We start from the raw sequence: 72089 nt of genomic DNA, 5'->3' as shown, positions 1-72089 counted from the left end.
ATATTTTTGTTGCCTCATGAACTCTATCTTTTGGGACTATATCAATGATTTTATTGTTGTGTACTTGGATGACATTCTCGTATACAGCCAAATCTTGGATGACCATGTGAGGCACCTGAGGAAGTTGTTGGCCAAGCTGAAGGAGCACGAGCTCTACCTCAACCCAAAGAAGTGTGAGTTTACCTTGGAGAAGATTGAGTTTCTTGGGCACCTAGTCAAGAAGGGAAGTGTGCACATGGATCCGTCAAAGGTGAAGGCCATCAAGAATTGGATAGAGCAAAAGGGAGTACCATAGTTGAGATCTTTCCTTGGTTTGGCTAATTACTATCAGAAGTTTATCAAAGGCTTATTCTAATTAGCTCCCCATTGACAAGTTTCTTGAAGAAAGCTGTAAAGTGGCAGTAGATAGACTAGTGTCAAAGAGCATTCAACGAGTTGAAGAATGCAGTCTCCACTGAACCGGTGCTCCAAGTGCCCAAATTTGACAAGCCATATGAGGTACACACTGATGCTTCTGACTTCGCCCCATGGCTTATGAGAGCCGCAAGCTGAACGATGAGGAGAGAAGGTATTTGATGCACCAAAAGGAGATAACAGCGGCTATACATTGCATGAGAGTCTGGCGCCACTATCTCCTTTGAGGAAAATTTGATGTCACGTAATGTGGTGGAGATGAATAATGCGGGCAAAATTGAAGTGATGGTGTCACAACAAGATCGATGAGAAATATAAGACCAGGTGTCAACAGACACCAACGGCCACTGAATCTTGATAAGCGAGACCTAGGAATGCCACTAGGCTCTCGATGACCCAAACGACGGGTTGAATGCCGATGGTGTAAGCATAACTACTCTCGCTAGTGCGCGCGCACCTTCGACATGCAAATCAAGGTCGTACTAAAAGAAACCTATCCCATAGTACATTTCCCCTATCTATCACTACCTTAACACTAGCTGTGGAAAATTTGTGGAGGCATTGAAAGAAATGATATAATGCAGAAAGGGAGATTCTGAGTGTCCTTGTAGCGGTGGCGTGCATAGGACGCGTGACACGATAGCAGTGATATCCTCACAGCACGAATAAGATAAAATATAATGCGGGTAGGCGCATCGGCATGGGTAGGAGCAGCGACGCAGGTGGGTACGACAGTGCATGTAGGCGCAGCCGCGCAAATAGGCATGGCAGTAAGGCAGCGCCAGGCACTAGCATGCAGTGGTGGCAGGGACTAAAGAAGCAAGGCGGCAAGTATTGATGGGCATCAGCAGAGGCAAGCATGGATGAGCAATGGTGGCGGACGCTGATGAGGGGGCAAGCGCGAGATGGCGGCCAAGCAGCCGGGCAGGCGAGCGAGTGGCTAGATTGGTGGCCGAGCAGCCAGACGAGCAGCCCAGCGGGAGGCTTGACGGCCTGACGGCCTGACTGGATATTGACAAGGGGCCTGGTAACCAAGCGGCGCTGCCTGGTGGCCGAGAGGTTGCACGGGTCAGCTGGGCAACTAGGCAACGTGGCCTTGTGGCTGTGCAACTAAGTATTTGGCTCATGGCTATGCGGTTAGGCGACAACGCGGGTGGCTGTAGGCTGCAGCCCTAGGCAGGCGGCTCCCACGATAGGCGAGCTCAAAAGGGCAGCCACGCGCGGGTACCCACAAATGAGCGGTCGCAATATATGGCCACGAGCGGTCGCAATATATGGCTCACTAGCCACGCGAGGGCCGGGGGCTGGTGGCCTTGGGTGAGCCCACGTCAGTGACAACGAGGCCACAGCTTTTAGATAAGGGGGGGAAATCTACAACGGCTTTCAAAATATATTTTTCAAAACTCAGATATTGTAATGGTATTTTCATAAATAATGGGAAAATCTAAAGCAAAAACTATGAAAACACCTAAATAAGGGATCACATTTTAAAAAATTCTTCTTCTCTCTCTTTCGATGGGTGACCCCCCTTCTTAGATGGGGTAAATATGGGCCTTCCCCCTTAGAAATATAGGGAAGAACACCCAAATAAAGGGTCCTAGGGGCCCCTAATAGGAGAGACAGCTACAAACATGCTCACACACGCACGAACATGTAGGTCAGTACAATGGCCCAAGCATGTGTGAACAAACACATACAAACACATATGCAGCCCTTATACAAGGCCTATGATAAGCCAAAAATTAGAGTGATTTTTATAAAATTTTAAACCCTCGTCGTTGTCAATTTTAGCTTATACAATAAAATTTATAAAAACCTACTTAAGATGTGTAGTGATAAGTACAAGTATCGTCCCAGGGAAGCTACTAAGGAATCCAATTAACGTTCTTCTTGAATAATTTGAACCTAATTGGGGTTAATTTAATCTTCAACAGAGATAAAATTACCCTAATTGGAGGAGAAACTTAGAGAAGGGGGGCAGAATAGATGAGAGAAGTAGAAGAAATAAGGGGGGCTAAATTGAATTAATTGATCCAATTGAAAGGATCAAAGAATTCAATTAGAGAGCTTAAGAAGAAAATTTAGATTTGTTTGGGTTGGTTTTGTAGGTTTGATAATTCAGGAATGACTACTCTGATGGATAATGAAATGCAAAATTTAATTTCCTAAAAAGTTAACCTTTTTTATAAGATTTTTTGATATGCACTGGAATAGCTATGTTAATCTCTCAATTTATCCTCTCAATCCTAGTCAGGGCTTGTACATGCCACTCAAACCAAGCGATTTAGAAGTTCAGACAAAAATCAAGATGAACGATTAAGAGATTCAACTAACAACATCTAAAATACACCAAAAATTTAAATACCAAGACGGAAAAAGTACCAAACAGGTTGATCCAAGCTGGAGCTCCTCTCTGTCTTGCAACTGTGATAGAGCACCATCCAGAATGATCCCTCTCCTCTCGAAATTCGGCATTCATACTTAGGTTAGATGGTAAAAATTACTAATTTACCCCTCAATAGTAATTAATTTTTATCCATCAATGTAGGCTTGATATGAATGATTCAACTATACAGATAGAAATAGGGGATCAAGACAATCAAATCCATAAACCAATCATCTCAATCGGACTTTAGGATCGAAAGTTTATTAATAAATGAATTTAAACCAATTTTAGCCATTGGGTTTAAATTCATTTATTTATTAATTTCTTTCTAAACACGCAATGATGAGTCATCTTCTCATTGGCAGGCACATTTTGAATTCCTTTTTTTGGGTTGATCTCTGAGCGCCACGTACCCCCTGGCAAAAATAAAAACAAAGCAAAAAAGATCAAGAAAACTGGATTTATAAATTTAAAACGCATATAGCATGCATTTCTCACAGCGATGATGAATAAAAACAATCCACGTCACCGCCCGTGCGTGCACTTTGTATGCGCTGCATGGGCGGTGAACTTACCGCCCGATGGCTGCCATCCCCAACGCCGTCAGATTCTCATCTCACAGCTGTGATGATGCCACGTCGACGCTTGAAAAACTGCCTGGCTATTTTGCACAAAAGTCCTTTATAAAACGTGGAATTGCTGCGGGACACCGCCCAAAAGTATTTGTGTACGTGCCCTTCCCCACTCTCTCTCCTCTAAATTTTTCCTGAAATCACAAAAATACCAAGCCAATTTTCAATTAAATCCCTCCCACTTTTACATAATGTGTCTATGCCACTATCGAGAGCTGTTTTAAGGGATATAATTGCAACTCGTAATTACGAAAAGCCCCTGGAAGAGTAAAAATTGCTTTCAAACTCATTTTCTCCTTATAAATATATCCTTTTCCTTTTTAAAATTTCATTTCTCGCTATAATAAATCCCAAAAATCCAATTAAATAATAAAAAATCCCAGAAAATTCCATAAAATTCCAGAAAATTCAGTAATTCATTCCCATAATAATTAACCTCCAAATTTTAAACCTGCCCTTTTTATTAAAAAATAATTATTTTAAGCTCAAATAAATCCCTCAAAATTCATAAAATTAACAAAAAATTATGGAAAAATCAGAAATCACTTAAAAATGTTAGTTTCATGTAAATATATGATTACAACCCCTTTTAATCTCGTGAAATGCATAAAATTGTGCTAAATTGCTTGAAATAAAGACCGAAATTAGGGTGTTATCAGCCTACAAAATGAGGAAAAATAAGGTAAAGATAATGATAATGTCAAACATCTGAGGCCCACTAACTAGGCCGACTACTTTGAAGGTCGGATCTCGCGCGGCAGCCGTTGCTCAAAGAACTGGTTGATACAGGGTCTTCAAAGGTAGATGGTCCCCCATCATGTAAGTTATTTGGCTCTCTTTCCATAGCTAACAATAGATGTTGGTCCTCCAACTGCATCAGGTGGTGTCCATCCAAATAGCAAAGATTCTAGTGGGAAAAAGAACATGGATGAAGCATGCCAACCAACAGTTTTGAATCAGATACTATAATGATATTATGAAAGCTTGGCTTCTTATAAATCAATCACATATTGCTATTGTCTTGGCTACTATGTTGGTCACAAAGTCATATAAATGATAGAAAGTAAGTATGATTCTCTGTATGTGATCTCTAAGGATTTTCCCCATTTAAATTCATCCATGTTAAGCTTATGAGAGCCTGTCAACGATGGTTACCAATAGATGATCCATAGCTAACCAGTGAAGCGGGACAAAGAGGTCTAGATTTTCTACGTGTAATGCCTCCCATGTTGAGAATGAATGATGTATGTTTGTCTAGACCAGGTGTTCCCTCATCATATTAATTTCTTGATGCATTGCACGACATATAGTGCGTCATAAATAAACCTGCAAAACAAGAATACTTTTTTTCCTTTATAAACATCCTACAAGAAGTAGGTTATGATGATGTGTAGATAAGGGATAGGCTTAGAGAAAGTTAACAAGGCAAAGAGGTTTTCAAAACATTATAAAGTAGTTAGAGTTTTATGATTACCCAAGAATAAGAGCCAATTTACAATAAATATGCACAAGAATTCCATCGTGATCTCAGTATGGAAAAAGAGGTGTTACCTTGTTCACTGTGATCAATTTGCATCACTCATTCATTTGTGGGGAGTCCACAATGCTTAAAAGTCCAAAGGTAGAATAGATTTGAGGATAATCCACAGTGTCATATGTGACTACACAAGCTTCCTCATGGAAATTATCTATAAAGTTTTACCAAGAGGAATAAAAAGAGTAATTTCCATCAAGTTTTGTCATCCATATAGGATGGTCAAGTCTCTTCTCAGTTATCATAGCCTCTGAATACCATAAATATCATATGATTTTTAATTTTAAGTTTATTAATTTTTTCAATTAATTTCATTAAAATATTTTAAAATGACTATCTTTGAAGCTTAAAATGTGTTGTTTCACTTTGATGATTATTTTCTGAATTCTCTTAATTTTATCATATTTTAACATACTTTTATGACGCTAATTTCTTGAATAAAAAATTTTACAAGTCAAAAAATAATTCTATTTAAATATTTTAGTGTTATAAATATTTTAGAATGGTAATATATTTTTATGGGTTTTCAGTTTTTCATTGAATTAACTAACATTAAATTCATAAAAAAATAATTTTTAAATCAAAATAAATGTTTTAACTAATTTTAATATTTAATTAAATGTTTTGAATTTTCCCCCTACAATTTCATGCCACTGTGGTTGTCCGCCACAAAGATCAGAGGAGATAGAAACATGGAGGACAAAAAATCAGATGACTCGGATTGCTCCAAATTCAAAGAATTTATCGAAAATTTTGGAAATATTTTCAGTCTGAAATTTTTAGTGCAGTTCCATCTTTACCTTCTCTGTCCATTCACAATCTTGGATCTAAAGAACCTCAAAACCCCATCCTCCTAAAAAAGGCACCATTGGGTTACATACCTACTTAGGGCTTATAAGAATAGTTATACATTCAAAATATCATTTAGCTTTGTTCTTGCATTCTAATAGTGATGGAGTGATGTTCAGGTCAAAACATGTGAAGAAAAAATACCACTCAGTCCATTGGGCACGTGACATTGATGTTACTGTGATCTTCATCTTTGTCTAACTCACCCCTTCGTTCTTTTTCCCAGGCTATTAACATCAAGCTCATCTTAGTTTCCACCAGAGATAGTAAATCCGCATCACTTACCCTCTCTATCACTTACTAGCACATATCTTCCACCCTCTCCATTGTATAATGGTTATATTTCATTCATCCCCCTACTCCATTCATGCCACACCATCTAGCATCACATGGTACTCCCAAAGTTCCAGCCAAGGTGTTCTAATTAGTATTTATGATAATAAATTTCAATATTTTATTTCACAATGAATCTATAAAATTTGAATAATGTAGGTTAATTAGGATAAATACTTTCCCATCTTTTATAAATATTTTTATAACTTTTAAATAATTATATTTTAAAAAATTAGATTTTATTGTTGAAAAAAAATATAAAAATCTAAAATAGAAGTTAAAGCTAAAATGCACTTATTCAATACTTGCTCCCAATTGATTCAACCCTTACTCACCTATGCTAGTAAGGATAATTAATATTTCTGTGCAAACCAGAATCTTTGAATGACATATTTAACCTCTTGTAAGGAGTCTGATGGGAGTGCATCTTTCTCCAGTTAGAGGCTCATGTTGCTTAGCCACGACCAACTAGAAGTGATTTGTGTGTAAGACTAGGTGACTAGCCAAGGAGGTATCCTCTAGGGAAGAATCATAACATGGAATGATCATTTGATGTCTGATAGTCAGCAGATCACCACAAAATTCTCTAGTAGTGGGGTCACGAAGTACACCATCGTTTAGGACCTTTCGTACCAACTTCACGTTAAACCACTCACTATACCTAGCCAATAAAAAAGAGTTTAACATGGGGAACTTGTTGTCTGCATACACTATATAACCTTCTTATGAAGTATTTGTTGAAAGACCTGGAGATGCATGATTCCTAGAAACCCCCACTTTTATCACTAAAAAACACTTTAGCCCAAGAAACCCAATGGTGGCATCGTGCGCCCTAGAACTGACCAAACTACAAGAAGTTCACACAAGGACGTTCCATCGATATGAGAGTTGTGATATTGAGTATAAAGTTTAAACTAGACAATGTAATTGGGTGCTAATAAGAATGTGACCTATCATTTGGGTACGCCCCCCCCCATGCCCTGAAGGGTAGAAAATAATTTTTTCATCCTTCAACTTTCTTTCTCATATAGGAGAATATGGCATCAAAATAATGGTTTCAGGTTAGACCAAGAAAGATGGGACATCCAACTTTCAAAAGGGAGACTTCCTTGCCAGTACTTCATGTGGATCTAGATAATGTGCTTGTATTCTTTACAGTTGATGATAAAACTGATCTTAAAATGTGTAAGAAGTTGATTTGAGGGCCTATCATAGATCGAATTATAATCATGAGCCTCTTGATGGGCTATTTAGATACACTGAGGAAAAAGATCACATCATTTTCCAATAGAGAACCTCTTTAGATCCATGGTTGGATGATACCTTTAGTGATCCCTTGGGTGAGTGATTTGATTGAGAAACTCTTCCACAAAGATGAATAGGTTAAGAGATATAACCACAGCTAACCATAGGCATGTAAGTGAAGAATCATTAGTAGTTTCCATTCACCAGAGAGAATAATGCCTTTCTCAAATACAGGCATTGACACAGTGGATGAATTCATTAGTGAAACCAAAGTGTATCAAGACTTTAATTAAAAAATTCAATTTTACTCTATCAAAGGCCTTCTCCATATAACGTAAGATGATGATTTTTGATCCAGGAGTATGTTAATCTATTAATTGTGCTTTTGTTTTACTAGCATAATATCGTCATAGAAATTTTGACATTGACAAAACTGCACTGCTTAGGGGAGATGCGGTTATGCTGATCATACTAGTCACATGGTTAGGAACGCACGAATAAGTTTAATCTCTCTCATCTTTATAAAATAAACTAAATAAAACAAATAATAAAATATTGATCTAAATTTAAATCATCAATATTATATAATTATGTGTGAATTATTTCAACCAAAAATTTCTGGGATCCTTGGAAGTTAAAATTGAGAAAATATTGACATGACATATGAAATTATACATAAGGAAATAATTGTCAAATATATTTAAATTTATGTATATTTGGTCATGTGAACTTCAATAAATTAATCACTTAGGGATTGTTCCACCTAAAACTTTAGCGACCTGATTCGATACTGACCTATGCCACTAATTGTTGAGGCTCACAGCCCCTCAAGCCTTGGTAGTGATGTGAGTGAATGACACCACCCATCTCCATCCGTTTTATCCCCATTGAGGCATGAGCATGTTGAGTTGGTACTGGAGGAGGTAATTAATGATGCAGGGGCGTGGTTGGACCACAAGTTCCTTGTTCGTTGGCAGGGTCGATCGTCATCCCACGACACGTGGACCTCAGAGAGGTGGATCTTCAATGACTATGTCTGGAGCTTGTTTGGCCCTTGGATGATATCATTGGCTCTAGCTCATCGGAGCCAAGTTCCTCCCACCCCAGGAGGATGATGGAGGACCATCTGGAAGACCAGGCCCAAGTACATCAGCAGTCATGCCGTGGAGCTCAAGCCGATGCAAAGTACCCAAGCTTCAAGTATCAAGCTTGACGACAGGTCTCCAAAGTTCATTTTATTTTATGTGCATTGTCTTTATGGATTTTATGGAGGGTCCCATGTTTTGGGCTCCCCACATCTTTTCTGTTTTATTGGTTTTATTCGAGCCACTAGGAAAATGTCCTTGTTACTTTGGATGTTTCTCCTATTTTGGCCCATTAGAACACGAGACTTACAATTCCTTTTGAGAAATTCAAATTTTTTGCTCTGTCTCGTGGGTTCCCTGATGAGAAACGCCGACGGTCGGGATCGAGCGGCGCGTTTCGCGTCACAGGAATAATGATGATATGATGCAAACACAATGAGATTTTATGATCGAGCAGTTAAGACACAAGGAGATAACGCGATGGACGGTGACGATCACCAAATAGATTGATCCGAAAGTCAGACTCCCAATGACCCTCAAGACCACTAGACGTCTAGACGAGAGGGGCGTCTAACGGCCCTGATAAGTTCGGAATTTAAAGATCAAGTGACAGACCGTTTACCTCAAGAAAGTCCTACTCCCACAACAGTGGCTGTTCCTAATCCGTCGTCGAGTGATGAGTGGCGGCAGAGGATGCGATAGCGGAGGACGGCACTGGAACAGGTAATAATACTGGTTAAGGAGGGAGAGGAGACGAGCTGACCTTAAAATATGTAGTCCACGGCGTATCGAAGACGGGCGTAGAGATAGCGTTCGGGACGGATTCGTCTTGTCGAGGCCGGAATGCCGAGGGGATCAACGTGGCTTGGCGCAGTGACGGGCGGCACCGTCGCAACTGGCAGTGGCGGTGGCACAGAGCCATGGTACAGGGCAGAACGGCGCGCAGGGGGTTGATGACGCGGGCGGCCTCGCGCGCGTGGAGCCAGAGTGCGGCAGAACCGTGGCGATTGGCGGACCCACGGCGGGCGCGAACTTCGCGGCGCACGGTCGGATCACGGCTGGCGCGAGTCCGCTGGCGCTGGCGGCGCGCGCGCGGGCGCGAGTCGCGCGCGAATGGGTCCACGGTGCGGCGTGGGGTCGCGGCACAGAGCGGGTCCCCGACGCGGGCGGTGATGCGGGGTGGTCGGGAATCGGGGTTCGGGGCGGGGCGGCAATGGGAGAAGTGGCGGTCGAATCCCATTCCGCGCCGCGACTCCCGCGCCGCGGCCAAGCCGCCAGCGCGGACTCGCGCCCAGCCGTGATCCGACCGTGCGCCGCGAGTTCGCGCCCCGCCGTGGGTCCGCCAATCGCCACGGTTCTGCCGCACTCGAATCAAGAAAGGGGGGGGGGGAAGCCAAAGGGTGATGCAAGAATGGGGTGGTTATGGTCAAGAACGATGGAAGATGGTGGGGAATGGTCAAGAACGATGAGGGTGAAGAGGAAGATTCAAGAAACGATGGAAAGTGGTGGAAGATGGTCAAGAACGATGAGGGTGAAGAGGAAGATTCAAGAAACGATGGAAAGTGGTGGAAGATGGTCAAGAACGATGAGGGTGAAGAGGAAGATTCAAGAAACGATGGGGAAAGGAGGGTGGGCGATCAAGAAAGGCAAGAGGAGGCGGTTGGGAATCAAGAAACGATGGGGAAAAGAGGGTGGGCGATCAAGAGAGGCAAGAGGAGGCGGTTGGGAATCAAGAAACGAAGGGGAAAGGAGGGTGGTTCACGAAGAAAGGGGGGGTAGGGGGAGGGCGATCAAGAAAGGCAAGAAGAGGTGGTTGGGCGATCAAGAAGGGCAGGGGAAGGGGAAAGGGCGATCAAGAAAGGGTAGGGGAAGCGGTTGGGCGATCAAGAATTTCAAGAAAATGGGGGATGAGAATGGGTGGCATTCAAGAATCGTGGAAAGATCAAGAAATGGGGTTAGATGATCAAGCGAGGTGAAGGGGTGGCGTCCAAGGAAATGTGGGCGAGATGGGCTGGATGAAGGAGAAGGGGGGGGGGGGGGGGGTGGATGGGTAGAGCCAAGAACCTGGCGTGGTGAGTTCTTGGTGGGTCGCGGGTGGTTCTCCTCGTTGGAGATGATTTCCCGAATGCAGCGCAGCGCCGTAGTCGTCGCGAACCTTCGAGGACGCCCAGAGTGATCTCGATGGGTGCTCTCTCGATTCTTGATTTCAACAGCTTCTTGAAAATCTTCAACGTACTAGAGTGATCTCGACGGTACGGTTGAACACGTCACGCCCGGAGTGATCTCGATGGACAGGACGTGGGCTCTACTCCTCAGAGTGGTCTCGACGAAGAGGTGGGGCTAGCCAAACCCCCTACGCTACGACTACGATAGGGGGAAGATTCTTGAAACAATTTCAATTCAAAAACTTCCAAGTAGTCCCTTGGGCATGCCCTTTCCTTATATAGGGAGGAGGGGTGCCAAGGAGACGTGGGGAGAGGTTGAACCGTCATGAGACGTGGTTCGACCTCTCCTTACAAAATCAAAATACAATCTTAAAATGAAAATAAAGACGAGGATGGGCCCTACGATACTGGCCCAATCCATAATTCGAAATGCAAAGAAAATACACATAGAAAAAACATAAATTGTTCGAACCTACCCGGAGTACTTAAACCCCGGGTTGCGGACGTCGGCACGAGCTGTCCGATGTGGCTGCTGGCAAGTCGTCGTCGGTCGTCCGGATGATGTCGTCGTCGTCATCAGGTCGTCGTCGGCACGATGGTCCTCCATCATTCCCACTCTTGTCCTTCACGGAGATCTAGTTCCAGTTTTGTAGAGTAGTTTTGCAGATGACAACAGAGATTGACTAGCCACCGCCAAGCTCACCGTTGCAGAGCAATTACCACTGCCAGCAGAATAGTCATTGTCACTTGCCACCAATGTTTACTCTGCGTGTTCGCTACATCATGTCACTAATGCTCGTCATTGTCTCTGCCACCGCTGTAACCAGTCATCTGACAATGATGCCATCATTGATCTGGCCACTGTCATGGCCGGTCAATCGCCATGGAGACATCCCTTGCCGGCATCCCCTACCCATGTAATCATGCCAAAGACATCCATCCCTCCAATCGTCAACCTGCCTGCGAACCCTAAGAACTTGACCCATCAGATCTGAGGTGTTGTAGTCCACGGTCCTCTCCTCGCCTGACCCACCTGATCCTTAGCCTTTATCATGCGTCGGGTCTTGCCTGATACCAGTCGTGTTGGGATAGAATCCCAACTGCCACTCCTTGGCAGCACAGGTTCTAGTGGGAGAGAACAAGGGAGAGGAAAAAAGGATGAAACCACAAAGAAGAAACCCTCGTTCTAGAAAATAATGTTCAAGCATGTTCCTTTTATAAAAGGAACATAGAGTGGGAGTTGAAATGTTTCTGAAGCGGGAAATAAAAATGTGTGGGACCCATATTTCAAGGTCAAACCCCACAATCTCCCCCTTGATCTTGACGCGGTTCCCACAGATGCTTCGAACTCCCAGCTTCACACATAGCTCCCCGAACTTCAGCCATCCGAGAGCTTTCGTGAATATGTCAGCCAACTGATCTTCTGAGTTGGCATGGTGCACATTAATTTTACCTTCTTCACTGTACTTCCTGATAAATGAAACCGTGTCAATGTGCTTTGAGCGACTATGGTAGACAGGATTCTTGCCAAGGGCAATGGCAGATTTGTTGTCGACCATCAGTCTCACAGGCTTCGGACTTTCTCCTTTCAATTCTGCAATCAACCTGGCCAACCAAATTCATTTCACGCCGTAGTAGTCATGGATATATACTCGACTTCACAAGAAGAGAGAGCTATGATTTTCTACTATTGTGAGGCCAAACTTATCAGGTTCGGCCCAAGGAAGAATGCCATACCAGTGGTGCTCTTACTGTTATCAAGGTCTCTAGCGTGTTCATTATCGCAATAGCCAACCAGCTCTTGTTCTCTGACTGCTTTCTCATAACATAGACCAACGTCTAATGTTCCATTGATATACCTTAAGAGCCTCTTCACTGCCGTCATGTGTTCAGTCGTCAATCTCTCCATATACCTGCTTAGAATTCCCAGAAAGCTACGACCTAACTTTGGCTTTTATTTTATTTATTGCAGTTAAATAAGAAAAAGGAAAATCGTTCAACAGAAAGGGGGAAGAAAATCACCATACCCAAGCAATGTGGAAGAAGAATGTTCCTACATCCAAGGTTTGCTTTCATTTATTCCTATGTTTGAATTTTTATGTTGTTTCCATTAAGTATGTAGCTTCATTCTTGAGTGACACCCATGAACAAACATAAGTGGGGGGTAGAAGCCATAGGAGTATATTTTCTTTGTCACTTAAGAATTTTGGATAAATAAGCAAAACCTTACCTTGCTATACCATAGGAATAATTGAGGTCGATAAACTGAGATGATCCTCCAAGTTTTGCTAAATGATAGATTGGGTAACCTTTTTGTGTTGTCGAATACCATAATAAGGAGTGGCTCTGTAGGCGAGTCCCCTTTGGGGTTGGAACTCAACATAGCTTGGAGAATTTCATTGCCCACTTCCTCTTGTGTTAGTCTGAATTTCTCTCCTCAATTCAATCGTTCTTCCAACATGGGAGTAGCCCATAACCAATCAAGTTTAAGGGTATTATCACTCCAAATCTATTTCTGTCCATGTGCAAGAGCCAAAAAAGGAGTGAAATAAGCTGCACTACGACATACCCAATAAGTGGCGTCAACCGCAAATAAGTGCTCTACACAAAAGTTGTTAACAGCAGTGAGGAATCAAGTGCTCTGCACATAATAATTGGCCTAAACCATATATTGTGATAAGCCTGATCTATTTTTACATAATTCTTGCACACGGGCACTAGATAGAAGGAGTCCAGTTTAACCCCTAGATACAAACACCAAAGGATAAGGGCGAAAAATCATGTAGAAGGAAGAATTGTTTTATTTTATTTTATTCTTTAGGCATTGATATTCAATGACTATTGTTGAGAAAAACGAGGACCCTATATGAGCTACTCAATCTTTTCCGTATAAGGTCTGTTCTTTATAAGAAAAATTTGCATGGCACTTGAAGGGGAAACTTAAACTTCCCAATATTATGATGCATCTAGGGAAATTTGGACTTCTCTCACTGTTGATATCTCAGTTATTGCTAAGGGACTAGCAATAGGTAAAGTGGGGGGTCATGATAACATACAAATAGGAGCTAAATGAGTGCTAATTTCATCACATTATTGGGCTTTTAATACTTAAAAAGGTCAGCTTTTAATGCATGTTATCATGATTTTAGTTTAAAAGAAGAAATTCCTTAAATTTCAAGTTAAACAATACGTTAGATAAATAAGTAGGTCAATATATACAATTTAAATGGTTTTAAAATGATGATTATAAGAGTTTAAATGCTATTAATAGACCTATTTCTATAAATAAAATGAAAGTAATAATAAAACTTATTTTAGAAGGTAATAAAACATTTTTTCGCATTAATAAAAACTGTTTTGATTTATTCCACTTATTTTTGAATTTAAATTTTTTTCTATTTAAACTGGCCCTTATTGGGCCAGTTTTGGCACTCACCTGTAGTAAATGGCGCAGAGCGTAAGAATGGCGCCCACCACATGCAGCAACGTGTAGGTAAACAGAACGCACGTTCTCGCCTTCGGTGCGCGACACGCACGCACACAACTCTGAGCGTGTCGCGCACGGAATAGAGGCACGCAAAGCCTCAAAGAGCCAATCCCGTTGCATTGTATGCTATGCGTACAACACGAAAAAGAGAAAAATAATAACGGAATCGGAAGAAGCTGTTCTTCCGATTCCGCGGCGATAAAAGAGCGGAAAACAAAATTTCATAGCTCATTCTTGATTTTTAAAGCTAAAGGAGAGACACCTAGCTCCCTTGAAGACTCAAGATTCAGCCAAGAAGAAATCGGAGTTCAATTGGAGGAAGAAATTTGCAGATCCGTCGCCGCAAGTTTCAGGAATTTCACGTCAAACTAAGTGGAAAATTTTCGTTGTTCGTTGCCCGACATTCGCCCAATTCAATTCTCTGCTATTCCTGGTATTTCTAGGTTCATTCTGAACATATTTTACACTCAAATTGGTTTTTAATTTTCTCAATTTAGCGATCTCGTTCACTTCGCCGTTTTTCTTAATTTTCAACTTTAAAACACTTTAATTCTGAATTCTACCGTCAATGCAAATCAATTTACATTTCTAAAGTATAGTTTAATCATTTCAAATCATATTTGATACTTGAATCAATCAAATTCAAGCTCGGATTTCTCAAAATAGCAGATCGGGAGTCCCATTCACGACTTGCTATTTTAAGATGGTTCTATAACTTCGAATCAATTAGGACAAAATAAAAATATAATGATAATATTATTACCATTCTAAATCCGTGAGGAATATTTTAATAAAAATATATATATAATAAAATAAAATTAAATATATTAGAAAGTATGACCTGACGGTTTCTGAATTAATAGTCTCTAATCATAGGTAATTTCAATCAATCTCTATAAGAAGTTTGGTAGTAACAATTAAGATCAATTTTCTTCTTGAGGTCATTTCTGATTCACTAAAAAAGTAAATAAAAAAAAAGCATTCACGATGACCTAGGTATTTGGGTTAAATAAACAAGCAAAGCAAGATTAATGAGAAACTACTAAATTAGATTTTGATCACACTCACATCCAAAAAAGTCTTAGATCAAATTCGCACTCTAATAGCTTAGTAGTAAATTAGTTAGTAATTCTTATAAAGAATTACTAACTAAGCATAAATTTGTTAAAATCCAGAGAGCTGATCCCTAAATAAAGGAAAAGTGAATATTTCCTATCGCCTCCCTAGGGTTCGACCCCTTACTCAAGCATTAAGGGATATATATATTTACTGATTAAGTTTGAAAAACCCCCTAAATAACGACATATAAACTCATATTTTTTAGCTTCTCATTTGACGCCGTTGCCGGGGAGGCAACAAGGCTGACTTTCATTATTTTTTAGACTTAGGGATTCATTTGACACTTATTGGAATGATGAATACTATGCAAGTGTTTTCTGTTTGAGTTTGATTTTTTTATGTTAAAAAAAATCGCTTGAAATAATGTCTTACAGTTATGGAATTAATGAATTTCATAACGAAAATATGGAAAATATGGGAAATCATTCTCCATATAATCAGGGGAACTATTCTTCTTATTTTTCAGTGCATCAACACCGATTTTCCCTGATTGTTACAATAACTATAAATCACACGCTCCACTTAATCCTCAATTTTCAAATTCGTATTGCAATCATTCATATAATCATATCGACGTTTCCTCGAATGAATTTCATGGGAATAGACATGGGATTTGCAATAATCAATACTACTCGGGAAATTCTTTCTCATATGATCAATTTTTTAGTAGTTCTTCTAATTTTTATCTTGTTTCTCCTAATTTTCATGATAATAATCCTATTTCAAGGAATATGAATGGATTTCAAGAAAAAGAATGTAATAATTCTAGAATCCCTGACATATATGCTTCCTATGAATCCCGATCTTCAAATTTCTCTTCAAATTATTATTCTCCCTCTACTGCTGATCCTGGTGATAAAACTTTTCTTGAATTAATGGTTGTAAAAAATATGCAAAATACTTCAAATATCACTCATTTTTCTGAGATTGGTGATGCACATGCATTTGGTAATTCTGAAGCTTCAAATTTGTATGCACCTTATTATCATGATAAAACTAACCAGAGTTTGTCAAATTTATATGAAAAAAACAAATTGTGGGAGGAGTTGATAAGATTGCAGGAAGAGGAAAAGGCTTGGGAAGAAGAGAATAAGGTCCTATGGGACGAGTATACTGACAGGCTAAAATCAATGCAAATCAGTAAGAGCTATGAGTCTTCACAAGATTCAGCCCAACTCCAATCTGCACGACCATCTGATGAAAGGGAAGATCAATCTTCACCCAAATCTTGTACGAGTTTTCAAATTTCTAATTCATCATCTTCATACCATGAAAATGATTATATGCATGAACTTGAACCTAGTGAGGCACCATTTAATTTTGTTAATGAAGCTCATGAACATAAAATCAGATATAAGGATATCATGCATCATAGTGATGCAAACGAAGTAGAGGAAGACTCATTTTCTGATTTTGCCAATGATTTCAAAGGTTTGATTAATGGAGATGAGAATAAGATGAAGAACGACTTAGTGATTGGAAAAATTTTAGATTTCAGGGTTATTGTCCACCGATCCCTTTTCCACAAGCACTTTATTCAAGAGCTCCAAGGAGACAAGTTGATTTTATTATAGTGGATAAAGGTGATATGATGGAGTTGGAGGAAATTCTTGCTGATATGCATATGATATTTGAAGATTTTGGAAGGATCTTTGAGGAGGAAGATGAAAAATTACGTGAAAAAGATCTAATTGAGGATAAAAAGGAGTTAAGGGAGAATACAAATATGAGTATATGTGATTATGATGAAGAGCATGAAATAGATTTCATTCATGATATTAAAGTAGTTGGAAAACATTTGTTTGATGATTTACCTTTAATATCGATGAATGAGCATTTTGATATTACACACTTGCCTCTTCATTCCATGTCTTTGAAAAGGAAAATGATTAGGGGAGTAAATATTATGCCAAATATAACTTAATTTTTTTATACTGATTGGCATAATCATCTTTTCAATAATGAGAAAATGAGTTTTCAAGCTAAATATTTTCAAATAGTCATGCTTAATCAATTTGTATTTTCATATTATCTGTTAAAAAATATTTTCTTTTCAGATTCGTCTGATCATTTTAAGTCAGGCCTGATATGAGTCAAATACCTTAGGCTTCCGATCAGACTCCGGTACTCTATGGAGTCAACAGGAGCGAACAAGCGATCAACGTTAAATTTCTGTCTTGCTTGAAGTGGCATATGGACTAGGTTGCAATTTGTAATCCCACTCTGTTGTAGAATCTTCATTGCATAACCTTTTTGACTCAGTTTGATCTTCCATCTATCTGAATAATTTATATGCCTAAGTAAGAGTTGAGCAATCCCAAGTCGCTCATCTCAAACATGTCCATCATCTTGCTCTTGAATGCCTCAGTGTGGCAGCTCTGTGGCCCGGTCACAATCAAGTCATCAACATACACTCCCACAAGCAAGTGCACATCATCTACAATCTTCATGTAGACTATGTGCCTCTGGACATTCCTAGTAAAACCAATGGAAATAAAAAAATTATCCAACTTGGTATACCATGCTCGCGATGCTTGTCTTAGGCCATACAAGGCCTTCTTCAGCTTCAGAACCATATGCTCTTTACCCTTCTTTATGAACCCCTCGGGTTGCTTCACTTACACTTCTTCCTTTATCTATCCATTGAGAAAATCTGCCTTGACATCAAAATGATGCAAGTCCCATCCTCCTTGTGATGCTAGAGCCACCAAGACACGGATGGTGTCAAGCTTCTAGACATAGCCCTTCGCGACCAGTCTGACCTTGTGTCTCACCAGTTCTCCTTGTAAGTTCTTCTTGAGCTTGAAAACTCACTTAAGGCCGATCATCTTGCAGCCTTTAGGTGGATTCACCAGCTCCCATGTCAGATTCTTCTCAATGGACTCCATCTCCTCCTTCATGGAACGTCTCCAAACCTCCTCCTTGGAAGCTTTTAGAAGATTTTCTAGCTCCCCCTCTATCACCAAGCATTCTTCTTGGTCAAGGTGTACTTGCTTGGTGTCTTCATAAACTCGATGTAAAACTCTGAACCTCATGGGCAAGCTCTCTTCAATAGTTAGAAGAGGATCTCCTTCCCATGGTTCAGGGCTCACTTCGTGTAGAGGCGATGCAACATCAGCTTTCTCCACCAATATCTCATCCACCTGACCATCACAATCATTAGTTGAAATTAGAAAATCATGAGAGATTGGGGTACCTTGTTGATGGTGCAGCACCACCCGCAGCCCAGGAATCACCACCAAGCATCTTCGAAGACGTCACCGTCGCCCTCGACATCACCAGTTGTACGTGTTCGGCCCGCTCGGCAAGCCAATGCGACGGTACGCACGCCCAGATTCAAATACTCTGGGTAACGGGCACGATATCATTGTTTTTACGTCTTTGCTTTTGTTCGCTGTTTTGATTTTGATCTACGTCGTTCGCTGTTTTGAATCCTGTTACGGTCATGTGTAACCAGGGAAGATCCATGCTATAAGGATCTTCCCCCTCCCCGTCTTCCTAGTTGTTTCGTCTTCACTTCTTTCTTTGTTTTGTGTGTTTTGAACTCATGTTTAGGGTTCACCCACGTCCACCTATAAAAGGGAACGTTGGGTGCCCTAATTCACACCCTTCTTTGAATTTAGAAAGAAAGAAGATTTCTCGTTGAGAATTAGGGTTACGACCTCAGGAGGAAGAAGGAAGGGAAGAAGAGAAGAGAAGAAGGAAGGAGAGGGAGAAGGAAGGGAAGCAAGGACTACATGCCGTTGCTGCCGATCCGACGCCGTCGAGGACGTTTCCTCTGCGCCCGAACTGCCCAGCACGCCGCGCCATCCCGACCCTCCTCGTCACACCACCGTCGGCTCCGCTGCGACGCTCTCGCGCCATCGCGCCGCAACTGCTGCTCGCTCGGTGTCGTCGCACCTCTGTCGCCACTGCAATGCTGCTCTGACGCGATTGCGGTCCTTCGAAGCGTTCCGCGTGCTGCTCGCCATGAGCGACCACAACTGGACTGTCGTTTCTGCACCAGCTGACAACTCATCGTCACGCGGTAAGCTTTCTCCCAACCGACCCTCACGTCCTCGGTCTTACATCCTCCAGCGCCGCCCAGTGTTGGCCTCCCGTTCATGGCTGTAATCGCTGCCCGATTGCGGACGAGCCTCTGGTTGCGACCATCACACAAACCGCTCCCCGGGTTGGTCGACCACACGTTGGCTCCACACGATGCTGCCAAGAACCTGTCGGCACGTCACGCAACCGGTCACAAGTGCAGTCTCTGCGCTCGCATCTTCCACCGGGCTGTGTTGTCGCGCCGCGCAACCCAGTCGGGCACCCACCGCACCGCGCCTGCTGCGCCGCGCCCGCCACTCCTCACGCCCCCCGCTACGCCCGTCGCGCACCGCCGTGTGCCTGTAGTCCACCCCTTGTTGTTGCTGAGGGCCACCACCACAGCGCCCGTACCATCCGCACGCCGGTAATCGTCGTCCGCCGGCCCGCCCTCGTCACTGACCCGTTATCACCGAACTGCCCGAGACTGAGACAAGCGCCCCTCGACGACTACGAGGTACGCCGTCCCGACCCGTCTCTTATTTCTTGCAGTATACTTTCGGTCGCCTCCACCGCTCTCGGGTTTGACGTAAGTGAGTGTGTAAGGTTGAGGGAATATCTGTTGATCTCGAGCATCTTACCCATTTGGTACGTGTCGGGTCCACTCGTCCCGTGTGTGCGCCATCCGGCGGGAGTCATCCCCTTTGGTGCCATAGCATCCTCATCCATTCGGGCAGAGGTCAGGAGGTCTACCCCCATCTCTGGGCGACCCCATCGACGTCCCGAAGGTTGGCAAATCCTTGTTTGTCGGGAACTGTACGTACTAGACACCCGACACCCGTGCATGTCATCGTAGATCTTCCTCGTAGGGGACCCCTAGTCAGACGACCACCCGGAGTTGACGTCCAACTTTGTCATACTCGACACCGAGTTACTACTCCTCGATGACGGCCGGAACTCGTCCCCGTCGTTGTTCTGCATCACTTGCTTCCTCTTCACTTCAGGGACATCCCTGTCCCACTTGCATCTTCTTCAAAGATGATATCTCTGCTCACATGCACCTTGGCAATATTAGGGTCATAGCAGCGTTAAGCTTTAGACCCAATTTCATAACCAATAAAGACCACATGCTTGCTTTGGTCATCCAACTTGTTCAAGTGTACTCCTAGCACTTTCACATGAGCTAGGCAGCCAAAAACTCCGAGGTGTGCAACCTTAGGCTTTGACCCCGTCTAAGCGTCATATGGCATAGATCCTTCTAGTCTTCTAGTCGAAGCACGATTCATGAGGTACGTGGTAGTGCTCACTGCCTCTCTCGATAGCTCCTTGGGTAGGTTTCTCCCATTCAACATAGATCTCACCATGAACATAATTGTCTGATTCCTTCTCTCAACGACACCATTATGCTGCAGAGAATATGGAGACATCAAGTGTCTCTTTGTCCCATGCTTATCACAATAAGCTGAAAACTCTGCTGAAACAAACTCTCCTCCTCAATCAGTCCTGAGAACATTGACCTTCACATTCTTCCTACCTTTTGCGATCTCCTCAAACTTTGTGAAAGCACCAAGATCTTCAGACTTCTTCTTCAGCAAGGCAACATAAGTGAGTCGACTAATATCATCAACAATCAACACAAAATAAGAATTACTACCCCATGTCGACAGAGTGATTGGACCACATAAGTCAACGTGCAGCAACACAAGTGGTGTCTTTACTCTATATGTTGATGAAGATGGAAATGGAGCTCTTGAATGCTTTCTTGCAATGCAACTTTGACATAACTGGTTTGGAGACGGTAGAGAGGGTAATCCTTCGACCATCTCTCCATCAGCTAACAACTTCAATGCTTGGTGGTTGAGATGCCCATAGCGCTCATGCCATACTCGAGAAGAATCATCAACCGAAACCAAACACCCTCTGATAGTGTTTAACTTCAACATATATAAATGACCATTGGTCTTCTTTACACGAGCCAGCACTGTTCCCTACTGATCTTATATGATTAAATGACCAATCTCCATCACAGTCTTCTAGCCTTGTTCATCAAGCTGCCCAATACTCAAAATGTTAAACCGTAATTTAGGGATAAATAAAATGTTACTCATTGTCATTTATCCTCCACCTTCAACCCGTCGCCAAAGCGAACACTGCTGAGGTGAGCTTCTTCTAGCTGATAAAACAGAGTTCTCATGCCCGTCATATGGTTGCTAGCCCCGGTGTGATGTACCACATATTTGGCATCAGAGGATCTCCCTCGCTCCCCTGGAGTAATGCATGATCCAGAGGCTCTATTAGCCTCATCAGCAATTATTACTCGCCCTTCTCCGTGGAATTGGCCAAATTTGCCTTCTCCTCTTTCTTGTCGATGTGTCATTCAGAAGTAAAATGCCCAGATTTCTCAAAATTGTAATATTTAATTTTTCACTTATCTTGAGTTATGTATTCATCGTCTTTGCTCCATCATTTGCCATCACTGCTTCGGCCACGTCCTCTCCATTTGCCACGTCCACGTCCACGGCCACGGGAGCTTTCATCTTCATCTTTCTTCTTGCCCTTTCTGATAGCTCTCGCTACGAGACCTTGCTCTCCTCTTCTTTATTGGTGATCCTTCAATTTGTCTTTATGTATCTTGTGGGATCCCTCGGTTTCTTCCAACGTCATTGACTCCATCTCCCCAAATTGCTCAATGGAGGATGTAATAGAGTCAAATTTTTCCAGAGTAGCTCAAAGTAGCTTGGCCACCACATCTCCTTCTTCTAACTTCTCTCCCATGGTCCTTAGCTGAGTTCAACCTTAGACAGCTTCCCTACAAAGTCAGATACAAACTCATATTCTCCCATGATGAGCAGCTCAAACTCGCGTTTGAGGGCTTGCACTCTAGCCTTTTGAACACGAGCAACTCCCAAGTTCTTCGTCTTCAACATCAACCACGTCTCCTTGGCTGTCAGCTTGATATCCAACTGATCCAATGTCTCATCAGATATTGCGCCAAAGATAACTAACAATGCTTGCCGATCCTTTTTCTTTGTCATCGTCTCTGCCTCAATAGCTTCCTTCCCATGAGCCATTCGCCTCCAACAGAACTTGCATTCTCATAGCCCATGCAGAATAGTTCTGCTTGGAGAAAATGGGGAAACCATGTCCAGTCTCAACCATAGACCTGGGCATCACGACAGAGGTTTCTGCAGACTCGCCTTATGCTGAAGACATCCCACCAGCTGGCGAGGCAGATTCACAGACCCGTCGTGGCATGGATCTGCTCTTGCTTCCTCCTTGGACCAGACTTCATGCTCTGATTCCAAATCTTGGGATAGAATCCCAACTGCCACTCCTTGGCAGCACAGGTCATAGTGGGAGATAACAAGGGAGAAGAAGAAGGAAGGATGAAACCACAAAGAAGAAACCCTTGTTCTGGAAAATAATGTACGAGAATGTTCCTTTTATAAAAGGAACATAAAGCAGGAGTTGAAATGTTTCTGAGCGGGAAATAAAAAAGTGTGGGACACATATCTCAAGGCCAAACCCCACAGGCCATTCACTTTGACCACACAGGTCGGGTAACGCATCCGGACCTTCCCCCTGCCCCCCCAAACCGCTCAAATCATGGTGCAAATCAGCGCGAGACGCGTCGATCTGCTGCCTGACCACCGCAGCTGACGTGAGCTCTTGTCCTGCCACTAGTTGCATGCGGGAGCACTCACATTTGCCTAGGACAGTGCCGCTACCCCTCTAGACCACTGCTCTGACCACTATAGCCCGACGATTGCCCTACTATAGCCTGACGACCTTCAAGTTGTCCACCCTTGATCACTTGCCTGTGTGTGAATCCTTGCAGTCACTCAGCCACTGTGGCCGTCGTCTCCTACCACTGACGTCAGTTCAATGGACATGCCCGTGCCGATTGTACCCCAGATTTCTAGCTAGCCTTCACGATCAAAACAGTTACGACCCATCTCGAGCCATTCTTCCTCAATATTTTCATGTATTATTACCTTTGTTAATGTCGTCCTCGCCTGCTCCTCTACTATGAAATAGCATGTTGTAGGTTTAGCCACCAAGTCAAGAGATGGGGAATTTCATTCTTGGTATCGGATTCATGCCACTCTCAATGACAGTCGTGGACGCCTGTGGACAGTGACTATCCTCCACCCATCAGCCTTCGAGCTGGTCCTTCGGGTCATTAGGAGCATGCCCACTAACCTAGACTGATGTAACACGTCCGGTTGGAATAGAGTGGCATGTGTTACGCCACAAGTGAGACGTAAGGGATGAATGCAAACAAAGATAAGATGATGCAGAAGCTTTGGAATTTGATGAGATGTATGATGGAACACCGATGATTAGTGCGATGACCAAATAACAAAACGACCCACAAGGTGTGGGACAACTACTGTCCAGAGGCATACATGGCCTCCTTCAAGATTGAGCCTAGTTCAATTCCTAGAACAAAAATCCTATCTCCCGAAATAGTGGACAATCTTTTGAATTCATAAAAATTTATTGGTATAGGAGTAGTCAAAGGATGGCACTTAATGGCATAATGATACTGCAAAAAAATAAGAGGGAACAGTGTGACCTGATGGTCGGGGCCCTGATGTACGAGGTGTGGGCGTGACCATTAAATGAAGGAAATTGCCTAAGTCGATAAAGGTTGATCGAGCACGACGGCATGCGACCAAGTAGGCGCCACTATGCTGCACCCGGCTGTGCAGGCATGAATGTGCGGACATGCGGCTGCGGGGGTTGCACGGGCAGTGCGAGAGAAACGACAACGTTGGTGTTGTGGCACAGTTGCGGCAGCACAGGGTGCTTTGGCAAAGCGATGGTAGGCACGGTTTCTAAGAACGTGAAGGAGATGCAAACTTCTAATAATGATAGACATTCTTGATTCTGCAACAAGGACCTCCAAGAAGTCCTACAGACAATCAAGAAGTGGTTGCGGTCGATGGTGTTCTTCCAGCAGAGGTGGCGGTTCGATGGCAATGAACGTGGCGGTTGTGGTCAGCGTGGGAGCTTCTTTCCTGGATCTAGGCCAGAAAACTGTAAAGATAACTCCTGATGGGAGAAGAGAGACTGGAGCCCAAATGAAGCAACTTTAACCTTTCTACTTTCAAATGAATTCCAAGGGGTCCCTTGGTCATACCTCCCGTCATATAGGATAGGGAGGTTGCCTAAATGGGCCAAATTAAGGAAGCACATTTGAAATGACAAGGATGTTCCCCTAATTGTACAACAGCACATAAAAGAAAACATGATAACAATGGGGCCCCTAAACACGATGGCCCTCCATAAAATTCATAAAAAAAGCACAACAAAGGAAATAAAATCAAACCGTAGAGGTCTGTCGTTAGGTCGTACACTTGAAGCTCTGGTCCTTGGTGTTGGCTCGAGCTTCACGATCGGGTGCTCACAAGTTGTTGCTCGGTCTTCCGGATGGTCCTCCATCATAGACCGCTGGTGTAGTGTATCTGGTCTCTCGCTCTTGGTCAGCAATTTCTGCCTTACTTCATCATTGAATTTACCTTTCTTGCATCATCTCACATCATCATGTGACATCTCGACCGGTGACAGTCATCATGTGACATCACTGTGACCGGTGACGGTCACACTGATGCAGTGCACCATCATGATTGAGATCCTATCGAGATATTACTCGGACTACTCACCAATCCTCCTTCTTCCAGACTTGAGTAATCGAGTCTATCGCCCTCCATTCTGCTTCCAAGCCATGACTTTCATCATTTTTTACTCAGCCATTGGCATGGAACGATCTTGACATCACCTATGGATAACTTCAGTTATCGACTCAGTAATCTCAAGTTCCACCTAAAATGGTGGAATTGACATGTCTTCGGAGATGTACACACACCTGTCGAAGCAATCAAGACGGAACTAGTTGCTGTCGAATGATAGTTTCAAGACGTTTGGACGGACGATGTAGGAGAGCGCCAGCTTCGACTTAGGGAACAGCTTGAGGACGCGTTAGGAGATTTTCTATCTCCATAAATCTCATGTCCAATGGCTGAGAGAAGGTGATAGAAACACACATTTCTTTCATGCCTCAATTCGTCACAGAGCTCGTCCTAATTATACAACCCTATTAGAGATGTAGGATCAGGACCCCGCCCAGCTAGCAGGCGCAAGAGTAGAGTTTTATCGATCACTCTTATCCTCACAAGCAACTGTTGTGAATGAGGACCTCCTTGCATCTGTCCCTCACTTGGTGACCTACCAAGAAAACGCCCTCCTCACAGCCCTTCCTACTCGAGCAGAGATCAAAGAGGTTGTCTTTTCCTTTGCTAGGAACAAGGCTCCGGGATCGGATGGGTTCTCAGTAGAATTTTATACCACATGTTGGGATATTGTAGGCACAGATTTAGTGCTTGCCATCATGGAAGCGTTTACGCAAAAAGTCTTCCCTCGAAGTTGCAAATCCACTTTTTTGGTGCTCATTCCAAAAGTGGGCACCCCAACTACCTTTAGGGACTTTCTCCCCATTAGTCTTTGTAATATTTTCTACAAAGTTGCATCCAAAATAATTACAAATCGACTAGGGAACTTCATTGATAGCCTTATCTCTCCTGAATAGTGTAGTTTTGTGAAGGGTCGACAAATCCATGACAATATCATACTCGTTCAAGAGCTAGCCTAGTCCTTAGACGCTCATATTCGGGGCTCAAATGTCATCATCAAACTAGATATGGAGAAGGCCTTTGATCGAGTTAAGTGGAACTTCCTTACCGAAGTGTTGAGGCGCTTTGGATTCACAGATGCGTTCATCGATCTTGTCGATGCCTGCATTAGAGAGAATCATTTCTCTCTCATGATGGATGGAAACTCCAATGGTTTCTTCACGGCCACGAGAGGCCTAAGGCAAGGTGATCCTATCTCGCCCACCCTTTTTATATTGATGGAGGAGGTATTCAGTCGATCGCTCACACGTGTGATCAACCACAGCCTCATCCAACAGTATTTTATGAAAAGGGGCTGCCCAATCCTCTCGCACTCTCTATTTGCCGATGATGCCATCATCTTCCTCAATGGATCCTAAAGATCCATTAAGGAATTTATGAGTGTCCTTATAGCATACGAGCAAGCTTCGGGCCAGCTCGTCAATGCCTCGAAGAGCGACTTCATAGTTGGTTCTTCCATCACTATAAAGCACTCTGAGATACTCCAGCACTATACCCGCTACTCACGAGGATGAATCCCGTTCGACTATCTTGGATGCCCTATCTTTCTAGGGCCCGCTAGGCAACATTACTTTGATGCCTTGTTGGGCAAACTTAGAAAGAAGCAAGAGGGATGGAAACTTCGTTTCCTATCCCTTGGAGGATGTATCCAACTTATTCGACATGTCCTCATGAGTATCCCACTACACATCCTCGCGGTCCACTCACTATCTCTTACAGTCCTCTGCTCAGTGGAACGGCTATGCGCATGTTTCTTATGGTCCGATCACCTCGAGGGAGAGAGTCGCCATCACTAGGTTTCTTGGGAGAAAGCATGTCGGCCGACGGTCTAGGGATCAAACGCCTCACGGACGTCCAGGACATGCTTCAAAAGAAGCTCGTATGGCGTATGCACACCACACACTCCCCAGTGGGCAACTTTACTTCAGCCAAGTATGGCGAGTGGGCCAGTCGAGAGATAGATATCCGGGGCCATCGTAGATGCCGAACCTGGCAGCACCACTGGCTTGAGATCGCTCAGGTTACACGCAGGCATATTGGTCGCAGAGAGATTATCACCTGGTTTGATACCTGGCATGTTGACGAGCTGTTTGCCCACCACCCACAGCTTGTACCACAGCAAGTGCGACTCACAGTTGCCCATCTACTACTAGGAAACACGCAACACCTATGGGAGCTGCATGGGCTCCCTTCAGCCACGTTATTTGCAGTCTAGACTACCCCAATCGGGTTAACTCCCGACTATGCCATTTGGACGCTCACACTCAATGGTGCCTACTCGTGCAGATCTTCTTAGGAGTATTTCCGTGAGAAAGCCCCCATCCTGCACTAGGGTCGCGGCATATGACATCCGACAATCCTTACTCGCGTCTCCTTTTTCCTCTGGAGACTCTTATATCGTAGTCTTCTGATTGATGATCGAGTGATCCGTATAGGTCACTCTCTCAGCTCTCTTTGCCATTGTTGTCCCACATCCCCACACACTGAGACCATGACACATCTTTTTTTCCATAGTGAGACAGCCTTAGACTGTTTGCGCCAAATCACACATCATTGCCGCCCACTTCATACTCCACTAACCCCGTTAGAGTATTTTGGCAAGGTGTTTCTCTCGCCAACATGCTCAAAATGGAGCCCCATCCTACACATCACCATAGCTTATTTACTATGGGAGATATGGAAAGGGCGAAACTCTTCTCGTTTTGCAGGTTCGCCCATGCGTACCGTGGATATCATGCGGCGTCAAGTTATGAATATGGTGCATCTATCATCTCATCCCTCCCCACGCATGCAACTCAGCACCCATGTGCAACTTTCTTCGCTCTTGGGGCATTCAAGTGATCCCTACCCCTATCTACATTCAGCTAAAGGTTGTCCATTGGTACCCACCTCCAATCGGCATCCTCAAATTGAATATGGATGGCGCGGCTAAAGGGAACCCGGGGCCAGTAGGGGGAGGGGGTATCCTCCGCAATCATACAGGGAGTATTCTCTTTGCTTTTTCCTCTTTTTATGGCATCCAAACTAATACAGTAGCTGAAGCTACGGCGATACGTAATGGTTTACTCCTCTGCGAGGAACGAAACCTTCATAATATCGTCGTAGAATCTCACTCACAAGTGTTAGTTGACATGCTCCGTGCAGGTACATGCTCCCAATGGAGACTACGCCGTGTATGGCATGACATCATGCGGTGCCAACCTCGCACAATTAGCGTTCGTCATCAATTACGAGAAGGCAACCAGACAGCAAATGCCCTTGCCAACCAAGCGGTACACACCCGCACCCCTTCTTCTCTTTTCCTTTCTTGGCAGGTGCTCCCTTCGACAGCTAGGGGCTGCCATCGCGTCGACCGTCTCAGCTTGCTGATTATCCTCACGCGTCGCATAATATCGCCAGCAGGCCCACGAGATTAGCGGATTGCATGGAACACTCGAGGTGGAGCGCTCATCCTTCCACCTAATCCGAAGCCATATTATCTCACACTAGCGGGGGTGAACTAAGCCCACCTCGAATGGAGCCTCGCCACGCACCCCATCGTTGCCACTTGTCGGAGACGAGGACAGCTCCAACACTGCTCCACCATCGTCACTAGGCGGGCTCCGGTGAGACGTCGACGCGAGCACTTCTCCGAGCACCTTCCAGGTATCACTTATGTATCGCTTTCTTTTCTGCACATGGGCGTGGACGAGTGGGATCCGAGTGTAATTGGGATATTTATACTCGCTCCACGCCTTTAAACGTTGATAAACACTTCACTTTATAAATAAAATTCCCCTGGGTGGCGTCCAGGGCTCAGATGGATTGGTCTACGAGCACAACCCTAGGGTTGGCCGTACCCGGCACCGTGTTTTTTGCTAAAATAAATAAATAATAATAATAAATAAAATATCACAATTTGAACTTTTAATGACTTATCAATGCATTATCACTAATAAGAATTATTTATTAGATTTTTTAATTGGTTGGGCCTAAAGTCATTTTAGGAGTGTCACATTGAAATGGGAGTATACGTACACAGTAACTGATGGCAAAGAGGTGCCATGAAAGTAATTATCTCCTTATTATTTTATAACATGTTATGCAGCTTGACACCTCATATGCTGCCCACTCCACCAGATGACTGGGTGAAAGCAACCGAAGATTGATTACTATATATGTTTACATAATTAATGAATTGGAGTAGCTAATAAATAGATATTGGGGTGATGTAGTTATTGAAGTGCAAGGGTTTTATGAAATATTCAATTAAATATGAGCAAGACACGCCTATGAGAGTTTTCCTTTTATGTGTCTTGTTTATTTTCCCTCTCTAAATGTTTATGTAATGGTGATAAGATCCCCTCAAATCCCTAGCGATATTTGATTGAGTAGCACACGAAATTTGACATGAAATATAACTTGTGCACATGTCTATACGATTGACAATTCTGAAGCTTGAGATGACTACTTATGAGGAGCCAAATAGTACTGGATTCAACTCCACCAAATGGGATTTTTTTATTTTGTATTTATCTCGTTTTATGAACTTGTCTTGAACGTGGATGCTGATCAAACCCAACTTGATGGTCATGGAGCTGATAATGAATCTACTTCTGTTTATTTTAGTCCTCTTGGGAGAAATTATTTATTTGATGTGGAGAAAAAAATATGTCACTATGGCTACCACTTACTACAAGATAATTCAAATCTGGTTTATTTCTACTAAATTGGATTGTCATGACTAATTTCTAACATCTAAACTATTAGTTAATATCATGCATGTTACATATCTCTTTGCACTAAATTAATTATATGTATTATCAAGTTTAAAATGATTAAATCTATTTTTTTATTGACAGGCTGCTTTTTGGGTATTTTAATAGAAATACCCAAATAATTTTTGGGTACCTTTGGGTATTTTAATAGAAATAATTTTCTAAGTCAGAAGTCATTTTTTTATATACATGGTGAAAATGAACTTTTAAGCCATAGTATATTTTCATATGTTTTTGACACTATATTCCATATATTTTTTAAGTTAATTTTTTTCATATTTTTATGAATTAAAATATATGTCATGGAACTATTTAATGGGCTTTATGACTTCTTCTGGGTTCCCATAAATACTGTGCAAGGCAGGCAATTTGGCACATGGGTCAATGAGGTGGGAGAAAATTGGATGGCCGAGAATGATTCAACTTCATATCAAGATATTGAACAATCAGAATAAGAACTGGCCTAAAATTTATAGCATAGCTTCAACTCTCATTCTTCTATCCATTCATACTACGTGATCTATAAAGACCCATTTATCCATATGAAAATTATTCTAGTACATATCCTGCTTATTGGGCCAAGTAAAACAAAGTGACTTCAAGATCAATCAAGTTTTCATGATGTTCATTAACGATTGAAGCTATAATGCAAAAAAAGAAAGGTGGAGCAGCTCTTGCTGCCACAAATCACCTTGAACCTAGCTGAATACAAGGATCGACAATGAGTCTTCAAGCTCTTGGCATCACCCATCTACCCACATCCATCTCAACCATTGCATCTATTTCTATCCATCCAAATACATTCATATGTAATTTATCCATCATCGTTATTGGCCACATCCACTAATTCTATCCATTTCTATACATTAATTATTCCATATATCTAACTTTAATCATCATCTTTCTCATATCACCATATTCTTAATTAATATGGTATTATTCTCATCACCTAATCACCAGACAAAAAAGCATTCAAACCCTAGCGTATGTTCCGGAAGGAGGCGACTCTTGCTCATCACTGGCAAGTCAATTTCTTTTATGAGTTAACGTTTATCATATTTTCTTGATTTACTCCTCTATTTTATAATTTTGCGCCAAGCTTGCCGTGTTTGACATTCATCCTCAAGATTGAGAGGGAGTATGACTCGACATCCACAACATTCATTGTATTTCTATCATTTATGTCCAACTTTGTCTTCTTCCAAAGGGGTGGAGTTATTCACACATTTCTCCAGCCATTGATATTATTGAATTCCGCTATCAGATTATCAAGTATCAAATTTACACTATCTCTCCTTATCAAGGGTTTAAGCGACCAAAGCCTACGCTTTCTGATTATGGAAATACAACATCAAAATTAAATCCAGTATATTACTGGCACAGAAATACATCCCCACGTTTGCTAGTACTTAAAGCTTATCTTTCTTAGCTTCTTTCTCCAGCCTAAAACCTCTGCTAAAAGGCATAAAAAAACAATGAATATAGCTCTCTAGACTTCGAGTTTGAATTATCAGATCTTAAATATTGAAGGGAAGTTGAATAATTTGGAACTTTAATTGAGATAGATTGAATTAAAAGAGATCGACCTGAGGCAGATTGAAAAAGAGAATTTGAGATTACCAAGTGTTGGATTGAGATAAATGGAAGTGATTTAAGAGAGACTTATTATTGAAGTAATCGAGCTTAGTTTAAGAAAAGGAAATTGGTGTAAAACTCTTCATGTCAGAACATGCTAAAGTGATTCTGATTGGGTTCAGATTCAAATCAAATAGCTTTAGAATGAATTTTGACTTATTTGAGGAATCGAAAATACATCTAATAAACATCAAGAAGTTAAAATTAAATCAAAAATCCACCACAATGTTTTTGTATGGTTGCCTGCGTACCAGAATTTGAGGAATCTCCTCAAAAGGGTTACTGGTTGAGGCCTTATAACTAATATTCAAATCTTAGAATTTTTCTAGACAGAAATTCTAAGATTTTAAATTAAGCAGTTTTATAAAAAAATTACATTTCACTGATGAATGACAGGCACATCAGAACCAACATAAAATTTTACAGCTACCTCGAATATTTTTTGACTTGTTCAGATTGTTTTAATTCAGAAAATTAGGTTTAAAACGGACGATTTTACTATTTGAAAAAATTCGTGAACGTTTATACTACTTTCAGCATATTGAAATTGCATGAAATATAGAGCCAAAGATTCAGGAATTTTCTAGAGTCAAAACATAAAGTTCTCCAATCGCTCTGTGAATGTCGCAAGTATGTACAGTACGCCCAGCATGTACAGGAAGTAGACTAACCGAGTATGCCAGCACTTTTCGGGAGAGAGTATTAACGCCGAGGAATAAGTCGGAAATAAATATAAGATATTCAGGGCATAAGCTGGGTGAAATATGAGCACAAAACTGTGATATCACCATCCCTACTTTTCACCTCCTTCCTGCACATACACACATACATGCAGTTAAAACGGCTAAAGAACTACATAAATAAATTCGCGACGGAGCAAAACCCAGTCGCACATGAAAAAAAAAATTGTAATCTGACTTTATTGGGAGTCGAAAATACATTCTTTATAGTTTGTTACCAAAGCAACATAAAGTGAATATAACTACATGAAAATTTTTATTAGAATATTAGAACTTACCATGGGGGGTAAATACAGACGAGATTTCCTATTTCTAGCTCCACATTCTCGCATATTTTTGGATTAAATATAATTGTCCTCTCTGTTTTATCTCCGATGTCTGCCAGAGTTTCTGATAAGTAAGCATTTTGAGAGCCCTGCATCGAATGAATAAGCCATTTGAAGCTAATTTTTTATAGAACATATAAAAAATTTCATGTAATTTAATTTACTCACTCACACTACGACTGGAAAAGGAAATTATGATGCCAAAGGTAATTCTTATATATCATGAACCGTCTATCTGCGCAGATTATCGTGAAATATTGCCAAAAAAGGGGTTTGGAGAATTAGCCAATATCATTGGTCTCACCTCAGCGAGTTCAGCAGGTCTGTCATACAGCAGACAGCGACAAACAATTGATTTCGCATCCAAAACCCTTGACAGGAGCTTCACATTAAAACCTCTGACTTGATCTGCAGGAGCATCCACAAGCCAATCATAGTTACTCTCTTAATGGACCTTATGATACATTTACCTTCATCGAGCAAGTTGGAAATAATTTCCCAAAAAAAAAAAAAAAGAGACTAGGCTTCGTCCAAGATAATGAGTTATTCGCCCGCAACAGATGGCGAGCTGTCCTTCTCGTTCGTGGCCAGAACAATGAGGATACAATCATAATCACCATGCACATTGTCATCCTAAAAAGAGATGAATAACGACAAAGACAAAGAGTTTGTCATCTACGAGGGACAATGACGAGTTTTCGACATCCTTGTCCGTAGCCAGAACAATGAGGATAGAGTCGCAATTTTCACACTCATTGTTATCCTGGCCTTGGATGAATGACGAGGACGACACGATAGAGCAAGTGATCGTCATCTGAAAGAGTAAAATAGAGCAAGGGACGAGAGGAGACTGACACGACGAACGACGACAAACTCGTCATCTCAATGATAATGAATGTCGAGGATGATGATGAATTGGTCATCACCTTCACATTGTCCTCAGTGGTGACAGCTGTCGAATATATAAGTTATTAAATGTAAAAATAGTTTTTTTTCTTTCAATGGGCCAATAATTATGGGCCCATTACCCAATTTAAATCGGGTTTTATAACGGCTAGTAAAACTAGCTGTTATACACGGCATGTATAAATACCTAGATGTTGTCAATAAAATTTAGTCTTTCTTTCTCCAATCTTTAGCTTCTTTTCTTCTCTTCTATTCTTTGTCTTGTTCGCTCTTTGTTCTCAAGAAGCCCAGGCCACATCGTCAAAAGGAAACCCTAAACGAAGCGCTGAATAGTTGATTAGACAACTCACTGTTTTCTATCTGCTTGACGACTTTGATATGTCTTTCTTTCTCTCTTTGTATGATCCGCTGTAATCTCCCAGCAAGGCCACCACTGCAGAGGAATTGAATTAAGCTGGAGGAAACGTTTTCGAGAAGAATAGACAATAACAGAACTCTCACGAGGATCTCATCGGAATAGGAAGGCCTCCAACATCAGCGATAGAAACGTTGAAAACTTCCTGAAATAGATTCGCCATGGTCTGACCTTTATCTTCATCTACTGGAATCAAAGATTTCTCAGGATCGTCCTGGTTTATTCATTTTAAAAATATTTACGTCAGATAAAAAGCCATTGGAGGTGAAAGATAAACAAGTTTGCGTCATAAATTAGAAGAAGATACCTCTTCACTAGACGTTTCAACCACATGCTCCGGAGAATCTAAGTTCTTTAAGGATCTAGCTGTCGCATTCATGCTCGTTGTATCCTGGAACTCTCTGCCCCTTTTCTTGTTTCTTCTGACTGACTTTTTGAACAATGTGCTTCTTTAGAACAACAAAAATTACTCTAAACCTTTCAAGAGAATGCACAAAAGCAAATGTTTCTAGAGAGTCCCACCAATGAAAAATGACGTGAACACCTCTCTTCGAGAGGTGCTGCCAAGCCTTGTCTTGAAAGTTCTTCTAGAAGTTGAGTCATTGAAGGTGCTGAATGCTTTGGTTGATTCTCCTGTCCCAAATATCCCAATTCATTCACGGATGGTGCTCTATTTTCAGATGTGTCGGCAGTATGCACAACTGAAGGAAAGCGGATGGAAAATCTTGGCTTGGCCCTGCCTCTGTTCCCTATAACGTCATTTTTGGTTTTCAAATTACACTCCAGTACATTGAATCAGAAAAACAAGGCAGAAGGCAGTGCAAAAAATGGCCCTATGAAATATAAAACAGGATAAACGATGAAACTGAAAATTAGAAGGCAAATATTCCACCAACTCAAACAAATTGACGCTATAATGGTGCATCACTTGAAGATATCAGTATCTAGACGAGGAACAGAATATAAATTCCTGCAAATCCCTGTGGGGACAACGCATTCTTTCATTCTGGCTTGCTTTGAGACAAGAATCCTACATCAAAAAAAATACTATACTTTTTTGGTAACGTCAGATGACAGGGCCAAATCTTTAATCCCTTCTTTAGTTTAGTCTTTTAGAAAAAGTGTACGTCTCTGCCTATTTAAAGCGGATAGAGCAAAGTAAAAATATGAGCATTTTCTAAATCTGTTTTCAAGCTCCCAGGGCAGCCGGCTCCTCCTGCCTCCCAGCACCCGCTTCTCTCCTACAGCATTCCAAAGCTCAACAGATGAATCTACAGCAGCTATTGAACTCCAAAATTCAACTGTTTGCTACACTGATCAATATCTTCAGCACTGTAAACCATTGGGGGCATTTGTTCGTTTCCTTTCATGAATATTTTTTCCTTCAAATACGGCAGCTCTCCCTGAATGCAGGTTCCTGTTCCACCTGAAGTCTTGGGACATGGCAGGAGGGGAAGCAAATCTCATCTCATCCATAAATTCAGACTTCATGTTTCGTTTGACTCTCAAGCCGGGGATGGGATATGATGCTACCATCTGGGTATCCGGAATCCTATTCTCGGTAGGGGGTTCGGGGATTTGATCTGATCAATCGACTGATTGATTAGATAGCCAATCCGATTTGGACTTTGATCAGATTGATCTGAGCTGGGTTCAGTCGACAAGTGAGCACCAATGAGATCAGTTGGCATCCTTGATTAAGGCAGTTAGATCAATCGATATAACCGATCATGAGTCAAGGCGAACAATTTACTTCTCCAATCTGCCCATTGACCCTAAATTGTTTCAGCGAGGAGTTTCAAAGTTCCAAAAGTCAGGAAAACAGAAAGATACCTCCATATACTTTTCTGGGATCAGCTTTGGATCTTGACGATGTCACATGACTAGATTTCTCGCTCAGAAAATCTAATTTGTCCGTTTCTTTCAGGATAGAGTGCCAGCCATCACAATGACTTTTGCAGCTAGCATCTTCACAGCCTTGCATAGAGATTTCCAACGAAGCATCTTTCTTCAAAAGTCAGGAGAAAAACGATTTTAAACAGGATTGACAGAGAATAAAAAGCTTAAATAACAAATCAGATTAACAAAATTTATTGACAGGAATGCACACCATATAATTTATTGAAAATTTTAATTATTAAAATTTCCATAAAGTTAATTTTATGGAAATTTTAATAATTAAATTTTTCAATAAAACTGATACACGATTTTTTTTTGAAAGAATAAAAACTGGCGTATGAAGTTAGTCTGATACGGATGATAGCTCTTCACTTCGGCAACAAAGAGCAAGATGACGAATTCCAATAATGTTCAAAGTAAACATCTGACATCATTCTCATTTGCACTCCAAACGTGAGCCACCATTGCCACTTAATTTATCTTTCAATTTTACGTCCACACAAGTTGTTGATAGAACTACTGGATATGCAATTTAGAGAGATTATTTTGCGTTTCATGTCTATTCCCACAATTATCTATTCTAGAATTCGTGCTCCTTAAGCAGCTCACGTTCTGGTGTCTCCTGTGCCTCCTCGTGTCCTTTCTTGCGAAGCAAGGGTCTACATAGCAGGTTTAAATACCAGCTAGTACAGTTAAGTGTGCAGAGCCTATCTACCATGGGTTACTTATTCAATCATGTGTGAGAATAAGTGACTTACCCATTAAGCCTTTCACTTGGGTCCATGATACACCAAGATTGTATCACAAATGAATTTACCAGAAGTATTGTTAGTGAGATAGTCAGCCTTATGGGCTAATGGGCCCTATTCTATAAGCCCATTAGCCCTCTTATCATTCTCTCTCTCCTAGGGTATATGTATACCCAGCCATGTACTCTATTGAGTTATGTCATTATCTTCTTCCTTCCTCTCTTGACATGGTATCAGAGCTCCAGAGCTCTTCCATCTAGGGTTTGACATCACCCTCTCGCTGTCTAGCGAATCCGGAGCGTGACCGACGGATCAGCCACAGCGCGAGCTGTAGCCAGCCCGCGGAGCTTCCGGAGAACCAGCCGCAGCCGCAGCCCTAGCCGGAACCGCAGCCGCAGCCGAGTGCCAGCCACAGCCGCGCGCCAGCCGCAGCCGCGCACAGCCGCAGCCGCAACCGCGCACAGCCGCAGCCGCGCACAGCCGCAGCCGCGCACAGCAGCAGCCGCGCACAGCCGCAGCCGCAGCCGCGCGCCAGCCACAGCCGCGCACAGCCGCAGCCGCAGCCGCGTGCCAGCCGAAGTCGCGCGCAGCCGCAGCCAGCGGCCTCAGCCGCCGCCGAAGCAGCAGCAGAAGCCGCAGCAGCCGCCGAAGCAGCCGCCGCCGCCGCAGCCGCAGCTTGCAGCCGCAGCCGCAGCACGGGCCGCAACCTCAGTCACAACAGCCGTCTCCGTAGAGACCACGGCTCTGATGTCGGAGGAACTTTACTCCACGGGCCAGACGCGTCAACCGGCCGTCCCAGATGATGGCTTCACCGATGCAGACTTTCAACGAGAACCCTTGTCACACAAGGTTACTCATTCTCTGCCGGCGGTTCCCGACACGACGTGTCTCCAGGGCCCGAATTTGTTACAGTGGCGTCACTTTGTCGAGACTACTCTCAAGGCTCGCCAACTGTTCAAGCATTGCACACAAGCCCCGCTTCCATCGACCCATCCACACTATGCGGCGTGGGAAGCCGAGGAACACTTCGTCCTTGGATGGCTCTACACGACCTCCCTGGCACCCTCGTTCCGTGAAAGGTTCCCTCGCTGCGCCACCGTGAAGGGTTTTTGGGACCAGGCCAACAAATTCTGCGGCCGCGAAGGGGACAACTGGCGCCTCTTTATGCTCGTTGCTAAAGCCAGCAACTTTCGCCAAGGCGCACTGTCCATCTCGGACTATGCGCTGGAACACAAGAAGCTGTGGGACGAGGTGGACTACTACTTGCCGACGGATGATCCGACGTGCAAGTCATTCCAGAACACCCTTCGCCTACGCCTCTTGGGGTTTCTTTATGGCCTAAACAAGGAGTATGACGACACTCGGCGCCGTGCCCTCCATCGCAAGGAAGGCCTTCCTTCCATTGATGACTTGGTGAAGGAACTCCAGGAAGAGGAGAGTCATTTTCATGTCATTGGCACTCTCTCCTCGGAGGCAGCTCGTGACTCGACTGCCCTCCTCGCCCGGCCTCCCTCGCCCGCTCCTGCTCCCCCCGCGGAGGCGGCCCCCTCCGGGCTGATTTGCTCCTACTGCAGCAAGCCTGGACATCTCCGCAAGTGGTGCAAGAAGCGTCAGTACGACAACCGGAAAAAGGAGGCTACCGAAGGGAAAGCTATGGTTGCCTCCTCCTCTGCCTCTTCTACCAGCCCGGCGACTATTGAGCAGCTCCAAGCCGACTTGGCCCGTCTCCGTGACCAAGTGGCTAATATGCAGACTCCGACTCAGTCGACGGCACATTTTGGTGGATTTGGTGCGTTCTCTCTCCCTCAGTCTGAACGGTGGTATTGTGGTACGGCTTCTTACTCGCCTCTCGTATCGGATACGAGCTGGGTTCTTGATTCGGGGGCAACCAAACACATGACCCCGTTCAATGACCGGTTTGTATCCTACGAAAGGCATAGTGGGGACCGTACAGTTCTTACAGCCGGTGGTGGACGGTTGCGTGTTGCTGGAATTGGGGCAGTGTTTGTAGACGGCCTCGGAGTGGTCAGCAATGTTCTTCATGTCCCCGCCCTGCGAGCTATACTTATGTCTCCTCAGCGTTTGGTTGACAGTTTGTCCTGTTCTTTTCACCTCCAGCCTGACGGGATGTTTCTATCTGACAAGGTGGGTCGGACTACACCGATTAGGCGGGAGAACGGGTTGCTGTTGTTGGACGATGGGGGGCTCGGTGCTTCCTGCTTCACCGCCAACTCCGACCGGCGGATGTGCAGCGTATGGGACGTCTCCAGTTGGCTCACCAACGGCTGGGTCACCCGCCATTTTCAGTTTTACAGCGTCTCTTTCCTTCGATGTGTACTGGATTGGACCTTCAGACTATCGTGTGTGATGCCTGTCAACTGGCGAAGCACCGTCGTTCATCTTTCTCTCCGTCCACCTCGCACTCCTCCACTCCATTATTTCGCATCCATAGTGATGTTTGGGGACCCGCCCCGCAGGCTAGCCTAAAGGGCCACCGATACTTTCAGATCTTTGTTGACGAGGCCACCCGCTACACATGGGTCTACTTGTTGACCGCCAAATCTGAGGTTGCTCCGACGGTCCGTCACTTCTGCACCATGGTTCGTACTCAGTTTGGCCGAGGTATTCAGCGCTTCGCTCCGATAACGCCCGGGACTTCACAACACCGAGCTGACCACGTACTTTGCTGACCATGGGATTCTCCACGAGTCCTCTTGTGCCACCCCGAACAGAACGGTATGGCAGAACGCCGGATCGGGTATGTCACGTCGACCGCCTGCATCTTCTGCTGAACTATTCTGTTCCGTGGCGTATTGGGGTGAGGCGGTCTTAACGAGTACCCATCTCGTGAAACCGTCTCCCCTCCCAGCCCCTCGGGTTTGTCAGCCCACTGGATCGTCTCTCCACGGCGTTCCCCATCTCTCACTGCGGACTGGACTCCTCCTCGCATCTTCGGGTGCACGCGACGCCCACGATACGGCTCCCACTCGCACGAAGCTCGATGCTCGAGCTCTCCGGTGCGTCTTCGTCGGGTACGCTTCTCTCCAGAAAGGTTACCGTTGCTACCACCCTCCGTCTCGGAGATTTTTCATCTCGGCAAACGTCACCTTTGCCGAGCATGAGTCTTACTTCGGTGATTCTACCTCGCCACGCCTTCCGCTGGTTGAGGCGTCTTCGACTCCTTCCTTGGAACCCTTTCCGTTTGTGGGACCCATTCCTCCACCGTCGCCGTCCCCAGCCACCTTCTCTCCCTTGCCTCCTACTGTCTCACCTCCCGGTGCACCGTATCCTCCCCCTAGTGCACCTCCTAACCCCGGGCAGTCCACCTCTCACCCCGGGGAGCTACCTCCTACTCTTGGTGCACCGTATCCTTCTCCTAGTGCACCATCTTCCCCCGGGGAGCCTCCCCCTACCCCCGGGGAGCTATCTTCTTCTCCCTCTTTTGCTTCCGCTCCTCCGTCGAACGATGCGTCACCCTCGTCTACTGATGATGATGCTCAGTTGGGATGGCCTATCGCCCTTCGGAAAGGGGTTCGTCAGTGCGCTCGCACACCTCTCTACCCCTTATCTCACTATCTCTCTTTTGATCGGCTAAGCCCTTCCTACCGGTCCTTTCTTTCTCACATCGAGTCGCATCCCCTCCCTCGTCGCCTATCCGATGCTCTTGCTTCTCCTCATTGGAAAGCGGCGATGGATGAGGAGATGCAGTCCTTGCTCAAGAACCACACTTGGGAAGTCGTCCCACTTCCTCCTGGCAAGAGGGCGGTGGATTGCAAGTGGATTCATGCCAAGAAGCATCATGCTGATGGTACTCTCGAGCGCCTCAAGTCTCGACTTGTGGCTCGGGGGTTTACTCAGTCGTATGGCGTGGACTACTTCGAGACCTTCTCTCCTGTGGCGAAGATGGAAACAGTCCGTCTCCTCTTGGCGCTTGCGGCTCATTCCGACTGGCCGATACGACAGTTCGATGTGAAGAATGCTTTTCTCCACGGTGACTTGACGGAGGAGGTGTACATGCAGCCACCTCCCGGGTATACCCTTGGCCCCCCGGGCACCGTTTGCCGGCTGCGGAAGTCTCTCTATGGACTGAAACAGTCACCGCGGATGTGGTTCGGTCGGTTCTCTTCGGTCATGAAGACCGAGGGCTACACTCAGAGCAATGGGGATGCCTCCCTATTCTTCCGTCACAGTTCCGCGGGTGTCTCCATCTTGGCCGTGTATGTCGACGACATCCTCATCACGGGGTCCGATTCTGCAGAGGCCGGCCGCCTCAGCTCTGCGTTGGCCAAGGAGTTTGAAATCAAGGCCCTCGGGCCTCTTCGCTACTTCCCCGGCTTTGAGGTGGCCTACTCCCCCCGGGGGATCTTTGTGTCACAGCAGAAGTATGCCGTTGACCTACTAGCCTTGATCGGAATGACTGAGTGTGCACCGGTTACTACTCCCATCGACCCTAACGTCAAGTTGGGTAAGGGGGAGGACTCAGCACCGGTGAACGCATATCAGTACCAGCAGGTGGTGGGGAAACTCCTGTACTTGACCCACACCCGCCCCGACATCAGTTTCGCCGTCAACCTCCTCAGTCAGTTCATGCACTCTCCGCGGGAGATCCATCGTCAGGCGGCCAACCGGGTGCTTGCGTACCTAAAGGGCTGTCCCGGGAAGGGCTTGTTCTTTCCTCGGAGTATGGAGCAGACCGTGAAGGTGTACACGGATGCGGACTTTGCCGGCTCAGTTGTGGACTGTCGTTCCACCACGGGGTACTGCACTTTTGTCTTCGGCAGTCTTGTCAGTTGGAAGAGCAGCAAGCAGGACAAAGTGTCCCGCTCCAGTGCTGAAGCTGAATACCGGGCACTTGCCGATGGGGCCTCTGAAGGCCAGTGGATATACGGAATTCTCCATGACCTTTGTGTGGAGTATTCCGGCCCGATCCACTTCTACTGCGACAACAAGTCGGCAATCGCCTTGGCAAAGAACCCTGGCCAACAGGGACGGATCAAGCATATGGAACTCCACCGCTACTTCTTCAAGGAGCGCGTGGACGAGGGCATCTTTGACTTGGAATTTGTTCCATCCGCTGATCAAGCTGCTGATGTCCTTATCAAAGGACTATCTCGACCTCTCCTGCAACGTGCAGTGTCCAAGCTCGGCATGGATGACATCCATACTTCGCTTGCGGGGGGGTGTTAGTGAGATAGTCAGCCTTATGGGCTAATGGGCCCTATTCTATAAGCCCATTAGCCCTCTTATCATTCTCTCTCTCCTAGGGTATATGTATACCCAGCCATGTACTCTATTGAGTTATGTCATTATCTTCTTCCTTCCTCTCTTGACAAGTATCACAATGAACTCAATTGCCAAACAATCAACAATGTCCAAGAATGCTGTGATGAATCAGTCTTGAGAGAGCGAGAGAGATGAAAAAATAAGATAGGACATGGACCGCCCTTGATGGACGGGTTCCCCTCTGGCCTCGGATGGATCCTCTGCTGCTCCAGTCTCTGGTGCTCCGCCGCTTCTTCCCAATTGCTGGCAAGACTTCCAAAAAAAATGCTCATCCCCCCCCCCTGCATGGGTTGTTCCTCCTTTTGAACCGGTTCGCATGTCTGAATACTCACATGTGCGTTATGTTGGGTTTCCTCTTTTTGAAACGCCAACGATACATTCTTGTGAAAGAACGTATCAGTCCACTTATAGCATGTGGCCCACAAACAAATAGAAAGGACAAAGGAAAAGGAAACAAGAAATAAAAATAAATAAGGGCATCTGGCTAACACACTCCTATTTGCCCACCTTATTTCTTGCAGAACTAATACTATAAACCAAGGATGAGCATAGAACCCCTCAAATCATCTAATTTGCTGATAGAACTGAATTAAGTGACTTTTGTACCTTCACACAGTTCGTGGATTTCAGTTTGACTACATATTAGGAATGAAAAAGTTTTTAATGCCAGTATGACATACAGACACATTGGAAGCCTTAACGCGACCATTCTCAGATAAGTTTTGCGCTTGGTTGAATTCTCCAAGCAGGCAATGCACCATCCTAGCATTTTCTCCCTTATCATGCTGTGGGCCTGATGAGATAGCGAGACTACAAGAAACAGACTTTTCGATTTTTCCACCAGATATATTATTGTAACTCGGTGTCACATTTCTGTCCGAAGATGATTTTTTCCTGAAAAAAGAGATTTCTCGTATTAAAACACCAAGATTGTAAAAAGAAACATCTTAAAGTATAAAGAAACCACACAATTACTCCTTTTTTTAAAAGAGAATTAAGAAGAACATCGTGACTAAATAAATGAAGCAATCAAGTTAAATGTTGTTGACCCATCTAATCAATTAACGTGGAGACTTTCCCTTAAAATTAATTTGGTAGAAAGAACGAATGTTTTGTAATTTATACTAATGACTTTGGATGAAGATTCATGTCGGCCTGAATTATTCACCCCAATCATCTTTTTTGAAAATAATTCAACTGAAATTTGTTTCTGATAAGTCCCTACTTAGAACTTATCAAGGCATGAAAAAATGCAAGACAAATCCCGCAAGACAAGTACCACACGCGCAGGAATTGGTGAACATACGACTTCAAACTCGTAATGGCGGGAAGCTGCTGGCGGCTATGAAGAAATCAGTCGTCCACTTCAAGAAAGAGGAGCGGGACATTCTTCCAGCTTCAGTCCATTGGAAGGAGATCCAATCCAGCTTCACTGCTCGTGAGATCTGAGAGCAGGCTGATACAGCCAACTCCAATTGCATGTTATATTATCATCTGATTCTACTGGACAATTGTGTTTCTTGTTTTCCTCATCCTTCCACAAGTGTATTCCCAATCGTGAATTGCTGATCGACAATTCACGTTCGTTGGACTTCTCTGAATTCTTCAATCTAGTATCACCACTTAGTTTTCATATGCAAAGAGCTCTTTGATCCATGAATATTCAGGATCCTAATAGTTTCACATCTGCGAATATTCAGAGTATGTTATAATGTTGACAACGTTTTTTTATTCAAACACTGTAACTGCATATTTCATTAATGTTGACATTAAAAGCAAGCTGTTCGATTTTTTTCAGGGATTGGTGTTTTGTCAGCTAGCTGGAAATTGAGAATTAGTCAGAAAATAATAGGACAAAGGTTCATGGTCGTAAAAATCTAACATTAGTTAAAGTCAAAAAACTGGGTTATATGTCACCAACACGCATCAAAGAAATTTCCCTTAAGCATTAAAAAGACTTACCTGTTAGCTGCAATGGACAAAAATTTTTGGAGAGTCCGAGGATGATACTCTAAAATCTGTCGACAAACTACTCTGATGAGCGCAAAAACATAACTTAATGGATAAAATTCTAGTTAACACACCTCTCGATAAACCAATTCCCGGATATCTTGTTTCGTCATTTTCCTGCTCTCGAACTCGAAGTGCACCTTTGAAATAGGTTGAGCTGCAGGTTCCCGATCAATATTTCCCAGGCTAAAGAAGTATGGATCAGTTAAGGCCTAAAACCACAAGGAAAAGAAAAATAATAGGGGTCAGAAAGTATACTCGGCCGATTCAATTCTTCACTGGAAGTGCTTATCTAGATTGGAACGTGTTTTTCAATTAGCAGAGAATAAACTACTCATTTTCTGCCAACACTGACCAGAAAAAACAAAAAGAAACTCAAAATAATGAGATGTCACTTAAATTCGAATAGACAGTGAACTAATACTTCAAATTGAAATAAGCTATCATTTCTACCTCTTCTGCAGAAGGTCGACGGTGAGGATCAAAAGCAAGGAGTCTTTCAAGCAAGCAAATAGCCAATGGATCTATGCCGGGGAACATTCCTTCCATTGGCTTAGGGTCTTTACTCTTCATTACACTTAAATACCTTCTAGCCTTAACACTCCGAACCTGTCGGTGAAGAGATCAAAGCAAACTTTATACCCGAGGATTATCCCAGCAATGAAAGGAGAACAACGCCAGCAGCTCCATTGGAAGAGAAGCGGGAGCTGGTGAGTGAGGGGAAGAGGGAGAGAGAGAGAGAGAGAGGAAATCAACCCTAGCAATCAACTCTGATGAAGGTGTGCCAAGCAAATTAGTTATAAGGTCCAGTTGGTGAAACATATTTCTCCCAGGAAATAGTGGCTCTCTCATCAGCATTTCTGCAAATATGCATCCTACGCTCCATAAATCACTTTTTGGGGAGAACTGACAAAATAAAAGTTAAATACTGAGAAGAAGATACAAATGCACAAAAATTGGAATTTGGAAATTGTATTTTTTCATTCAAGGGCAATACATCCTTCATCCCCACTTGTCCAAAAGTGTTCAGTTCATGAGTGAACACTTTTCAAGATTAAAATCACAAAATGGTACCTTCCAAATATAATACATCACGATTTAAAGAACATTAAATGCCTCACTTCCGCAAAAAAAGAACCGCACAGCTCAGGAGCACGATACCAACTTTTTGATCCATCGTCCTTCAAAGAAAGAGAATATTATACTCGATAGCAGTTCAATATAGGATGGAAGAGGTAACTGAAAGTCGGCCAAATGTGCCATCAATATGTTCTGAAGAGCGTAAATTCATTTTCGTGGGTCATACATTCCAGAAAAGAGTCGGGGTCGCATCATTGAAAGAAGCACGGGCGTAGCTGAAATTGCTAATTTTTAGTTTGCAATCTGAATTCGCCAGGACGTTTTCGGGCGTCAAATCACGATGGATCACGTTTGCTACGAAAGAAAAACAAACAAAATCAAAGGTTAAGATTAAAACAAGTAACCAAAATGAAGTTTTAAGAACACCGCAAATCCAAATTACCTGTGTGCATATATTTCAAGGCTCGAAGGAGCTGATAAAGAAAATAGCGATGGTGTTCCTCCGTCAGATCTTCATTTGCCACAATAACATCATGAAGATTAGATTCCATTTGTTCAAAAACAACGAAGATGTCCTTAAAGTCATCCGGCGAGGGAGGCAGAATAACACGCTTAATCTCCACAATATCAAAATGACGAAGCAGACGAAGAAGCTTGATCTCTCTCAAAATGCGTTTAGCATAAGAAACGTCGTCAAACACGTTACAAATCTTCTCGATCGCTACCTTTTCTCCGGTTTGCGTGTCAACTGCTGCCCTAACAACGCCCCGCTTCCCTCGTCCGATGACATCGTGGATTTGAAATCGGGCGCCTCTCTCATTCTCCGCGTGAAAATCCATAGATTGAAAATTTTCATCAACTTCTGCAGAAATCTGGTCGAACAACAGAGATGATGCTCCGGATCAAGCAACTAACACGATAGCAAATTTCAAGCGGGAAGAGAAGAGTTTCGAAGTAGCGAGGCTATTTATAGTAATGAATTGTTCGACCCGATTCTGATCTGGTCGAAAAGTTAACTATCAAGTATCAACCGACCATCAATTGCACACTTTATTGGGTTCAGTTTGTGCGAATCTGTGTTTTGTTCGTTCTGTTGTTAACAGAACATTAAAAAATTCTCACAGATCATGTAATACAGTGCGACTAAGACTGACGCAGGTAGGGTGGTTAACTCAACTAGGGATGGATAAAACAGAACACTAATCAACACGATCGACTTCGAAAATTGAAATCACACAAAAATGTTGATGGTGCAGCCCCTTTCCTCGGTGGAGGGTCGGAGGACTGTTACAACCACCGCAGTGAGAACAAAGCTCCAAATCTAAGATCTTGAACGGTTGATTACGAGAAGATTTAAACCTATTCAACTAACCAATTCTACTAAGCCCGACGGCAGTGGAAAACACATGAGAAAATACTGGATAAAATAATGCAGCTCACCAAAGAGGGACGGGTGGAGGTTTAGAACCAGCATAGCGTGAGAGGGCGATGCTGAAGTTGTCGACGCGTCGTTTGCGGGAGCGAATAATGTGCACTGCGACAGAGTGATGCAGATCCAAGTGCGCGGTCAGTTGGCAGGGGGTCAAGTGTAGAGTCACCCTCTTGAGGGGTTTGAGACATTGCCCCGAAACCTAAAAGGTAAACAGGGTGAGATGATGCAGGACAAAGAGTCTGAAGCACGTTGATGAGGAATGCGGTGCAGGTGGCAGTTGCGCACGAGGAGCGGCGCCGGCTGCAATTGCATGCGTTGGCGTAGCGGGGTGGTGGATCCGTGCAATGGCCAATACAACATTGATCTATGTATAGGCATTGGAGGAAAGAGAAAACTTTAAATAACTGTAAAATTCAAATCTAATTTTAAATGAAGCTCGGATCCCGGGTCTGAAGTTGACGTTGGAGACGTGTCATGACACGAGACGTCTCCTGCGGTAGTGGTGTCATGTCCGGCGAAAGTTGTGTGGTTGTGTGCGCCTTCATCATTGCACACACCCGAGTGCAGGTCGAATTGTTCGCTTTGTATGAATTTATTTTAATAATTTTTAAAATAATAAACATATGATTTGCCCTCTCCCTCGTGGGCCTCAGCCCTCTCCCACGGCGCTCTCCCCTGGCAGTCGCAGCCCTCGGGCATCTGAAATTCGGGAGAGCGGTGGATTGTTTGAATTTCTTGATTTTCTTAAATTTTCTTCGATATTGAGTCGGGAGTCGTCTTCTTTGACATATTCTAATAGCCGTCAAGGTATATTCTAAAATTGAAAACTTGAATTAGTTATTAATCGTATACATTTTGATTTTTTTTTACAAATTGTGCGAAGTTTGTTCAAATTGTGCAAATTTTTTGCAATTTGTGTGAATTTTACAAATTGTGTGAATTTTGTTTGAATTGTGTGAATTTTGTTCGAATTGTTCTAAACGTACAAAAAGTTGTTCTAATTTTTGATCAAAAAAGAACATAACAATGAACAAGGCCATGTGTGGTTCTTTTTGTGCGATTTCTTTGTTCGTTTCAAAGGAACAGAACAAAACAACGATGTCTAGCGCACTTTGATCAATGAAAAGTCAAAAAGTCGCTCCATTTAATGAATTAATGAGATTGCCCTCTCGACGATGGTTGATTGTGAACTTACTGAAATATTCAACTCTGATCATTTAGATTAAATCGTGTTTCCTTATAGTTGTGTTATAATACTATAGGAAATTCCAAAAATGACGTGACAATAAACTTTACATAGTTTAATGCCAGAGTTAGGCTTCTCCTATGTAGCAAGATTTTTAGCCAATCGAAGAACTCTGTCGCTGATTAATGTTTCAAGGCTTGAAAGAAATAAATCATATTAATTATAATTAATTAGTATGCAACTCTGAAATTCAAGTTTTCACCTGGCTCATAAAGAATATTTTGATTGATTTCGGTGGATGGCTTACTAGGTTGGATCGGATGTCAACCTGTGGAGACGCCCTATGTTTCTATTGGACAAATTTATCCTTAAGTTTTCCTCATGTTCTTTGCCAAAACACCAATTCTGGGACAAGTCGAGAAGGAATTCAAAATTCTTACACGGATGAGAACACCTGATCAGTTTAATTTTTTACACAAATTTGTCGAGTTGGTATTACACCAAGATATGCGGATGAGTTTCCGTTTATTATTAGCTTAGATAGGGATAAAGTCATAGATTTTTTTGGCACTAAGAATTGTAAGAAATAAATCAAATCATTCCATGAATTTATAACAAAATGCTTTCTGAATTGAAGCGATATCCTCTAAAAATGGAAATGGTATTTTTTTTCAAGGGCAAGAAATCCTTCAACTTCACTTGCCGAAAAGTGTTTACAAGAGTTTGCATCTCAATATCATCCTGCAAATCATGCAGCATGAACAAAAAATATTACAAAATTGAGATGCGATATGGACAAAAATAGCGCCTCAAAAAGGAAAATGAAAATTTGAGAATTATTTCCTCTGAGATTGATCAAAAATTGGGTGCTCTCGAACTTCTCTGGCCGTGGGCCTCTTCACTGGTTCAGGGTCCATCATAGACTGTAAAAAGAATATGTTAACAATTGATATCAGGTAAAGACAGAACAAATTTAACCTGAAAATAATTATATTTTGATACGATACCCATAAAAGTATATGAAAGGAGGAAGAGGAATAGGCGGTAGGGAAGTGGGCCAGCTGGAGCCGAGCTGGCCAAATAACCACCTTCTTGAGAGTTGGTTAGTTAGGAAATAAATGAGTATAAATAAGGAGCCAAGGGAACAAGAAGGGGCACGGAGTATTTCGACTTTTCTTGAGCAAGGGGTCGGGAGTATCGGAGCTGCATTCGGCGAGAGGTCTCTCTGGCGTGCTTGAAGGGGGAAGATCGAAGGCGCCATGGGTATTCTACACGACGGGAGCAAGGAGCACGAGACAATTTGTGAGTCCATTCTTACTAGAATTTTACCATTCGATACAGTATCGTATCATATTTTTTGTTCATTAAGAATTTCCACTTTGGAACCACAGGAAGAAATAGTGATTAATGGTAACAATATCAAGCAACGAGAGAATAATCATATTTGTGCTGCCTTATAATTTTCATTTGGGAACCACTGACGGAAAGAATGATTAATGTTCCAGACTGACATAACCAGAAAAATATAATATATATACATCCCATAAGTTTGAGAAACCCCAAACTTTTGCTTGAGAGAACGATCTTAACTAATCGCAAAATATATTATGACATAAAATATGTCAAAGTCTTCCCCTTGCCACCTCTAGAATAGTAATAGAAGTGAAAAGGATGCGCAATACCAAAAATTTCAAACTTCAAATAAGTTAGAAAAAGTTCGAGTGTTATTTAGAGAAAAAAAGGTCATTTGTTATCAAGCCATATTTTCCCCTTTCAGAATATACTCAGGAAAATAACACGTTAACATGTCAAAATAAGAATAATTCAAGAAGGAAAAATAATAACATATCAGCATTATCCAAAGAGCGTTCACCCATCCTGGAACATAATCATGGAAACGACTTTATCAAGAACTCGTCGCCACTGTAATAGAAATAGAAATGGAAAAGGGTACTGCTCAAAGCTAATCCAGCAACCAAAGTTCAAAGAAAATTATAGTCCTAACAAACTGGGATAATGTTTATCTGTTGTAACCGATAAATATGCCCAATAATGAACTTCTCTAGTTCCTTATTCATTTTCTTACTGGGCTTACTAGCGTAGCCCATACGTGTAACAGGTATTTAAGCCAGTTGTCTTATCTGTTAATTGTCAAAGTTTTCATTCCCAATCCCTATCCTCTTTGCAGAATACAACATGAAAAAGAACATGATTAAAGTCTTCTTATGTCAAACATTAGAATAATTCATGAAAGAAAAAGTACCATGAAAACCATCAATCATAATGGCGATGAGTTTCCCTCACTTACCTGGAGAAGGTTCTGGAATTGCAAAGAAACCCCAGGCAGCGGCGGGATCTTTCCCTCCCTGAAGTTGGAGAACTGCTGACCAGATTCTGGCAGAGGGGAGCCTCTCAAAAGCTCGTACGTGGCAATTCCCAAGGAGAACACATCAACCTTGTCCAGATACTCGTAACGATCGTTGATGATCTCCATAGGCATGTACCTCGAATCGCCCTCATCAATGGGCAAGCTTCTATCAATCAGAGTCGCACAACCAAAGTCTCCAAGCTTGTATATTCCATTTTTTATGTATATGTTGTCGGGCTTTACATCCAAATGAGCTATCCCTCGTCCATGCATAAACTCTAGCGCCTTCGCCACCTGCCATTATAAAAATATCCGGCTCAAAAAGTCAAAAGCGCGATAATGATGAGAAAACTCTGTAATCCGTAAGCACTGGAATTATGGAAGAATGAAAGAGTTTTAATTGATAGTAAGATCTGGTTATCCCTTCATACAAAAATCCCTGTATTGGGTTTGGCAGACGATGACTTAAATCGTTATCATCATCCATGATTTTCAACACGGCCATCGTCATCCCTAGATAAATGATGACTCGTCATCATCTTCTCATCATTGTCATCATGGGTGGCACAGCGGGATACAGCCCACGAAGATGACTTGTCATCATCCTCTCATCATCATCATCATGAATACCAGACTAGGGTTCAGGCCACGATGATGACTCATCATCCCAATTAATGATGAGCCTCATCATCCTCTCATCATTGTCATCATGGATGGTACACTAGGATTCAGCCCAAAATGATGTCCGATCATCATCATCACTCAATGATGACAACTCTCATCATCCTCTCATCATTGTCATCACGAATGCCAGACGGGTTCAGATCACAATTTCATCATCGTCAGTGTCATCCCTAGATAATGACAAATCGTCATCAAACTCTCATCATTGTCATGAAGGATGACAAACTTGGATTCAACCCACAATGATGGGTCATCATCGTGATCACTCGATGATGACAACGCATCATCAATCCTCTCATCATTGTCATCAAGGATGCCAGACTAGGGGTCAGCCCACAACCACGGGCTACTAATAGTTCAATTCCAGTCACATAATTTTAAGAAAATTCAGAGCAATAAGAAAGAAATTGAGGCATGGTAATACCGGTATATCATGAAATCCTGTTAAAATAACGATAATTCGCAAAATGCCTTCAGAGGGGAAAAGATAAACAAGGGAAATTAGAAAATAATTTTTAACATCAACCTGGTATAGAGCTTTAAGGATTTCATCAATAGAGGGCACTAAAGATTTGTTGATACACAGGCAGCGATCACAGAGCTCCATCTGAATATAGAGATTCTCATTCTCAAACCATGAAGAATAGTACCCGACAATATTTTCGTGTGGCCCTATAAATATTGCAGAAATTTTACATCAATTAACTAACGTGAAATAAAAATTGGTTAGATTAATAGTTTCAAGCATACCAAGAGCAGCTAGTGCTTGAACCTCCATCAAAGCTCTTCTCCTGTGAAGCGTTAAATGTGAGAGCGATGAGTATCAAGATAGATGAAAATTCACATACCTAAAATCAAGTCCTAAAAACATTGTAATAACCTAATAGTATCTTGCCGAAGCTGCCTAATGCTCTGCTTGACCGCATACATACAGCCGTCAATCCTTTTGATAACTTTGAACACCCGACTGAAATTTCCACAACCAACTTGCTGGAAAGAAGCCAAATAGGAATTATTAAACAATTATTAACAGAGTTAAGTCACGGTCGACGAGAGGGAAGAACCTCAATCTCATGGAATTCAGCTCGATATCGTGAGAGAGAACCGCCAGATGGTAACTGTGATAAATTCCCTGAACATTTTCAAAATATTAGTTCCAAAAAAAGAAGTAAATAAGAGCCGAAATCTCAAGAGAGGCGACAGACCCGAGATTTTTGATCTCTTATCTCCGAAGATATTCATGTCCATGAGTGCAGAATCTTTCGAATAAGGGTTCTTGATGCAAGGAGGAGGCATGACCCTGCATCGCAACGAGACAGCGCTTTTGGGGACATAATTTCGTTTCTTGCATGAACTGCCCTCCACATTGGTATCATTTAAACGATCTTCTGTAATATTTTGATGATCATTCAGGCTAGCACAAGCGAAGCTCTCCAGAGAAATGTCTGGAACGAAGAAAACCAATGAAATAATCAAAGCCGAAAACTCCTAAATTTTCAGAACAAGAACAAGCTCTTAAAAAATCGAATACCTTGTCTTTGCCCTCTACTCCTCGGGTTAGTCGACTTCTCAGGAGACCTTGGGCAGCTAATATTTTCCTGTCGGGAACATCCCAGTGAGAAATAATGAAGAAATATACAAAAAAAAAATCATCTTCCTGATGTTTAACCTTATTGGTCTCGAAGTTATTGGGGATCTGAGGCCCTTCCGGAGTGATGTAATCCGGGGTACTGCAAGAATGCAAGAAGAATAAGAGAAAAACAAGGATGAATCGAAAAGGGGAAAAAGGGTGAATCAAAAACCGAACCAGAAGAAATCTTGGCTCAGTATACAATCCATCTCGTCTCCTTCGATCTGATCAGGATCATCCAAATCTTCTTCTCCGTCGAGACGCCGCTGAAACCAGGAAGGGCCGGAGGCGGCGGATTGGGAAGAAGGGTTTTGGCGAAGAGACAGCAAAGAGAGCTGCTTGAACTGGCTTCGTCCTGGCGCCATGGCCGCCGCCGAGGGAGCTCTTCTCAAGCCCTTCCTAGCAACTCTTCTCGCCGTGGTCTTCCTCTTCGTCATGGGGAGAAGTGCTCGAAATTTCTGCAGTCTTGTCGCCTGATATGATCGAATCTACTTCGAATTTGGCCCCACTGGCAGGAGAGTTGGCGGGAGAAATTGGAACTCTTCTTGTTCCCGCTTTGGACGACAATGAACTTGAATGAAACCTGTAATTAAATAATATATACCGTATATATTATTAAAAGTATAGTGCAGGGAGGTCCCGTCGTCGATAGACATGGTCCAAACCGTGCGAGCGGATCGCGCTCGTGCGGATGGGCGCATGTGCGGGGCGGTTGTGCGAATTTTCACACACCGCACCGCCCACCACACAGGGGTCGGTGCGGTGCGAAAATCCGACGTTGTGCGAAAATTTTAAGCCCGCCCTCCACCTCCCGCCCTCTCTCCACTGTTGGCCCCCCTCTCCGCCGCAGTCCGCCCCCTCCACCTCCCGGCTCCCGCCCTCTCGACCTGAGCTGCAATCACCTCTCCGGTGAAATCCCACCGTCCATCTCCCGTCTCCGCTGTCTCCAAGCCCTCCATCTCCACTCCAATTCCCTCTCCGGGAGAATACCCCCCAAAATCGGCCTTCTCTCCCACCTCGTCAGCCTCACTTTCTTCGACAACCGCCTCTCCGGCGACATCCCGCCGACCATCGGCCAGCTCTGCCGCCTTCAACTCCTCCGCGCCGGCGGCAATCCCTCGCTCTCTGGTCCGCTTCCGCCGGAGATAAGCAACTGCGGCGAGCTCACCACGCTCGGCCTCGTCGAGACCGCCATCTCCAGCGAGATCCCCCCCTCCATCGGATCCTTGAAGAAGCTCCAAACCATGGCCATCTACACCGCTAATCTCTCTGGCGCCATTCCTTCAGAGCTCGCCGACTGGGTCAGCCTCATAGACCTCTACCTCCACCAGAATTCCCTCTCTGGGTTTATCCCCTCTCAGCTCAGGAAGCTGCCCGCATTGCAGAACCTTCTTCTTTGGGGGAATAATCTCTCCGGCGCCACCCCCGCTGAATTGGGCAACTGCTCCGAGCTCAAAGTTCTCGACTTGTCCGCAAACTATCTCTTCGGCTTCATTCCGCCCAGCCTGGGCAATCTCTCCGCCATGGAAGAGCTTCAGCTGAGCTCCAACAGCCTCGTTGGCCCCATCCCGCCAGAGCTCTCCTCCTGCACATTCCTCGTCGCCTTGGAGCTCGACAGAAACTATCTCTCCGGCGAGATCCGGCTGGACTTCTCGCGGCTGTCCTCTCTCGCTTGTCGCTTCCTTCATCGCCTGGCAGAATAATCTAACCGGGGGAGTCCCGGTGAGCCTGTCGCAGTCTCGCTCGCTGCAACTCCTCGATCTCTCCTTCAATGGCCTCTCCGGCGAGATTTTCTCTCTACAGAACCTCACTCAGTTGCTACTCCTTGAGAATAATCTCTCAGGGAAGCTTCCGCGAGAGATCGGAGCGTGCTCCAGACTGTTCAGATTCTGAGCAGGAGGTAACGCGTTGTCAGGGGTTATCCCCCCGGAGATGGGCCGGCTGGCGGAGCTCAACTTCCTCGACCTCCGCGGTAATCTCCTCTCCGGGGAGATCCCTCCGGCCATCTCCGGTTGCAGTAAGCTCGAGTTCCTCCACTTACACTCCAACGCTCTCTCCAGGCCTCTTCCCGAGCGTCTCCCTTCCAGCCTGCAAATCCTCGACGTGGGAGATAACCGTCTCAGCGGCCTGCTTAGCGCGAAGATCGGCGCGCTCAGTCTGCTAACGAAGCTCATCCTCGGCGAGAACAACTTCTTCGGCTTCATCCCTTCCGATCTGGGCTCCTGCGAAAAGCTCCAAGTCATCGATCTGGGGAAGAACAGCTTCTCCGAGCGGATCCCGCTGGAGCTCGGCGACCTCCCGGAGCTCGAAATCTCGTTAAATCTCAGCTGCAATCGCCTCTCCGGCGACATCCCACCTCAGTTCTCTAGACTAACGAGGCTGGGCTCTCTTGACCTGTCCCACAACCAGCTAACCGGCGGGCTCGCCACCATAGCCGGGTACAGAACCTGCTCGTTCTCAACATCTCCAACAATGGCTTCTCCCGCGGGCTCACCAGCAACGCCGCGCGCAGCGCCGTCGTGAAGGCCTCCGTCGCCGCGCTGCTCGTTTCAAGCTGTCTCTTGACAGTCGCCGCCATCTACGTAATCCTGAGGCGACGGCGTAGCCGCCGCCTCGCCGGTGATGACGGCGGGTCTTGGGAGGTCACCTTCTTCCAGAAGCTCGACTTGACGGTGAGCTCGGTGGCGAGGGAGTTAACTTCGGGGAATATCATCGGTGTGGGAAGCTCCGACGTGGTGTACAGAGTGGCGGTTCCTGGCAGGGAGACCGTCGCCATGAAGAAGATGTGGTTGCCGCCGGCGCCAGAGAAGGCAGAGGAGGACGACGGCCGCTTTTGAAACGAGATTTCTATGCTGGGTTCGATCCGGCACAGGAATATCACGCGACTGCTTGGCTGGGCGGCGAACGAGCCGAATAAGCTGTTGTTCTGCAGCTACCACCCGAACGGGAGCTTGGGATCATTCATCCATGGTGGGGGGAAGGGGGCGGGGGAGTGGGAGACGAGAATGGATATCGTGCTCGGGCTTGCCCACGCCGTCGCTTATCTTCACCATGACTGCGTGCCGCCGATCGTTCATGGCGATGTCAAGGCCATGAACGTGCTTAATTCAACAAAGTTGACTATGATTTAAACATAGTATGTTTACCACATATATCATGAATTAAATTATTAATAATGTTTACCACATATATTATGAATTAAATATTTAATAATGTTCAATAAAATTACTTAAAAAAACAACGAAATGTGCGATTTGGTGCGGTGTGCAGTGCGTTTATGCGCACAAAACCGCACCGCCCACCGCCCAAGCCCATTTGTGCGTGCGGAAATTCGCACGCCTGGTGCAAATTTCCGCACCGCACCGCACGCCTATGTCTAGTCGGCGACAAACTTAAGGTTTTAATTAAATGGTATTATATTATTAAAACCTTTACATACAGGAGAGTTTTTTCATCCCAGAACAAAAAAATCATCTCGAGACGAACGGACAAGATGGTTTTTGTCCACTCGGACAAAAAAACCTTCTCATCCAGAGGTCTCAAATGAAAAAACCGTCATGCCCGCGTCCCTACACTGATTCCAGACGTCGTAGGGGACGATCACCATCCCGCCGTGTCCATCGTCTACGTCGCGGACTATCCGGAACTATATATACAGTAGGGTCAGGCGTTCAGGGCAAGGTTCAGAGACGGACGACGGATGATGTTAAAATTATGGTTGACTGATGATGGTTGATGGATGTTGTGTGATGGATGACGGATGATGGGAGACGGAAGAGGATGGACGAGACTGAGTGGGTCAAAATGGAATGGCAATTCAGTCAGTTATTTGTCATAGGGTCTGGAATTGATGAAGTTCTTGTCTGAATGGGTGGGCGGAAAGGATGATGGAATGGATGGAGGATGGTTGTAATGCTACTGTAGATCATTGGCACCTAATAATGGAACAACAAGGAAGGGGTCCCAATGGTGCACACAGGTTTTTGTTTTTGTTTTGTTTTGTTTTGTTTTGTGTTTCAAGATAAGGATAGATGACGGATGATGGTATCTGAGGAAAAGATAACAGACATAGATCGGGGATCGAATCGGACCCGATTGTTCAAATCTTGATCAAAAGATTCGAATGAACAAATGCCGATTCGATCCAATCTGTTTGAATGTTTCAATCAAACATACCCTTTGTTCGTGTTCAAATAAAAATTCCGAATAAATATCTGGTTTGTTCGTGTTTGATTGGCTATTTTTTTGAACTGTTCGAACAAGTTATAACAAATGGCCAGGGGCTTGCCGGGACTGCACGCGTCTGGTGAAGAAGTGGAAAAAATAAGAAGAAAGAAGAAGTGGAAAAAGAAGAAGAATATGATGACGATGAGGAGGAAGGAGGAGCTAGGAGAGGAAGTAGCTAGAAGATGAAGGAGCTAGAAGAGGAAAAATAAAGGAAGGAACTAGAAGAAGAAGAAAGAGCCAGAAGAAGTAGCTACAAGAAGAAGAGGAAGAAGGAGCTAGAAGAAGAAGAGGTAGAAGGAGCTTGAAGAAGAAGAGGAAGAAGTAGTTACAAGAAGAAGAGGAAGAAGAGCTAAAAGAGGTACAAGAAGAAAAGGCAAGAAGAAGCTATAAGACGCAAGAAATCCAAAAACGTGCAACCATTAACTACCAGATTTGTGTTTCTCTTTACAGAATTGGCCGAATGAGTCAATAAACGAGAACAAAATGAGCGTAGTATGCCCCTTCCAAAAGAAGACGTATCAGACAATTCTTTTGGCTTTCTTCAAAGGGACAAATTTAGCTAGCAATCCACGGTGCCAATCATATTCAACATAATCATCAATCATCCACAAATTTGAAAATGACATCATTTTCAACGTGATTGCGGTGGCTAATTGATGGAGGACCATCTCGAGGACGATGCCACGATGACGAAAAACCATCTCGAGGATGGCGTGACGGGACGTCGTCAGCCACGCCGAGCAGCTCGCGTCGACGCTCGCCACCCGGGGTTTAAGTACTCCGCGTAAGAACTTTTATCTTTTTACTTATGCTCATTTTCATGTGTGTTTGTATTTTCGGATTCGTGGACTGGGCCAATGTTGTTGGGCCCCGTCCTCGTCGTTTTTACTTTTTATGTTTGTATTTTGAATTTGTAAGGAGAGGCCAAACCACGTCTCGCGACGGTTCATCCTCTCCCACGTTCACTTGGCACCCATCCTCACTATATAAGGGGATGGCATGCCCAAGGAACACCTTGGAGTCATTGTTGAAAAGTTTATTCACAATTCGTCTCCCCCCTATCGTAGAGAGTAGTGTAGGGGGTTTGGCTATCCCCACCCCACGTCGAGATCACTCCGTGGGTAGAGCCCACGTCTCTCCCGTCGAGATCACTCCGAGGGAGACGTGTTAAAGCGCACCGTCGAGATCACTCCGGTGCGAGGAAAGAGTTTCAAGCCGCCCATCAAGAATCGAAAGAGGCCTTCGTCGAGATTACTCCGGGGGTCTTGGGAGATTCAAGAAGCATCGCCGACACGCCATCAACCGGGGAAATCTGCTCCGCCGAGGGAGCACACCCCAGATCCATCAAGAACTCCTCTTTCTTGGAGGGTTCTTGGTTGTTACAGTTCAAGAAAGCCATTTCTTGGTACCTTTTCCCACCCTTCCACCATTCCTGATCCATACCCCACCCTTCTCTTCATTCTTGATCCACCCCACCACCGTTCTTGAACATCCTCCCACATTTCTTGAATTTCCCCTCTTTCCCCTCCCCCACGTTTTCTTGATTCCTTCCCCTCGCCCCGTTTCTTGATTCTACCACGTCCCACCCAGTTTCTTGAACTTCTTGATCCGTCCCTTCACATTCTTGAACCCCCCCATCTCGTTCTTGATCCGTCCCTCCACGTTCTTGAACCCTCCCCATCTCGTTCTTGATCCGTCCCTTCACGTTCTTGAACCCCCCCATCTCGTTCTTGATCCTTCCCATCTCGTTCTTGACCCTTCCCATCTCGTTCTTGATCCGTCCCTCCACGTTCTTGAACCCTCCCCATCTCGTTCTTGATCCTTCCCATCTCGTTCTTGATTCGTCCCATCTCGTTCTTGGTCCTTTCCCCATCTCGTTCTTGACCCTTCCCCATTACCATTCTTGAACCCTCAATTCTCCCACACTTCTTTCCTCTCGATTCTTGGCCCCTCGCCCTCGCCTCCCGCTCGACCACCCTTCCACCGTTCATCACCCGACGCCCGTGCGAGAGGGTACCCCTCACGCGCGCCTCTCCGCCCGCCGCTATAGGCGTCCGCGCGCCCTCGCCTTCGACCACCGCGCGGTGCGTTCGCTCGCCTGTGCGCGCGTCGTGCTCCTCGCGCCGGCCCGTGCGCGCGCGCACCAAAACACCTCCGCGCGTGCCCGTCTGCCCCACATCCTTTGCCGTGGTCCCAAGGTCGGTTGACTTGATCACCTCCTGCGCTCATCGGTCCGACGTCCGAGCAATCACGCCAGAGTTGTCTACCAACACGTTACCATCTACACCACATCACCTGCCAGAACAAGATTTGACGTCGTGGATTAGCGGGACTTAAGGTTAGTCTCGTCTCCCCTCCGTTTACCAGCATTATTATCTTTTACAGTCTCGTCTTCCGCTATCGCGTACTCTGCCATTATTTTCCTTAAAATTCACGGATAGGATAGCCACCGTCGTCGAGTGTAGGAATTCTTTGAGGTTGACGGATATTCTTTGGCCTAGACGCCGAACACTCCAGGGCCGTCATACGCCCCTCATTGTCTAGACGTCTAGTTGATTTCGAGGGTCATTTGGGAGTTTGATTTAGGGATCATTCTTCTCTCGTTGACCGGCACGGCCGACACCGTTATCCGCCGATTCCCTCTACTGCTCATCCGCTATTTTCCCATGCATTGAATTACATCTCACGTCATCGCATCATAATTCCTGTGACGTAATACGAGCGCTCAATCCCGGCCGACATCGTATTACATCACTAATGTATGCTTTGGTATATGTTGAGTCACCTGCTATTCGGGATGATTGCCCAGCGCAGTGTGGAAATTCACCCCAAGTGGGAGAATATTTGACCACCCGAACCTTTTGGGCAGTGAACTGGGTCATTTTGGGCCATTTGTAAGACAATAGTTATGTTGTGTTGAGTTATTAAACTATAATTTAGAGCTTGGAAAATAATATTTCAACCCCATATAAAGAGGTGATCAAATCAGAACTGATTTAAGAAACATTAATAATCAAACTACCTTATGGGGAACTTCTTCCACCGTTGACTTCTTCCATTGGAGAGTGCTTTCAAGCCTTCATGTACCTGACATCCAAATGTTTCAACACAATCAAAAGAATCTTGGATCTCTTCTCCTTCTTCTTTGACCCTTCTTGAAAATCTGGTTAATCTTCTCACCACCATGGCTTATATCAGAGTGACTGGAGTGTGATAGGATGAAGAAACGAGGTGCCCCTTTGTCTATACTTATTGAATGACTTTTCACAAAAGTCATTCAAAAAATATATCGACCATTGAATAAGGTGTATCTGCCAATTTTTTTAATCTTATCTGTGTGACCCTCTAGGTCCATCTATAAATATAGTTAATAAATGTAATGGCATAATCAAAATTAATTAGGAAACATTATTAATTATTATATCAACCTCATTGGATAAAGTTTATCTAATTGATACGATAAGTTCCAACCCGTGGGGTGTCAAGCACCTCGTGCTTTAGAAGATACAAAGTAGCGTTTGAAATATTTCAAGGAACCTATACCATCATTGGTTATTGTATACATATAATCATAATTTCACATACGTCTCCCGAATGACTTCGCATGTGATTAATCATCAAACCCTAATATATCATTCAGTTAGTATTTATACACCTCACGAATCATTGGACAAGGCCTCTTCTAATATCCGTACTACCTTGGGTAGAGATTTGACTTATCTTCTTCCGCAAGTCAATCTCCTCTTATACCAACGACAGATGATTCCCTCTTGACCACTCAATCACTTGCACGTACTTCTTGAATACGATTATCTCATCAAAGAATCGTGATCCTTGTATTATTATCTCATCACAATTCACTAAGTCATTGTATGTATTCAGGGACTTCATTATAAACATCATATGTTAATAAAAAGGAAAATATAGTTATTTCAATAAGATTAAATAAATCATAAAAGTGTGATTGTCTTGACTGCCACATCATATTCATCAAGTGTAATTGTCTTGACGGCCACATATATTTCCATCAATATGGAATGTGTGATAGGCTTGTTGACCACATACATTTCCATCACTTATATATGACTTTTATAAATACAAAAGTGTCCATTTGCTCCTCCCCATCCCTTAAGTAATGGGGGAGTGAATTCTCATCAAACTACAAAAGGTGGTTAAAAATTTTAAACGACTCCTCCCAACATTTGAGATAGGATAGTCCCTACCAATTTCAAAACACTCATTATCGCGACACAACTTATTTTTTTTATAATACATATTCCATTGTGATAACCCCAAATCAACCCTCCCCTGTATGCATTTTGGAAGAACAATTGTCATCAACCTTTAACTCATTATAGATCTGACTGCAGAGTTTACATGCTATACACTGGCATGTGGCAAGTCAAGAGAGTGCATGAGATGTTGGGAGAAAGGAGCTGGCATATCAGATTGGAAAATTATGTCAGATAAAGCGTGGTAGAGCTTGATAATTGACATTTCAATGTCAACTTAATTATATGATATTTTTTATGATAAATGTATTTAAGTATTTAAAGTAGTTGAATTTGTTGTTTAAAATAATATTTTGAATTAACCTTATGATTTCGAAAGTAAATGTACAACAGTTTTATCAAGTGCCAATTGAAACAAACTCAGAAAGTGAGTTTTAATACGCCTTACTCTTATATAAATGATATTAAATATTAGAAATATGATTTAAAATTCAAATGGTAAGACAAATATAACAGGTTATGCCCAAATGATTGGTATTCACACGCAAGAAAAAAATGTCACGGAATGGCCTAGACTAAATTTGGTATGATTATGCTTGATAACATAGATGTTAAATGAGACAATGAAACCAGTAAATAGATGATTTGATTGCAGTGCTCTGAATTATGTCACTTGGACTTTTTGCATTCAACTGAATGCAATAAATATTTCAATGATAAAGATTAAAGATATCTAGGGGAATCACTAAGATTTCTATAAGTAGCCTGAAATTTATAACTGTATGTATCATCACAATCCTCGTAGTTGTGATTTTGAAAAAAACCGAGTTCATGAGTTCATAAAAATTAAATAATCCCTTAAACAAATGTCAAGTGATGAAAAATAAGGTATACCCACGAAGTGTGATCCTTTAATGCATTTCTGCACTCGGAAAAAAAGTTATTTAAATAGCAATAATAAATATTAAATTTTATATTAACTATTTACTTATCTAACTCTTGAATTTCAGTTTAAAATATAAGTGAGAAACTTCCAGTCGCCCTCAAAGGAGTCAAGTGTGGTTAGTATGAGTAAATTAATTAAAAATAGGATTTAGGCAACTAGTTATAAAAATATCGGTTTGACGTTGGAGGGTGAATGATGAAAGTCCAAAACTAAAAATAAGTAGAAAAAATGAGTATGAAAGCACATTTGTTGACTTAATTTGACGTTATCAGGATTATAAATGACACTCACTGCATAAGCCAATAGTAATAGTTTTCTTGCCCAAGCTTCTGGACTGACCAAACATAAATGTCATGAAGGGTAATGACCCATCTAGGTCATCCATAGGTATCCATATGATGTACATGTCCATCCACTAGATAACAACAAGAGGCCACTATGACCGAATGATCCTAAATAAACCCCACAGTCCAAGTCAATGTGCAAGCACACTCAAAATGAAATCATCCATGCTTTGAAAAACTTATAAGAAGGGAAAATATGAAGCTCCCTCTTAAATTTCTGGATGGGGAAAGACATATAATGGCTATTAAGGGGATGGGGCCAGCCCAAGTGCTCCCCCCAAAGAGCATAAATATCATGTGTACTCTGACAACGTATTGAGTTCACCTGAAATAAATAGGGTGAATGAAATATGGGATATTAATGAATGTAAATTTACAAACATATGCTAGATTGATAATTGTATAAAACACTATAATCTTTCCATCATTTTAAAGCACTCACGGGTGAAAACACAACACTAGCTTGTTTGAGTAAAACATCCTATCTAATGATTACTCTATTTCTCATATTTTGACCTTAATGAATGATAGTTTTCTTCATGTTCATTTGTGTGAGGGAGTTATCAATTTCTGGGGTACTTCGCCTAATCAAGGGAGATATGTTGAGACAGGAATATATGAAGTGTTTGGGTGGCAATCTCAGCCTCCGTTAATTTTGTATATCCTATCATGTTTACTTCTCATTCGGAGAGACTTTCAATGCACTCCACTTCATAAACCTTAGTGAATCTTTGGGAAACCATGCAAGCTTTGTGGAAACTCACCAGTGTTGTCTGGATTTTAATTTAGGGTGAAGATCCATCAACAAGTAATAATGTAATAACCAGATGGAAAATGAACCAATTCCTAGGTGTGGAATTCCACAAGGGTATTGTATTCTAACTTCATGGAAACCTAACACCATGGTACATACGTAGCATCATGATGATTTGTAATTGACTCACTTGTGATAGTAAAATCATGGCAACTAGGATATAAAAATACAAATGAGATGAAGGGAAAAAAAATTATTGTTTCAAAGGGAAACATAAAGTGTTGACACATATGATTTTGATGTAATATTGTTTGAATTGATTCATTACATAAGCTCATCTAATAGTTTGATTCATTATTTGATAAATGTCATAAATTTATTTTTCTATGTCCGAGTTTAGATGTATATTATGTTCCTGATCCTATGCGTAAGGTAAAAATGTATTTTCTTTTTGTAACTCACTTGTACTAGTTATTTTTTTGTAGGTCAATAACATTTTTTAGATAAAATATCATTCAAAAAATAAAAACTAAGATATAAATACAAAAGATATTTTGTCGCCTTTCTCTCACTAGCGTGTGTTTCAGCTCTCAAAACATTTCAGAAAACACATACATGAATGATGTCAGATGTCGTCAGTTACGTCGTCTGACCGGGTACCGAGATGATGCTCTGATACCAAGATGATGCCGGACATCATCGGTGACGTCGTCCGGTCAGGTAGCGAGACGATACTCTGATACCAAGATTATGCCAGACATTGTCGGGGACGTCGTCCGACGGATAATTTCCTAAGGGATGTAACTACATGAATGTGGTGAACCTTAGGCGGATGAACATGCAGGCCCCAACTTGTGGGGTTCGCCGAGCTCTGAGCTCTAGGTTGGGCGATCGGTGACGACGACAGTAACCTTCTGACCCTCGTCGGAGCAACGACGTTGACTACAACGTCGAACCAAAATTTTTTGCTGATGCTCGCATGTAATGGACAAGCTCAGCCCGTACCTAAAACTTCACTCGTGTCGTAGTTTTCAAGATATAATCACTCACCTAATCTAACCCGAGCGCGGTGGAGTGTAGCCAAAAATATACTGAATAACGTAATAAAACAGACGTGCAAGGGAACGACGTATCTCATCGGCGGTGTCGCTCGTCATCAGTGTCTTTGTCAGTGTGAACCTATACGAGCAGGTGCGGCGGAGTGGTGCCAATGACCGGCATGGTTTAGCGCGACACGCGTCTACGGTGCAACTTTGGAGCATGATGTTAGGAGCAGGGCGGAGACGAGGAACGTGCGGCAGCGAAGTGGCTCGAGCAATCAACTAAGCTCGGCGGTCGTGACCCCAAATTGAGTCGGTGCGGGCGGAGTCACGAGGCGGTCGCGAGCGGTGGCAAGCGATACGATGAGGCGTTGGCAGGTGGTGCAGCGCTCGAAGGGCCCGACAATGTACCCAACTGGCAGCGGTACAAGTACGGGCGACCGCCAGCTCACGAGGAGCGCCCTGGCGGCGTCACACGTGGCCTGTGTTGTTGTGACGGTGCTCGGTCGACAGAGGTCAACGAGGCCAGCGGGTCGCAAGCTTCTGTTCCATGGTCGTGGGGTTGACCATCGCAGGCAAACGGATTTGCCGTTTACACGAGGACTGGGCTTGCAATCGCTCATAGCAAGTTGACCTGCATGCGGTCGCGGACAAGCACGATCGATCACTGTCAATCTCAATGCAACAGAACTATAATTGAGGGATGAAAATTCATCCCGAGGACCACCGGACGGGATGGTTTTCATCCCGTGGGACGAAAAAACCATCCGTCCGGAGGTCTTGAACAATGGACGGACGGATGTGGATGAAAAACTGCCGGATTCACATCCGACGGCTGAGATCGCCATGTAGCCTTGCTATGACAATTTGCATCAAGGTCCTTGTGTTTTTTGGCGCGTGAAAACTGACGCCGCTCAGAATTAATTGTACATATGTCCATTTGCATTCTCTCTCCTCCATATTTCCCTTAAAATACTTAGAAAAATCTATATTAATATATTAAAAACATAAAATGGGTTTTTTTTCGTCCGAGACAAAGTTCTGGACAAAAATCTGTTCTGGGAGGACTGGACGGGACGAAAAACTGTCCCGAGAATATTAGACGGGACTGTTTTTTTGTCGGTGGACAAAAAATCGTCCCGTCCCTAGTCCCTGAGCTAACATTGGACGTAGGATGGGACGAAATTCGTCCCATCCTGTCCTTCGTCCACGTCCGGGAGAATCCGGAACTATAAACAGAACTCAGCCAGGGATGACGGGCTTGCAAATAGTCGCTGACTCTTGCCGAGAGTCACCATCAATCTCAAGACAACAGGTTGGTCAAAGATGAAGGCCGCAATTAAACGCAGACAAGCACCATAAGTCGCTGGTGGTCGTGATGCAGCGAGCTCACTTGCAGAGGACCGACTGGCGGACGATCACGGATACTGGTCGTGGGTATCCAACCATCGTGAAATAGCTAGTTCGGTCGCAAAAAAAGGCTACAAATGATCGCGACATGGGAGCGGCCTACAGTTGCACCGCTGCGACGCACGTAGCCCCACACAGCCGTGCACGACTGAGTGCGCGAGTCAACACGTCGTGGGAATTGGACCCCAGAAATCAACTGTCACGAGAGCCTCAATGGATGCTCCACCTGGGGGGTACGAAGCTTAGAGTATGCTCGGTGAAGGATCGACGAGGCTCCACTCAGGCCAAGGGCGCCGGTGACCTTCCTCCTTGTCCACCGTTCACCTTCCTCTTCCTTCTCCCTCCTCCGTTCTCTTCCTTTGGCGAGACCAAGAAAGTGAACGAAAAAACTTCAAATGATAAATTCCTGGTCTGATCGGCTAGGGCAGGGGAGCCCTAGTAAGGGCACAAGTATCCTTACGAGGGGGTGTGGGGGGGGGGGGGGGGGGGGTTCTTATACATAGGACCCCCTTTTGATACAAATAAAAAGACATGTTTGATGCATACATCGATGACAATTTTTTTTTTTGAGACTTTAAGAAGAGATAATCTGGATCGAATACTGGATTATGAAACAATCCAATCTTCATTCAAGAGAGAAAATGTAAAGATACTAATATAGAGAGAGAACGTGGTAAAATTGGATAATGCGGATTCTATATTGGATTCTAAATTGCTCGTCAAATATGACATGGCAAAGGTGTTCATGAACATAACAGAATGCTATTCTACTATTTTTTCATGGATCTAGACTGCAATAAAGAGCTATTCACCTTCAAATAAGACCCATGCCTTAGCATTTGGGAAACATTCAAGAAAGAACTCAAAGATGAAGAAGAAACTTAAAAAATTAGGCCAAGAACTAAGAGAAGTTTTGACTCTAGAAGCTTGGTGTGTCCTTCTTGACCAACTATGGTTGTGGAAAGTTTGAAGTCCCCCCCCCTCTTTACTCCGCTATTTTTAGAATACAATAGTATGGATGGAAAGAGGTGTAAAAGACAAAACTACCCTAAAAACTTCATGTAGATCCAACAGTTAGATCTCCAGATATCACAATTTGAAAATCCTTGATTTCTAGCTGTCTGATTTCTTTATATTATCTCTCTTCCCACTGTCGCTAGCTAAATTACAGTTTTCACCTCCCGATTGGCCAAGAAGTCCATGCACAATCATCTCCACCATTGGTTGTTCACTCTTGAAAATCTGTGCATCGACATGCTACTTATGAAGAAATCAACATTGTTAAATAATGAGAGAGAGAGGGGATATACCTGATCCATAGTTGTGGTTGCATCACGTGTCTACCTTTTCTTGCTGCTGGTGAAGCCATTAACTACGAAAAGGTGATTTCATTGGGTAAAATGATTCCACGTGCTCGAAAACTATGTGCATTTATTACAAAAGGGCGTCTTTATTTCTATTGGGCCACGCAAGCTCTTTTGCCTTTTGTGTTAAATGCCATTCTAGAATCTCACTCTCTCTGCCACATGCCTTGAAAATCTCAAGAGAACCAATAATTAACTTGTAATTGGTCGTTTGACTTTGCAAATTATGAGATCAAAGCTGATGTGGCGAGCAATAAAAAACTAAATGCAATGATTATACATATCTTCGATCATGACACATGGCAGAACAAAAAGTAGACTTGCCTTTGACTCTAAAAATTGTATAAAATATTCAATTAAACTAATAAAAAATTATTTACGCTTTAAAATTAGTTTTGGTGTGAATTAGTTGTCAAATAATGTGAGAAAATATGGGTAAAATCCAAAACAAAATAATAAGTGCCTTTGATCATTGAAAATAATTGTTATTTAGCTCCTGAAATCTATTTTTTCATAGATGTTGTGTAAAGAAAAATTTCAAAAATACCAAAAAATCATGAAATGTCATAAAGTCAGACTAAAGGCTATTTTTAATTAATTTAACTGATGATAACATGCAGATATGGACAATATAACCCAAATATTTGTGCAATATGCATGGGTTTATAAGTTGTTTTGCATATTATCAATAACCTCTTTACTTCCCTATTTTAAGCAATCAAAGTTTTGAACAAAGATTTTTCATTTCCATCTTCTTCATCTCTCTCTCTATCTGAATTGATTGATCTGAATATCAAAGGGTTTTCCTATTTCAATCGTACATCTAACCAGCTTGATATCTTTTATTTGTCTCATCATATTATCTTTAAATGAGGTTATTTATTTCACACAGTTTTTTTATATTCATTGCAAACAAGGGCTACTGTCAGAGTATTTCTATCCTGTTATTTACTACACATAGTGCTGAATCAGGTTTGCGTTATTTAAATTCTACATAAAATCTTGGCCATAAGAAATTGAACAAGGTTTGGCTCTTTATTTATTTGTATTTTCATAAATCTTTTTTCAGTCAATATTGAAATGAGATAAATGATTTGTTGACACTGCCTTTTTATTTTGGTTTACTAAATCAAGATATATTATCTATATATCACCATATCAAACCCTAGCTGTGTTTTATCAATATTTATTTCTTTCTTTCACTCTTTGCACACTTTCAAAACAGGTGACACCAAGCGGCTCGTGTTACACCACAAGGGAGAGCATCGTCGCGGGGGCAGGGGCGAAGACGGGCACAACGATGGGACGTGGTGGCAGCGCGACAACAGGTTAGTGGCGGCGGGTGCTGGGCAGTGGGGCCCAACGACGCAGCGTCGACAGGAGGCAGCGAAGTTGCTCGCAGCTGGTGGCCAGGCGACTGTGATAGACCCAAAATGTGTCATATAATCATACAGATTTTAAAGTCATTTTGGGATCATTTCATGTGTATTATCTTAAATTTTATATGAAATTTGCCTTTCATGCACTAAAAAGATGTAGTGATAAAAAATGTAATTTACAATCATTTTTTACAGTTAATAATTTCTTAGTAAAAATATATTTAAGACATTGTAGTTTTTAATGATCTATCTAGTATTTCACTTTATATTTTTTGCACAGGAGAAGTTGAAGTTGAAGAAACAAATAGAGGGAAGAAATAGAGGAAATGAAATGGAGAAAAAAAAATACATATATATATATATGTATAAATGATTATTGGGATAGCTAAGGCGCCGACCAGGCACATAAGCGCCCAAGCCGGTCATAGGAGGACGAGCAGGTGCTCAAGCCCACCTGCAGCCGACAAGGGACGACATCCGACATGCAAGCCCAGCCAGCCACACAAAGCAGCCCGTAGCGAGGACATAGACATGCCCACTCAGGTCCATAGTGATAATCCATGTCGCACACTGAAGAGGTATATGATTTTAATTCATTTGAGAATAGATTTCAAAGAATATATGGCACTCCAGATTTCTAATATTTCCAATATGAATTTAAAATCCTGTTATAAATTTTAGATTTGTAGTGGGCCGGGCCACTAAGTGACCAAGCGGTTGCGGCCCAACGGGCTGAAATCCAATCACATTTTAAAGGACAACAATGACCGGGCTTCGAGCTGACCTGACTGAAAGCTCGTGCCATTTTAGGCTCATTTTACATAGGTAGGTTTGATTTCATCCCTCCAACCTTTTTTTAGAAGATCGGACGGATGAGATCTATCCAGCCACATTTAATGTATTTTTATTTCTATTTTCTAGGGCCTTGATTGGCTGTCGCGGATGACACGAAAGGGGCCCTCCTGCAGGTAAATCAAAAGATAGGAAGGCACTAATGGGCTGACGGGGCACGCTGCATGGCACCTCCTCTCTCATCCTCTTCGAGGCATTGCGTTGAACACCTTTCAAGTGTCAATGTAAATACCTCTATTTCTTACTATTTTTACTTAGAAAAAAACATATATAAAAATATAAATATATCCTACCCCTTCTTTTGTTAGGCATTTTGTTGAACACAAAAGAGGGGTTCGATAGACTGCCTCTTCTAACCTGATTTTCGGCTATAAAACCTATATAAAATACATATAAAATCATAAATAAATAAATGGACTATACATCTATCTGATTTCAATCCTCACTTGGGAATTTGGTCAAACACCTTCAAGGTGTTCGATTCAGTCACCCTTTTACTCTGATGTCAGATGTCATCGGAGACACTGTCGGACGGGTAAAATTCCTAAGATAATGAAACTACGAGATGCAGCGTCATAGGTGGATATACGTGCAGGCCCCACTTGTGGGAATTCGTTGAAATACGAGCTCTGGGCTGGCCATCGGGGATGGTGGGGGTGACCTTGTGACCCTCGTCGGAGCGGTAACAATGACTACGGCGTTAAGCGGAATAATTATGTTGATGCTCACACGTAACAGACAGGCTTGACCAATACCTAAGAACTCACTCAAGTTAGATTATGTGAGAGTGCATATCTTGAAACTTGTGGCCCTCGTCAGAGCGGTGACAATGACTACGGCGTCAAGCGGAATAATTATGTTGATGCTCACACGTAACAGACAGGCTTGACCCATACCTAAGAACTCACTCAAGTCATAGTTTTCAATACATGCACTTTCACATAATCTAACTTGAGTGCGGTGGAGTGGAGCCGATAAATACTGAAGTAGATAATGTAATGGGCGTGCAAGGGGAACATAGTACCTCATCAGTTAGTCACGCATGGTCATAGTTCTCGTTTGTATAATTGTTGGTGTGGGTAGGTGTGGCGAAACCATGCTAATATCGAACACGGTATTGCTCGACATGCAGTGGGGATGCAACGCTGAAGCGTGATGCAGGAGAGCAAAGACGAGGAAGAGAGACAGTCGGGGGGCGCAGGTAGGGTGGCACTACAAGAGCGTGGACAATGCATATTGTACAGACGGGATGGCTGGTCGACAGTCGTCGCATGGGGTAGTGGCGGCGCAGGAGTAGTGGCAGCATTGGCTACAGGGTTGAGGGGCGTGACGCGGCCGCAACGTGAACGACAGTAACAGCAGTTGGAGGCAACAGCAGCGGTGGCTGCATGATGTAACACGATGAGCGCCACGATCGTACGGCTTGTGTTACAACACATATTAACAATCAATGAATGCAATGGTTACGAAGTATGCAGATGTTCGAGCAAACCAGTGAGAAAGACAAGGCAATAGCTGAGTAGTATGACGATCAACCAAAGGTTCGGGAGTAGACCATCACGTCCAGACTCCCAATGACCTGATAGGATCAACTAGATGTCTATGAGGTGAGGGACACAGCGTGCCCAGAGGCGTCCACGATCCATCCCTACTGCTAAGTGCCTCAACGGTTATCACAAAAACAAATCCCTACCTCTCGACAAGTAGATGGCTAATCCTATGTTTCAATGTAGACTTCCCGCAGAGGAGCAATTCAAGACAGCACTGTAGAAGGTAATAATACCGGAAATGAATAGAGGGGAGCGATAGTACCTGATGGAGGGCAAGATCTACACCGGATATCCGTTGCAAGGTATCGACGTTGTATTATGGCTTAGTGGTCGATGGAGTTACGTTGAATGGTTGCCCATACATACTTTCGAAAGGGTGAACACACGAGTGGATGCACCGAGATCAGAAGAGCCCAGTGGTTGATGACCGAACCGTCGAGGGTCATGCAATGTTGGAGGACAACGGTGTGCCAAAGGACTGGTTCCCGAGCATATGGTATGGATGTAGGAAATCAAGCATGAATGTGTGCTTAGGGGCTCCGAGAACACGATGAACGGCGCGTGATAGCAGAGTCTATCACACACGGTAAAGTAACAAGGCGAAGTGAGGATACCGCTGCAACCGTGTGTGATCCAAGCGCCGGCCTGCACAGCCTATCGGCCGATCGAGGAGAAGACTATTGCTGATACTTGCTACAAGGTACCCGTGCACGGCCGACATTCGCGAGCCCTTTTGTATGATCCAGTGCGCAGAAATCTTGGGCAGAAACACGTCCACGATGACAAGATTTGGTCAAATTCGATGGCAATCGTCAAAGATTGTAAATATTGGATAACAAGGACGGCGAACTGGCGAGAATCCAAAACAATCGGACGATGCTTGGAAAAGAAGGCAGAGTTGTTGACTTCCAAGAATCTTGATATTCTTGGAGGAAACAACTCCAATAACTCCTGTGAACTGTCCAAACGATCCAAGTAAAACCTTCTTCAACAAGCGATGTGATCAAGAATCACGAATGGTGAACAAGAAGACGGCGATCCCGATCTCTAGGGCTTCTCGTGCAAGGGCTTCAAGAAGCGAGCTGTTCTGAGGATGACTGCAAGTAGCAAGGGCGCACAAACGACGATGTGGTTCTTCCTGGGATGAGAGACTCAACGAGGTGAAGCTGACGAAGTGGCGACATGCAAACCCACGTTCTAGGCTAGAAAATGATAAAGAAACTCCAACAGGGGGGGGGGGGAATGGTAACTCAGAAGAAGCTTCAATTTTCAAAATACTTTCTCTCCTCCTTCCATTGGGCATACCATCCCTTTATAAAGGAGAGGGAGGATCCCAAGTGGGGCAAAAAATAGGAGAAAATCGTCTCGTGACGTGATTTCCCCTAAAACGTACATCAAACAACGTGAAAGAAAAAATAACAATGAACGAGCCCAATCCGAGTCATTCAGAAAAATAAAAAAAAGAATACAAGAAAATAAATGCATAGCTCACAGTCATTGACTATGTTGAGTACGTGAAGCCAGGTTGCGACATCGGCTCGAGCTGCGTGGTGTGGTTGTTGGCATCACGTGTCCCTGTCGGTGCGATGGTCCCCCATCACTGCGGGTGACGCGGGCCGCAGCGCAAGTGCGGGCATGAACGACAGCAGCGGCAATAGCAGGCACCAGCAGTGTCGGCTTCGGTGGCAGAGAGCACGGCGCGAGTGCGAGTGCAAGGGGCGGCAACAACAGTACATGCGGCAATAGCGGTGTCTACAGCCAACGTGGGGAATAGCGCGGGTGGCAGGAGCGAGCGAAGACAATGGCCACTATGGGCGTCTGCGAGCGGCAACAACAGCTGCTTGCTTCGCGTGGCACGATAAAGCAGTGGGTTTAAGCGCCAGCTTGGCGGGAAGCGTCAGGCAGCGCTGAGCAGCATTCGCG

General features: G+C 43.6%; 2 protein-coding genes and 1 pseudogene across 7 annotated transcripts; 1 reads left to right on the top strand and 2 right to left on the bottom strand.

Annotated features, from left to right (window-relative positions):
- Positions 1-30877: 30877 nt before the first annotated feature.
- Positions 30878-45767, bottom strand: LOC144701270 (uncharacterized). 5 transcript variants are annotated; one of them, XR_013580978.1, is made up of 17 exons: positions 45211-45764; positions 44995-45122; positions 44810-44869; positions 44445-44594; positions 44142-44297; positions 43763-43900; positions 43641-43696; positions 42359-42572; positions 35581-35755; positions 34270-34496; positions 34055-34177; positions 33834-33961; positions 33683-33765; positions 32731-32834; positions 32379-32515; positions 32032-32171; positions 30878-31180 (listed from the first exon to the last, which is right to left on the bottom strand). XR_013580978.1 is itself a non-coding variant. In XM_078573039.1 (17 exons), the coding sequence occupies exons 2-17, from the start codon at positions 45218-45220 to the stop codon at positions 32102-32104; spliced, it is 1959 nt and encodes a 652-aa protein (XP_078429165.1). In that variant the 5' UTR covers positions 45221-45279; positions 45494-45757; the 3' UTR covers positions 31922-32101. The 5 variants fall into 5 exon arrangements, 2 of the variants coding, with proteins under 2 accessions (XP_078429165.1, XP_078429164.1); XR_013580977.1 differs by having other exon boundaries at positions 30878-31177; XM_078573039.1 differs by lacking the exon at positions 30878-31180 and having other exon boundaries at positions 31922-32171; positions 45211-45279; positions 45494-45757.
- Positions 45768-48028: 2261 nt separating this feature from the next.
- Positions 48029-52565, bottom strand: WEE1 (WEE1-like kinase). 2 transcript variants are annotated; one of them, XR_013580976.1, is made up of 11 exons: positions 52246-52565; positions 52108-52168; positions 51970-52036; positions 51644-51883; positions 51503-51570; positions 51319-51428; positions 51189-51229; positions 50965-51110; positions 49695-50048; positions 48394-48654; positions 48029-48309 (listed from the first exon to the last, which is right to left on the bottom strand). XR_013580976.1 is itself a non-coding variant. In XM_078573036.1 (10 exons), the coding sequence occupies exons 1-10, from the start codon at positions 52503-52505 to the stop codon at positions 48223-48225; spliced, it is 1434 nt and encodes a 477-aa protein (XP_078429162.1). In that variant the 5' UTR covers positions 52506-52565; the 3' UTR covers positions 48029-48222. The 2 variants fall into 2 exon arrangements, 1 of the variants encoding a protein (XP_078429162.1); XM_078573036.1 differs by lacking the exon at positions 48394-48654.
- A 157-nt stretch (positions 52566-52722) lies between these two features.
- LOC144701444 (uncharacterized) lies at positions 52723-55199 on the top strand (annotated as a pseudogene).
- Positions 55200-72089: the final 16890 nt, after the last annotated feature.

This window comes from Wolffia australiana, chromosome 3 (assembly GCF_029677425.1).
Source record: "Wolffia australiana isolate 7733 chromosome 3, ASM2967742v1".
In the NCBI taxonomy this organism is placed as follows: Eukaryota; Viridiplantae; Streptophyta; class Magnoliopsida; order Alismatales; family Araceae; genus Wolffia; species Wolffia australiana.
The sequence above is the reverse complement of the archived record's forward strand: the minus strand, read 5'-3'. Positions and strand labels throughout refer to the sequence as shown.

Excerpts from the sequence above, each read along its gene's own strand:
- LOC144701270 (XM_078573038.1), bottom strand. The coding sequence starts at position 45,607 with ATGGATTTTCACGCGGAGAATGAGAGAGGCGCCCGATTTCAAATCCAC. Across the intron at positions 34,497-35,580 it reads TCCCAGAAAAGTATATGGAG|GGAACAGAGGCAGGGCCAAG; the intron begins GTATCTTTCTGT and ends ATGACGTTATAG. Across the intron at positions 32,516-32,730 it reads GACCTGCTGAACTCGCTGAG|GGCTCTCAAAATGCTTACTT; the intron begins GTGAGACCAATG and ends CATTCGATGCAG.
- WEE1 (XM_078573036.1), bottom strand. The coding sequence starts at position 52,505 with ATGACGAAGAGGAAGACCACGGCGAGAAGAGTTGCTAGGAAGGGCTTG. Across the intron at positions 51,230-51,318 it reads CTTCGGCAAGATACTATTAG|GAGAAGAGCTTTGATGGAGG; the intron begins GTTATTACAATG and ends AACGCTTCACAG. Across the intron at positions 50,049-50,964 it reads TCCTTAAAGCTCTATACCAG|GTGGCGAAGGCGCTAGAGTT; the intron begins GTTGATGTTAAA and ends TTATAATGGCAG.